The sequence below is a fragment of the Tiliqua scincoides genome, chromosome 5, assembly GCF_035046505.1.
Source record: "Tiliqua scincoides isolate rTilSci1 chromosome 5, rTilSci1.hap2, whole genome shotgun sequence".
Taxonomy (NCBI): domain Eukaryota; kingdom Metazoa; phylum Chordata; class Lepidosauria; order Squamata; family Scincidae; genus Tiliqua; species Tiliqua scincoides.
The window spans coordinates 142,089,957-142,162,045 of NC_089825.1; the positions used below are offsets into that span (position 1 = coordinate 142,089,957).

The 72,089-nt window shown below is 47.3% G+C and overlaps 1 protein-coding gene across 1 annotated transcript; it reads left to right on the plus strand.

Annotated features, from left to right (window-relative positions):
- Positions 1 to 29,124: 29,124 nt before the first annotated feature.
- LOC136654010 (vomeronasal type-2 receptor 26-like) lies at positions 29,125 to 43,870 on the plus strand. The gene is made up of 5 exons (XM_066630873.1): positions 29,125 to 29,194; positions 33,566 to 33,690; positions 37,117 to 37,341; positions 37,925 to 38,006; positions 42,960 to 43,870. Exons 1-5 carry the CDS (start codon positions 29,125 to 29,127, stop codon positions 43,868 to 43,870), a joined length of 1,413 nt encoding a protein of 470 aa, XP_066486970.1.
- The last annotated feature ends 28,219 nt before the right edge of the window (positions 43,871 to 72,089 follow it).

Consider the following 72,089-nt stretch of genomic DNA (forward strand, 5'->3'; position numbering starts at 1 on the left):
ACAGGAGAAAGGAGGGATACAGAATGCCAGTTCCAGGAAATGTCCATGTCTTCAAAAACTTGGGGCCTTTAATGTGGGGACAGGTGTTTATGGGAGATTTATGATGGGGACTCCCTAGTGATGCTGAGGGAACAAAAGAGACTTGAGAAGTCCTGAATGTCCAAATGGATCTGTCCAGGCAGGTTCAGAGTCCACATGCTCAGTCTAACCAAAGTCCCAACAGAATGAAACCAGAACTACCCATTATGTTTTACTGTTCATGCCAAAAGCACTGCACATCTCTATTCTAGATTGCAAGCGACTCAGGGCAGAGACCTGTCATCCTGTAAAATGTCATGGGCACATCTCTCTCTCTCTCTCTCTCTCTCTCTCTCTCTCTGACTGTCTCCTAACAATGAAGAAAAGTAACCATTGGATAGACAACATCATTTCTTTTCCTCCTTCTTTTTCTTAGTTGCTTCCTCAATCCACTTGTGTTGAGAGTTGCCATCCTGGCCAGAATAGGAAGATTCTTGTTTTCATCTCTTGATGGGCATCACATGATGAACTTCCATCTGTGAATGGGCTCTCAGAGACAGAGCACCCCAGACAGACTGCTCATCTTGAAGCAGAGACAACTCTTGCAGAGGGAGTCCAGACACTTGTCTACAAGTCTGCCATTCTATTCTGCAGAGGAATCAAGTGAGGAGCATGATGTGTGAATTATGCTGGAAGCTCCTAATCTTTCTTTCTGACAAGTACATGGACTAAGAGGAAGCTTCTTCCTTCATGCACTTGTGTCTCACAGAACCCCTTGAAAAATACTGAGAAACAAAACACATCTGTGAGAGCAATAAGAGGGGCTCTGTTCGTTATGAGTTTGCTTCTGGGTGCACTTTAAAGTACCAGGTTTCACCTTTAAAGCCATAAACAGCTTGGGGAGTGGGTATCCAAAGAATTGCCTTCACCCCCATCTCCAGTTCTGTCCAAAAATCTTCTGGGGAGATGCTTTTGCACCTTCCCCTCCTATCTGAAGGTCGACTGATTGGGATTTGCAGGAGGGCCTTCTCAGTGGTGACTCCCTTCCTGTCTTTCTGAGAACTTATAATTCCTTGAAGTTTTATTTTCTACATTTTCCTGCTATGCATATTTGTTCAAAAAAACCTCAAACCACCAACCAGTGGCATAGCTAGCGAGGGGCAGGGGGGTGGCCCACCCCAGATACCTCCCTTGGGGTGGGGTGACACCACAAATGAACCAACACTGCTAACATTGGGGAGGTTTTGAATAAACCCATCATGCTATATACCGTTGAATGTGGAATTTCCAGCAGAATGCAATGGAAAGAACCGGAGTAAGATATCTCCTTTTCATCAAACATTGTGCCCCAGAACATGGAAAACAAAAAATGCATGGAGCCCTATGGAAAGCGAAACTGAGCCATATTGCACGTTTACTCATAAAGAGGCAAACTTGCCTTAGTCCATCAGAATGGGCAGGCTGAGAGGAATCCAACAACATCAGAATGGTTCCTAGCCAATGAAGGCAACCCCCATAAAACACCCAAGAAGGAAGTCCCTCCCTCCAAGCAGACCAATGTATTGAGCCCATGGAAAGTGCAAGTAGGCCACACGGTCGTGTTTACTTGTGAGTAAGCAAACGTGCCTTGGCTGCTGGTCAAGTCAGGCACAGGGAAATGCAAGGCTAGCAGCAATGCCCCAATCTGATGAAATTGGAGCTCAAAAAATGCTCCAGAAGGCAGCACCCCCCTCCCAAGAATAAAACCGAGGCTAAGGTCAATTTCTATTTGTTTTTAGATTTGCAAAGCCAGGTGGGTCCTGATAGTGATATGCTTGCAACAGAAGAACTTACACTGAACTGGGCACTGGGGAGGGCTGAAAATCTCACTGATATTTGTGTGTGTGTGTGTGTGGGGGGGTATTATTGCAGGCAGGCTACAGAGGAAATTCACTTGCTGAAACTGGGCTGGCTTCCCATTATTTAAATATTTGTTTTTCTTTAATTTAATTTTTTATAATTATTTATTTTATTTTGCTTGATGATGTCACTTCTAGCCGTGACATGACTTCCGGTTGGCGGTGGGGGTGCGTCTTGGGTGGGGAGGAGGAATAACAGGGAATGTTGGGGAGCAACTGTGCCGGGGAGTAGGGTAGATTCGGTGACATGCTGGATCCCCCATTTCTATTATCTCTCTGCCCCTTGGCTGTCCATGGACTCGTGCCAACAAGTGATTACGGTGATTAATATTTATATACTACTTTTCAAGAAGGGAAAATCACAAAATCATTCTTTTTGGATCAAATGGTCCTGATCCTATGAATACTTGTCCAGGAATCTTCCTAACAGTGCAAATGTATGCATGTTTATTCAGAAGGAGAGTCCAATGAAGCCGACTCCCAGGAAAGGTTGTATATAAGATTGCTGCCTATGTGCATCTGACTCCTGTCTGGCAGGAGAGAAGCAGCTTTCTCTGGTTCGCACCTCTTTTCTCCTCTTTCTTTACTCTCTGAGTAAGACTCAGTTGGCTGCTGTCAAAAGTGGTAAGCCTGGATGTGTGGGACACCAATGGGCTTGACCCATTTGCCTCAGTCAACATGATCATCAGAGCATCAGAGCTGGTGATCTGGAGGCATGAATTCTGCTCCACCTCCTTGGAAATGGAAGTCACCTCCTCATAGCCATTCTACATTCCATTAGCTTGCCAGATTCTTAAATGTACAGGACAATGTGGTTCTTTCTATCTTCCTGTGCATTTTACTATGATGAATCAGCTTCATCCTTTTCATCCCCTTTTCTCTCCTTAACCTGACAATAAACTCTTTGATTATGATGTTCTGGAGTTTTTAGACCATTGCCCCTAAAGACTCAGGAGTCTGACTTCTTAAGAGCAGCATCTGTTTTGTCCATGCTATTGGGGGGTGGGGACTGAACTGCACCATCACTTCTGGCAGCAGTGACTGGGGGGGGGGGGATTTGTCCTTTTATCTTCAGCAAACTCTTTCATGAAATGTTTATCTACTTAAAAATCCAGTTTGAACTTGTGTGCATCACTGTCATAGCTGGAGGGAGAGCAAAGCACTAATTTGCAGGGAGCCTCACTGCGAGATGTGAGCAGACCCACTCCCATTCAGAGCCATTCTGGGTCAGGAGAGCAAAACAGAGGCAACTTAGTACTTTGCAGCCCCTGTGTTGTGGATAACTGTTGAATTGGTGCAAGTGAACGTTAATTAAGGTGACCAGACATCCTGGTTTGACTGGAGCAGTCCTCAATTCTGCATGCATTCCAAAGTATTCAGACATTGTGTGTTTCTTTTTATTCATTAATTAGTTAATACATATATTTAAGATAGTCATTTTAAAAGCCCATGTCATCTACACGGGATCAAGACAGAGTACATCCAGTTCAAACCAATGGATCCAAAGCATCACAGCCTCAAAATGTTTGTAAGTTTAATATGGTTGTTAAAGGTCTTGAGTAAACAAAAAAAGGGAAACACAAGTACAAATGCTCTAAGTTGCATAAGTCATATGAAGACGTTTGCACTGCACCGCCCCACTGACTGGTATATCAGAAATAACTTCTCACCATGAGAAACGACACTGGTTGTACAGAAATTCAGAAGTTGTGCATGTCAGAACCCTAACACTCCCTGAAATCTCCTTTGCAGCATAGTGCCTAACAACTACCACCATGTCCTTGCCTTTTGGTTTGCCATGAGTGAGATCAACAGGAATCCTCACCTCTTACCCAACAGCTCACTGAGTTACACCTTCTATCTAACTGTTTTCAATGCAAAAGGATCCTGCGCTGGCACGATGGACATTCTTTTCTCAAGACTTCAGAGTCCTCTCAATTACAACTGTGAGAAGAAAGACAAGCTAAGGGCCATCATTGGAGGGCTCACCACTTATAACTCCAGGCAGATGCCTCAGATCTTAAATCTCTACAAGATACCTCAGGTATGTGTCTTTACCCATAAGTATTGGTGCAACAGGTGGGAGCCTCACAACACAATCCTATGCATGTCTACTCAGAAGTAAGTCTCATTGAATTCAGTGGGATTTACTCACAGGACAATGTTTATAGGATTACAGCCTTGGGGGTGGAAAACCTATCTTTAGTCTGAAGCATGTTTCCCATCAAGATTTATGACTTAAAATGGCTCTGCTCTGTTTAGCCCACAACGTGTTAGATATTCAGGTATTCATCATCAGGTATTAAATAATGCAGTACCTGAATTTCTGTGTATAATGTGTATTAGAGCCCTGGTGCCTTTTTTTTTTTTTTTACCAAGCAGAATCTAATCTCCTTTGCTCTGTTGCTTGAGAAGCACTTTTATTTCTTTTTATTTTGAGCTCCATTTGCACATGCATGTGGTGCTGGGTGCCTCCCAAGAGAGCATGACCCAAGCCAGTAGTGTGCCTTGAAGCAGGAGTGATGGCAAGAGGTCTCAGATCCTCCAGGCCTCCTTTGGTTCAGGCTACAGGCAACAATAAAAATATCCTGCCTTCAGCTGCAGCCCAAATTCCAGGAACCCGTCTTCTTCTTTGTCTCTCACCCATAGCTTCTCTCCTCTCCCCTCCTTCCTGGCTCCTGCTGGACTCCAGCCACAGTTCTCCCTGGAAAACCCCTAACATGTGTTGGCCTTTCTTTGGAATCCTGAGGGGGGAAAGATACAAGTGAATTTTTAGTAGAGAAACTGTAAGTAGGGAAAGAACTAAGCACATATCACCCAATTCTCTGCTCCAAATCCCAATTCCTAAACATTTTAAAAATATTAATTAGACTCTGACATGTGAAATTATGCATAAAATATAATTAGGACTCCAGTAATCCTGCGCAGACTGCAGCATCAGAAGTCTCCACAATATTTGCTGGACAAAGAACACAAACTGAAATCAAACTTCTATTGTGTCACACATTTTGGGGCATCAATTGACATTTGCAGATTGTGAAAGATTCTACTGTGCTCTGAAAATATCCCTGGCGTTCCCTTCAGCTCAGCTATGGCTCCTTTGATCCAGCCTTAAGTGACAAAACTCAGTTCCCCTCCTTATACCGGATGATCCCAAATGAAAAGGCTCAGTATGATGGGATTGTGCAGCTGCTTCAGCATTTCGGATAGACCTGGGTTGGCCTCATTGTCTCAGATGATGACAGCGGAGGGACCTTTGGGCTGATCCTCAAGCCCAGGCTCCTTCAGAGCCACATTTGCATCGCTTTTAGGGAAGTTGTTCCAATGCTCAAGTTCTTCTGGGGAGAAATGGAAAAGCAGATTCATGACCAACTGGAACGAATACGTTCTACCATCTCCTCAGCCAAAAGCAATGTGATTCTTGTTCATGGGAGTTTACGCTCTATGGAGAGTTTGCGCAAGATTCTGTCAAAAAGTGAACGTGATGAAATGAAACCAATAGAGAGGGTTTGGATCATAACAGCTCACTGGGATTTCTCCTCCGTATTCCATCTGGATCTGTTCACACCACAGTCCTTCAACGGCACTTTGTCCTTTTCACTGCACAGAAATGACGTGGCAGGATATCAGGGATCCTTGAGAAAATAAATCTTAACAATTTTAATCTTTATCACTTCAAACTCTTCTGGTCTACTGTATTTCACTGTTCTGTACATTAGGCACATGGGTTTTCGGAATGTCCAGTGGTGGCAGGTAGGGTGGATTCTCTTGGCAATTGCAACTGTCTGGGAGAATTGATGTAGTCACCAGGTATGTTATGGATAGCACTCTCCATGTGTGCTGCTCCTTTCACAGGTTGCAAAAATGGGGTGTTGTTTGGAAGCGTTACTGAGACCTGCAGAACTACCACACCTTTTTGGGGGCAGCAAACAAATTGTTCTTGATTCACTGCTGATCTGACCAGTGACTGGTTCCTGTTGGCAACCACATTCTGACCTCTAATCTACCTATGTTGTTTCACATCTTCAGGACCCGGTACAGTCAAGGTGAAAAAAAAAAATGGGGGCTATGGGTCAAATGTCAAAAAAAATTGCATTCCAGCTCGTTCTTGATCATTGACCCGAGTTCATTTCTTTCTTCCTCTCCTCCAAGACAGCTTCATTCCTTTCTGAAAAACATTCACTTCAATAATAGTGCTGGGGATGAAATATTTTTTGATGAAAATATGGATTTTGCCGCTCCGTTTGATATCATGAACACAGTCACTTATCCGAATAAGTCCTTTCATAGAATCTGCATGGGAAAGATGGATCCCTGGGCTTCTGAAGGAAAAGAGTTCACTATCAACCAAAGTGCCATAGTGTGGAATCACAAGTTTAAGCAGGTGGGAAGCACTAGCATGTTTCTAAAGTATACAATCCCCAGTTCAAAAAGAAAAGAGAAAGGCTCTTTTCTTTTCTCCCTTCCCATTCCCTTCTCTGATTTCAACTTTTCAGGGATGACTCTATGCCAAGAGGTTGAACAGTTGCCCTCATGCTAAGAGCAGTTGCATCAGGCCAATGCAGACTCCAGTAAGTCTCCGGATGGCCAGAGGCTCATTGGACACTGGGGGGCTCCCTCGGGGCCAAATTGGGAGTCCCCAAAGGTCATAAGTGGCCCCTGGGATGCGGTTTGGGCACCCCTGGTCTAGAGGGACCATGTATCTAGCACAACAATTTTCAACCCTTTTCACCTTATGGCACATTGACAATGCAGTGAAGTTGTCAAGGCATACTATCAGTTTTTTGAGAGTTGACAAGGCACCTCATGCGGCTGATGGGGGGCTCACATCACCAATGGCCCCACAAATGGGGCTCACATCCCCAATGACCCTCTCCCAAATTCCTGCGGCACGCCTATGGACCATTCATGACACGCCTCTGTGCCATGTCACACTGGTTGAAAAATCACTGGTCTAGCAGCTGGTATAAGTTCATATCGCTGGTGAGGCTGAACTGCAAGTGGAAAACAGAGCAGAGAGTAAAAGACAAAACAAAATGTAAAATGTAGAAAGACAAATCAAAAGGCTAGTAAATCACAGAGAACATTGCTGTAAACACTGATTGCTCCATAGATATTCACTATGGATTAGTCATTAGTGTGTTCTTGTGTAAAATGGATGGGAACCTCACTTCGTGGAGCTGAGGAAAAGAAACAGATGATCTCCACCTTCAACCCCATCCCTTCTACTTATTGACAGATGCTTCCACACTCCACATGTGTGGAGAGTTGCCTTCCTGGACACGGCAGGATTGTTCGTCAGGGTGCTCAGGTGTGTTGCTATGACTGCGCTCAGTGCTCTGAAGATAGCATCTCGGTCCAGACAGGTAAGTAAAAGAGTACAAAGGGACATCAACTCCTGCTGCCTCCATGCCCCTGTTCCTCCCCCTCCTCACCCGGTTTTGCCAGTAGCCAAATGGAAATGGGTAGGGAAAAGACTGGCAGTGTCGGTCATCATACTCTCTTCTCTGACTCAGAGTGGCATCTGTGCAGTGTGGCTGACCACGTCTCCCCCCTTCCCAGAATCAGACATGCGTTCTCAATCCACTCAGATCATATTGCAATGCAACGAAGGTTCACCCACCATGTTCTACACTGTGCTTGGCTACATGGGCTTTCTGGCCATCATCAGCTTTGCCGTGGCTTTCTTTGCCAGAAAACTGCCAGATACTTTCAATGAAGCCAAGCTGATCACCTTCAGCATGCTGGTGTTTTGCAGTGTCTGGGTATCATTTATCCCAGCCTACTTGAGCACCAAGGGGAAATACATGGTAGCCGTGGAGATCTTCTCCATCTTGGCCTCCAGTGCTGGATTGCTGGGTTGCATCTTCATCCCTAAAGTCTACATTATTGTACTGAGGCCTGAGTTGAACACCAAAGAACAGCTAGTAAGGAAAAAGTAATTTTGGTCCCTCCCTAATTTCTACCTTTCCTCTTATCACTGTTGCACTTTCCGTATTGTGTATTATCTTGTTTAAGGCTATAGGCAAAATCTGGTCCACCTTTATGCTTGTGAAGCATCTCATAGTCAAAAGATAATCAATGGTGATGTCGAATGAAGCCATCTCTCTATAAACATTACTCTATTAACTAAAGCAAATGAAACTTTTCCTTCTGTTTGATGGGAAGTTAAATTGAGGGCTGAGCTGAAGTTGCCACTCAAAAGTTGCACTCTGCCACTCAAAAGCCACCTTCCGCTTTTGTTTCAGCATAGGAAAGGCAGGATACAAAAGTTTAAAATAAATAATTCACAGGCAACAAAAAGATTTGTAGTGCCTCTTTGTTCCATGGAAGGTCCTCGGGAGAGAAAATTGGTGGGCTCACAGACTCATGGAAAAAAGCAAACAGTCGGGCAGCCCAATTCCATAGAGAGCCCACGGCAGCAGATCTCACACTCTAGTGCTGTTATGTCCTCTTAACCATGTCACAAAAGCTGTGTCGATGTTGTGAACTTCCAGGTGCACAGCTGGAACAGATAGTCAGAGGTGGAAGGAAGTTGTTCTGCCAAATTCTCGACTCCTGCCGACCACGGCAATTTGTCCCGTCCAAATATCCCAACTCCCTTTTAATGCCCGCTTTTGGCTAATTAACACCCTCCTTTTCTACGAACAACAGCTGCAGTGTGCAATGGAATGAACACAGAACTCCTTATCTATAGCAAATAACAAGAATTTATTGCTACAAACACAGCCACTCCCTGCAAGTCCCCTTGTCCAGAGGCTTTCCCTCCCCAAAACTCCACTTAACTCCGGGGGTAACGTCTGAAGCCTCCAAGTCCAATCCGTCTCCAAAACACAGTCCAGTCTGTTCCTCCTCTCCAGCAGTGTGTCTCCTCCAGCAGGGTCCTGGCAGTCCTCTCTTCCTGTAGGTCTGGGTCAGGTAGCCCTCTTGGTTAGCGTACGGCTTCCGGCTGGGTCAGCGTCCTGCTTGGCCAGCCCTTGGCTCCTTCTGAAGCTGCCTTTTATCCTGCAGCCCCTTGTTAAGTCCAAATTCAGCTCAGCTGTGAGCTACCTTGTTAAGTCCAAGTTAGGCTCAGCTGAGCTATCTCTTCAGTCCATGAGTCCATGCAAAGTCCCATCAAGGTCCAATGAAGCTCAGGTGTCCATCCAGGTCTCCATTGGCCTTGATTGATTACAGCTGTGGAGCCAGCCCTGCCCTTCCCAGAGCTGTCAACCAGCTGTCAAAACAGGGAATCGCTGTCAACACCACATCATCCACCTGATGATCTTCTGATCTTCCATTACAGAAGTTGTGGGTCGTGAGGGCAGGTTATGGTTTGGGGGAGGACTGAGGGAAGATTGGCTGGAACAGGTTGGATAGGTTGTGCAAGCAGCACCAGGTGTAGCAATTGGTCTGGACTGAAGTATGTGGCAAGCACAGCCGGGGGTGGGGGGGCTGGGAGCAGCAGGCCATGGCAGCACCCTGATGCACACCAGCGGGACAAAAAACACAGGTCACATCCCACGGGGCTCATTTTCCATTGGGGAAGCTCTTTGCAGTGGCACTGCAATTGTCAGGACCCCCTGCATGTGCCACTCCTGCACACTACCTCGTCGAGCGAGAGGAATGGCATACATGGTACGGCCCCTAGAGGACCCTGCCTCTCATCCATCAGGCCCTTCTTACAGATGTGTCCTGCATCCAGGCGTGCCAGCTGGAGCCAGCTCTTCAGCCCCAGAATCCAGTCCCAACCCTGAAGAGCATCCCCTTCCTCGGAAAATTCCTGATGGCCCTCCACTACCTGGGGACTGAAAGCTTCCAGGGGTCATCACATGTCAATACAGGAACTAATTATCTACCAGGTGATCTGTTGATGAGTTCCTCAATGCCAACTTCCTGCACCTGTCTGTCTATGACACCTTCCTCACTGCTGTGGCATAGCTGCATCACCTGCATTAAGAATACTATGGCGTTGTGGTGTTTCTCAAATTCATCTCCATTGCTGATGTGACACATGTGGGTATATCCACTCCACCTGATGTGCTCAGGATGAACTGCAACAGACATCAGCAGCACACCCTGAATGCCTAGGCAACCTGTGATGCCTGGGGAATCTTCACCACCATCACTGCCAAGTTCCCTGGCAACATCCATGGTGCCTAGGTTCTTGACACTTCTGCCATCAAGGCCACCATGGCATCATGGCCAGAGGGGAAGAGCCGGCTCCTAGGTAGGTGTGGGGACTTGGAGTTGGAGGGCCGTACAGTCACATGGTGATAGCCAGCTGCCTCCATCTTAAACATGGCTACCCCCATGGCCTTAGTCCATGATGCCTTATGTGATGGAGCCCCCAAGGCCTATGGCCAGGTTCGACATGGCATACCATCCATGACTTTGGTGTGTGGGTTTGGGATGCTGAAGATATTCTTCTGGTACCTGCAAATATCCAGGGGGCTTCTGATGAGGACCAAGTAAGTGAAGGTGAGTGCAAAGTGGGCCAGGGACTGCACCACCCCAGGGACAAACCCCCCCTTCTAGGGCCCATAGAGAGCCCTATGAGAGGGAGGCACCCACCTACCCAAGAAAGGCCCCAGAAAGACCCAAGAAGTGGGGCAGGGATCGGATTTGGCACTGCCGAACTCGGTGACAAACCCATGGAATACCCTCATGCTGCTGGGATTGCACTAGCATCTCGTCTGTGTTTGATACGTGGTGGTGCAGCTTTTTGGCTGGCACTAGGTCTACGTCTGTCAGCAGAAACTGTCTTCTGCCGGCAGAGTGCTGGCAGGGCTCCCTTTATACCAGCTTGTCTCACACATAGGATCGGGTTGTTAGCATTTTCTATGCTAGGCAAAAAGCTAAATGCAAAATATGAAAAGAAATAAGTATGATCTCAATACTGTATTTCACTTATCCTGTTATCTGGGGTGACTTTTTGTTTGGCTGGCTAACAGTGGTCAACTTCCCCAGCCCCGCACTCAGGGTCCAGGTCCGTGATGGCTCCCCCGCAAGATGCTGCCACCGCCCTGTGCTCGAATCCACACACCCCCACTCATGGGATCGCTACAGAGCCTCGCACAACTCCAGGACAACCCAAGGAGGGCATCTGAGGTTTCCCTGCATGTTCGACCACGTCTGGAGTCTCAGTAAGGCTTCTGCGTGGTCCTGGAGGCATGCAGAGCTTTGCATCCGGCCATTAGCCCTTTTCAGTGAATGGTAGGTCCACTACTGCTGGCTAAAAGCCACAGATAGAAATCCAAGCTGGTCACCTGTGGTCACTTCTTCCTCCTATTTCCACTGTTCTCATGCTAGTCTAAATCAATTCAGAAACTTTTACTCAATACCCATCATGCAGTGCATCTGGCCCCTGGCTGTATAGCCAACAGACATAACTTCTTGAGTTTTGAAGAGAACTGAGCAAGTTGGAAATGGCAATTCTCAACCCTGTAATTCAGATAATTATACTTATCTAGCTCCAAAAGTCCCATGGCTAACCAGAGACCACAAGCAGAATTCAAAACAGAAACAGATGAATCCATCCCAGGAGCTGATGAGGCACTCCATCTATGAAGGCTGGTTCCAAAGCAAACTGTCAGCTACCAGCTTCTTCAAGGTAAATTGGAGGCAGGCAAGGAAGGATCAACTGAATGTTTGAGACTCCAGGTGGGGAATTGGGTGCAGCAGTGTCTTGGTTTTAGGAGCCTCTTTCAAGACTGTTTCTTGTGGCAATTGCGCAGTTGGTGTGTGTCACACAACAAACATCAACCGGTTTAGCTGTGGACAAGAACTGCGGGCAGATGGCATTGCTGCTGCTCCTTTTGCTGCCTCATGTTTTCTGCAAGCACCAGGACTACCAATGTGGCTGGAGGCCGAGATCTCCAACTCCTATTGAGGTTTCTCCAGATGAAATACTGATTGCTGAATTTGTCTCTCTTTCCCTTAACTTTTGGGATGAGTTCCACTTTAGTACACGCCCACTTTACTCACAAAGTGGCATGTAAGTACGTAGTTCCTCAGTGTGTGCAAATGGACATTCTCAATATTTATGTGAACAGAAGGGGGAAAGTCGTCATTATCTTTGATCTCGTTATAATGGGGCCATTTAATGCCGATGAATCCAACTGCATTCCCCATTATAAACACTCCATTAATTGTAATATGAAAAAATATTGTCTGAACTGTATCAACCAAGGCTCAGAGAATATACTGACAGCACAATCCTATGCATGTCTGCTGAGAAGTAAGTTCCATTTTGCTCAACTGGGCTTACTCCTAGGAAAGTGTGTATATGATTGCAGCCTTATTGTGCAGCATACACTGGTCAAATTTCAGAGGAATCAGATGCGGAGCGTTTGAGGTGCAGAAGTTTAAAAATGTGCATTGACTTTCAATATCATGCAGTGATGGCTAGATATGTAGTTTCTGGAAATGCTGAAGCCAGGGGTTCTCTGCTCTCGTTTTTGCTCAGTTTCAGACTTAGCTTCTTCCCTCCTCCTCTTCCCTCCTCCTGCCTCCACTCCTCCCCAGTCTGGAGTCTTCTGCATTAGGGCTCCCGTTTCTCCAGTGCCATCCTTTGCAGAACTCGGGACCTTGGTGGCCACTCCTTGGTAATAGCCCTCTTCCCCTCACAAAGCTCCCCCAGTCTCTAGGGCAGGGGTGTCAAACATAAGGCCCAGGGGCAGGAGGTGGCCCCCAGAAGCTTTTTATCTGGCCCTCAGGCTCTCAGCTTCTGAGGTGTTATCACTGAAAAGGCGGCCCACATGAAAATTGGGCTCTCCCAAATCTTGAGATATGATCAAGATTTGCGTATTTTCTCTTCTGTCATTTGCAGTTAATGAGTTTTTATATGAGAACAGGGTCTGATTTCTGACCATTAGTTGATTAATGATGTCACTTTCTGCTTCATGACATCACTTCTGGCCCTCAGCTAGAGCCCTGAATGCTAACTTTGGCCCTCTATATGAAATGAGTTTGACACCCCTGCTCTCGGGTGCCTGCCCTCCTCTCTACATCAGGCCACGCCCATTGCCTTGTAGTGTTTCTCCTTCCTGCTACCACTGCCCCACCTTCTCTTCCTCTGCCCTTCTTCTCATCCCCCCTCCTTCTTTTCCTTTGCTTCCTCAATGGTGCCTGTCCCATTCTTGTCTCTTAGCCTCCACCTCATCCTTCTTTCCTTTCCAATGATGTACCAATGTTCTAAAGCAGGAGTGGCTGACCTGTGCCACATGTGCCGCTAGTGGCACGTGGGCACTTTCCAAGTGGCACTCACAAAGTCGCCATGCATTTCTGAAAAAAACATGTAAATCATAACAAAGAAAGCATTGCAGCAGTTGATGGTTTGCTTGCTTCCTTGGCAACTCCTTACACAGCATGCCCCCAAGTTTCTAACACCGTAATGGGTCCATTCAGGGCAGCCACGCCCACTCCTCTTGGTTTGCTCTAGTTGGAAAATGGGAGAAGGGGAGGAAAAGAATGACGGACAGGACAGAAAACCAATAGGGCGGATGCCAGTGAGTTGCATTCCGCCAACTGGTGGGTTACTTTCTTACCTGAGAAGGCCGGTATTGGTAGAGCACTGAAAAGGCAAGGGGTGGCTGTAGAAGGCGGCAGGGATGGAATGGGGTGGTGTCAACGAGAAGGTGGTGGTGCCAACCAGAGATGACCAACAAGATCAGCAAAGCCCAGTTCGGCAAAGATCACATCTTCAGAAAAACCATCTGCAAAGAGATCCTGGCTAAGATCATCTCTGAGGATGAGAAGATGGGCAGGCAGAGGGAGGCTTCGGTGTGCAGAAGGGCAATGAACATACATTACATGCACCTTGGAACAAGTCCTGCTGGGCTGGACTCAGGGTTGATGCAGGCCACCTTTCTGGTCTCAGTCAGATGACTTTAGAAAGCACCAGACAGCACTCCCAGCCTTCTTGCTTTGTACCTTCTGGCACTGGGAGATATACTGCCCTTAAATTTGGAGGCTCTAACAGCTCTACTTATCTGTCATGGTAATCGCTAAAAGTGACATTAAGGTGGAGTTGCACAATGAAGATTCTCTACATAAAATACGGCATGGGGTATGTTGCGGGTTGGCCATCCCTGTTCTAAAGGATCAAAATACAAAAGACCTACTATGAGATATTAAGTACTACAAGCCGCAGTGCCTAGTAGCTATACCTTAGTTCAGAGATACTGTGCTTGTATACACGTACAAGGTCTAATATTCAACAAGCATACTTCTTTACAGCTTAGTGCCTCAGAACTTCCACCATGTCTCTGTTTTTTGGTTTGCCATAAGTGAGATCAACACAAATTCCAACCTTTTACCCAACAACTCACTGAATTACACAATCTCCCTAAATGCTTACAATGAAAAGGGATCCTGTGCTGGCACCATGGAAGTTCTTTTCTCAGGATTTCAGAATCCCCTCAATTACAATTGTGGAATGAAAGTCCAGCTAAGGGCTATCATTGGAGGACTCACCACTTATAACGCCAGGCAGATGCCCCACATTGTCAATCTCTATAGGATACCACAGGTATGTGCCTTCATCTCTGTGTATATTTTCAAGCAATGGAAAAGTTAGGGAAGGCAAACATGCTGTATTTCTACATACGTCTCACCCAAAGTGATGGGCCAAAAGACTCTGTTGTGCTCTCTTTGCTTAGCATTGGTCATTCATGTTTCAATCAGGTTCTAATTACACTTTGCATGAGAATGTGTGCATACTGGGTATTAGAGTTAGGTTGCTTTCTAGTTAGAAAACCAGAAGCTAAGCTCTTCTGCTACCAGCAATGTGTCAACTGGTAGTGTTCATAACATGTGCCGGCCTTCATTTTGTACACTGAGGGGAGGGGGAAAATTGGAGAAATTGGTAGTAAAGAAGCAGTGGGCAGGGAAAGAAAGTACAACCTGCCAATTTTCTATGCCAAATCCTGAACCCTTTAAAAATTTTAATTGGACTCTGACATGTGGCATTGTGCATAAGGTATAATTAGTACTCCAGTAATCCTGCCCAAACTACAGCATCAGAAGTCTCCACAATATTTGCTGGACAATGAAACTCAAATTGAAATCAAACTTCTATTGTGTCACACATCAAGGGACACAATTGCTATTTGCAGACTGTGAATGGTTCTTAGCTCTGAAAATATCCCTGGCATTCTCTTTAGCTCAGTTACGGCTCCTTTGATCCAGCCTTAAGTGACAAAACTCAGTTCCCCTCCTTATACCGGATGATCCCAAATGAAAAGGCTCAGTACGATGGGATTGTGCAGCTGCTTCGGCATTTTGGATGGTCCTGGGTTGGCCTCATTGTCTCAGATGATGACAGCGGAGAGACCTTTGGGCGGATCCTCAAGCCCAGGCTTCTCCAGAGCCACATTTGCATTGCTTTTAGTGAACTTGTTCCAACGCTCAAGTCCTTCTGGGGAGAAATGGAGAAGAAGATTCATGACCAACTGGAACAAACACGTTCTACCATCTCCTCAGCCAAAAGCAACGTGATTCTTGTTCATGGGGGGTTTCGTTCCATGGAGGGTTTACGCAAGATTCTGTCAAAAAGTGAACGTGATGAAATGAAACCAATAGAGAGGGTTTGGATCATAACAGCTCACTGGGATTTCTCTTCTGTATTCCATCTGGATCTATTCACACCACAATCTTTCAATGGCACTTTGTCCTTTGCACTCCACACAAATGAAATGGCAGGATATGCAGATTTTCTTGAGACATTATATCTTAAAGAATTTCATCAATTTCTGTTCCAGAGTTTCTGGTCCAGTATGTTTTACTGTTCATTGCCTTTAGTTGGTCAATATATACCAGCAGGAAAACGCTGCACGGGGAGGGAAAGGTTGAGCAGCCTCCCCAAGTCCATATTTGAAACAGGAGTGCCTGGTCATAGTTATGGCATCTACAATTCTGTTTATGCTCTGGCACATGCACTCCATGCCATAGATTCATCGAGGTCAAAACAGAAATTGATGGGAGATGGAGGTTCATGGGACTTCAGGGATGTTCATCCATGGCAGGTAAAGTGGATTCTCCTATTAATTCAGTTTAATAAGAAACATCATACAGGTCCAGCCTTGTTATACATGGATTTTTTATACACGGATTTGACTCAACACAAATGGCCACTGCAGATGAGAAGGAATGTGCTGATCCCTGGAGAAGGGGGAAAACGCATCCCTTTATAATCAGTTTAAAAAACTGACCAGTACTTTAACAATAGCCTCCTTAATGAGAGAGAGAGAGGGAGAGGGAGAGAGAGAGAGAGAGAGAGAGAGAGAGAGAGAGAGAGAGAGAGAGGGCAGCTGGCTGACAATCCATCAATCCTTCTCTCTCCAGGCGACCCCTCCCTTCCCCTTGAGCATGTGAAAGAAAGGTAATCACTTTGCATTGGTGAAAGGAGGGACTGAGTGAAGGCGCCTTTGGAAGTGTCCAGCGCCTTGCAGGACGACTGATTGATGGATTGTCTTCTTCATGACTCTTATCTTACATCACAAAGGTCAGCAAGGTTGTTTTTAAATCACCAGAGCAAAGAAACTTTGTTTTTTGCATTGATTTGCTATAGTGCGTTTTTTACCTTCTGTGTGAGTGCTTGGAACAGAACCCACACAAATAATGAGGCTCAACCTGTAATTGGCAAGAGTACCTTGCCCTACTGCAGATATTACCAGCACCCTCTCTCTTTCCTGCTGGTTTCACATATGGCAAAAATGGAAGTGTTTTCTCAGTCATTTAACTAGGACTGGCAAAATCGTCTTAGGTTTTGTGCAGTCCCCTTTCGGGCGCAGTCCTAACCAACTTTCCAGGACCGAGATCAGGGCGATGCAGCTCCGAGATAAGGGAACAAACATTCCCTTACCTTGAGGTCACCTCCATGACTGCCCCCAACTGCAGCATATGCCCCACTACCTCAGCCATGTCAGTGCTGGAAATTTGGTTGGGATTTGGGCCTTAATTAGTCTTCTCTAATGAGTCATTTCTAAGAAGACTACAGGGTGGGCCATAATTTGGATGAAATTGGTGGGAGTTAGGGAGTGTGCTTATGAATGTCATCCAGGACGTGGTTCATTTCCCCCACATTTCAATCACTGATTTTCAGGGCATTCTTATGCATGTCTACACTTACAAGAAAGTTAGACTGAGTTCAGATGGGGTTACTTCCAGGCAAGTGTGCCTCAAATTGCATCTAATAACTATAAACATTCCATTACTTTACAGTAGGTTTGTGATGGCTGCTGCCAGGGCCGCACACTTAAGACTAGTGCTGTGGCCCTGGGGATAGGGCCATTAACTTATGCGCAAATGTAACAAATCCAATAGTTTCAGGGAAGTTGCACTAGGTTTTGACCACTGAAAGCAGTTCATTCACATTTTTCTCACTTCCAAACCAGCTTCACTCCTTTCTGAAAAATGTTCACTTCAACAACAGTGTCGGGGAAGAAATATTCTTTGATGAAAACATGGATTTGGCAGCTCCATATGACATCATGAACACAGTCACATATCCCAATAAGTCCTTTCATAGAATCCGTGTTGGACGGGTGGACCCCTGGGCTCCTGCAGGAAAAGAGTTCACCATCAACAGAAGTGCCATAGTGTGGAATCACAAGTACAACCAAGTGAGAATTTCTATTATCTTCCTGAATAGTAGAATCCACAGCAGAAAAAGATCAGAGGAAGGGTGTGCTCTGACCCAGAACCCTTCATTCTCCGTGCTGTTGTTGTCTCAGGCCCTGTTGCACCATGGTATTTTGAGTGTCACAGAGACTCTTTCAATCCCTCCTAGAACCTCAGTGGGTAAATAGGTTGAACTCAACATGACAGAACACAGAAAGAAATGGCTGGTTTCAGGTTCTCAATTTGATGCTTTTCTACCTGTTGATAGATGCTTCCACAGTCCACATGTGTCGACAGTTGTCCTCCTGGACACAGCAGGATTGTTCGTCAGGGTGCCCAGGTGTGTTGCTATGACTGCGCTCAGTGCTCTGAAGATAGCATCTCGGTCCAGACAGGTAAGTAAAAGAATACAAAGTGACATTAACTGCTGCTGCCTCCACGCCCCTGTTCCTCCCCCTCTTCACCCAGTTTTGCCACTAACCACCTCTCCCCACCCACCCTCCAATCCATCACCTGCCCCCACTGCTACCTTACTAGGTTCTGCAGGGTCTGTTTGGCTGAGCTGCAGCACTGCTGCCTCATGACGCAGCGCTCATAAAAATGGCCACCAATGGAGTGCTGCCTGCTCTGTTGGCTGCCATTTTCCAACAGTGGATGTGCCTTCTACTGTCATAAGAGGCTCCACGTGACAGCCCAATCCTGATGATGAAAGGCTTGCTATAATCCATAGGGCAGAATATGACAATATTTAAATAACGGTATGTGGAACTATAACTAAATAAAATTACAAACTGTGTGCAAGTTCTCCTGTACTATATTTGTATGAATTTGCTTGTTATTTCCAGATGCAGAAGATTGCCACAAGTGCCCAGAAGATCACCACCCAAACAGGAAGCAGGATCAGTGCATCCCTAAAACAATAACTTACTTGTCGAGTCAAGAGCCCTTGGGAACGACATTGATTTCCTTGGCTCTCTTCTTTTCTGCAGTCACTGGAATAGTGATGTGGGTCTTCATTCAACACCACGATACTCCCATAGTCAAGGCCAACAACTGGAGCATCACCTGTGCCCTCCTCTGCTCTCTGCTGCTTTGCTTCCTCTGCTCCTTTCTGTTCATTGGCCAGCCTGGGAGGGTGACCTGCCTTCTCCGCCAAAGCGTGTTTGGCATCATCTTCTCCACTGCTGTTTCCTGTGTGTTGGCCAAAACCCTCACTGTGGTGGTGGCCTTCATGGCCACCAAGCCAGGAAACAGGATGAGGAAATGGGTAGGGAAGAGGCTGGCAGTGTCGGTCATCATACTCTCTTCTCTGACTCAGACTGGCATCTGTGCAGTGTGGCTGACCACGTCTCCCCCCTTCCCAGAATCAGACATGCGTTCTCAGCCCACTCAGATCATAGTGCAATGCAACGAAGGTTCACCCACCATGTTCTACACTGTGCTTGGCTACATGGGCTTTCTGGCCATCATCAGCTTTGCCGTGGCTTTCTTTGCCAGAAAACTGCCAGATACTTTCAATGAAGCCAAGCTGATCACCTTCAGCATGCTGGTGTTTTGCAGTGTCTGGGTATCATTTATCCCGGCCTACTTGAGCACCAAGGGGAAATACATGGTGGCCGTGGAGATCTTCTCCATCTTGGCCTCCAGTGCTGGATTGCTGGGTTGCATCTTCATCCCTAAAGTCTACATTATTGTACTGAAGCCTGAACTGAATAGCAGGCAACAGCTAGTAAGGAAAAAGGATTTTGCTACCTGACTGAACTTCTCTTTCTTCTTACTTGCCTCATTATTTCCCCCCTCACTTTTATGGTTTGTCTTTCAAAAAAATTGTAAAGTCCAACTACTTTGATGCTTGTAAAACGCTTTGCAACATGTATGCATTTAATACATTAGAAAAGTTTCCTCATATGTCATTTTTTTGCCCAATTATTGTTCCAGCAGAGCCCTGCTCTTAACTTGATGAAAAAGAATGTGTGTACACACACAAGCAAACACACACACACACACACACACACACACACACACACACACACACACACACAGAGCGCCTTTAGCCCTGCTTTGCTACAGTGCTCTTCAGCCAGGTCAATGGACAGCCATTTCAGCCAATGGGAGTGAGCCTTCTGGGTGTGACAGGGCCAAACAGCTCCCATTGCCTTCAGTGGCATCTCCTTTCGTTCAGTTTCACGCAGGGTTTTTGTGATGCACAAGCAGTTCTTTCACACTGCTAAAATGACAATGGAAGAATCATGATCCTGATATAAAGTCCATCTTTCTTTCAATTAAATGTGATTTAGAAGAGATTTTCCATTAAAAGATAATTTCAGTGTAAGTAAATTGTAATGAGCCTGGCATGTGTGTCTTGAATCAGTTTTGCTGGGTAGGTACTAAAGGCCTGGGTGCCTCGAAAGAGGCCACTGCTGATCCTGGAGAGTGCCTTCGGGTGGTAATGGCAGGGGGACTTTCATGGGCCCAGCTGGGCAGGAGATGCTCCAGGGTGGGGAGGTTGCAAAGGGTCTCCTGAAATAAGGACAGGCAGCTGGTAGCTTCAAAATACAGCGACACAGAAATGTTTGCACTTCAACAGATTTGTTGGTCTTCAAGTGGTGTGTGTGTTATGAGATAGAGGCTGCAATCCTGTTGACACTTACCCAAGAGAAAGCCTTGTTGACTATAATGGGACTTACCTCTGGGCTTCCTCAACCCCCTTTTCTGATGTTATTGAGAAAGCATTATTGGCATTTGATGGAATTAAGCATGGAGTCAGGATGGGATAGCTTAAAAGGGGAGAAAAGACAGAAGCTGGCTCTCTCCTCCAGCGTAGGAGTCAGCACTGAAGTGGGAATTTATATGCGATAGGAAGTAATGTCCACTGCAGGGCATGCTTGAAATGGATATATGCATTATTTAATAAATTGTGGCCCTACTATCCTATAAGTACCTTGTCTTCTGTGATTTATTGGAGGTGTGCAGGCAATTCATAAAGTAAACCACAAGTTGGTGGAAAAATGAAATCTTTCCCCACCTTTTGAAAACAAGTCTTGAGACTCTCAGTGTTTTGTGGAGAGTGTTAATGTCCCGGAACACACTCCAGCACTCTGTGTGGGTAGCAAACTGGACAGCAGAATTTCAGAACAAGGGATTCTGAAATAACCAGCAATCTCCAGCAAAGAGCACCTCAATGAGATCAGGGTATGTAGAGAAAGTGAACTTGTTCATCTAATACATGGAGTAAGACTACATTTGAGAAACCCCACATTGCAGGTTCGTGCCTAAATACTACCAGCATGCCCTTGCATTTCTCTTTGCCATCAATGAGATCAACAAGAATGCCAAGCTGATTCCCAATGCCATGCTAGGACACCAAATGTTGGACGATTCTTTTAATTCAAGAAGAACCTCTTGGAACACTCTGGAACTCCTCTTCAGCAAAGTGAAACTTTCCAATTACAACTGTGTCAGGGGGAAGAAGTTAATGGCTGTGATTGGTGGGCTCACTTCTGAAAACTCCGTGCAGATGGCCAACATCTTGAATGCCTACACAATCCCACAGGTATGTGTCTTCATAGGCATGTTTCTTCACAGGTGTGCACCTTCAATGCAGAGAAGTGGAGATCTGCTTCCAGTACCCTACCTGTACCCCCTCCAAGTGTGGAAGTTGACAGGACTACTCAGCAGAAGCTGCAATCATTACAAATTCCTTGGGCTTCTTGGAATGACAGGGCCATGGCCTCATAATTCTAGTACGGTTTGCTTCACCTCATTACAGAGCATGAGCCCACTGTACTTTAAGCCATGAGTCAGACATGAGTCAATGCAATTCCTCTCATAGTTGCTTAGCATTCACTCCATGGTATAATTTTATGTGTGTATCTGTGCTCTCTGCTCCAATAGCACGTTTTTGAAGGGTACATCTGTTGGAGTAGTGTTTTCTCTGAATGTAAGAAGAAATACACTGTTTAATAATGAAGGAATACATTTCTCGCTTTAAAAAAATTCATCTCCCTGAGCTGAGCTATGGCACTTTTGACCCCATTTTGAGTGATAAAATTCAGTTCCCCCTTTTCAACCGGATGATTCCAAACGAAAGCCTTCAGTATGCTGGAATTGTTCAATTGCTTAATCATTTTGGATGGAATTGGATTGGCCTTTTCATACCAGATGACGACAATGGAGAAAATTTTCACCAAACACTGAGACTGAGGCTCCTCCAGAAAAATATTTGCTGCTGCACTGGTGCTCTGCACACTTAGGATTGGGCCATCAGTTTAATGGGAAGAGCCCTCTGGGGTTGGGAAGCACTTGCAAAGCAGGTGTTTTCCTCTTGCATATCTCCATATCTGTTATAAATGAGCCATGAAAAGCAGGAAAACCACTGGCAGCAATGTGCACAGAATCCCGATCACCCAATTAAAGAGGTGGTCGGAGTTTGTTTGGCCCTGGCCAGGACACTCTGAGAGTCCAGCCCCTCCCCAAGGGGGAGGTGAAGGGGGCTGGGTCTAGCAGCCACGGCGGACCTTTTAAAAGGGGACGAGACCCAGCCCTCTTCCTCCTTGTGCACGTGGGCACCGTGGGAATAGCAGCATACTGAGAATAGCAACAGGTGGTGCTTTCCAGCATACTTCTAGGTTCAAGGTAAGGTGGGGGGGCTGCCCGCTTCATCCCCCCTTTTTTGATTACCCACCCCCCCCTGCAATTTCGCTTCCCCTTTTTAATCCCCTGCATATTTTCCCCCCTTTTTTCACAAACTTTCCCATGGTGCCTATCATTCCAGGTGCGCACCCACCCCCCATTGAATGGTGCCCGCGAAGCAGCCCAGGTGCGGGGAGCATCCCGGGCTGCCTGACACAAATATTGTGTATTGGGGCCAGGTTGGGCCCCATGCTGCCCTGCTTTACTCACCAATGGGGGCGCCCACGTGGTCTGGGCTAGCGGGTCGCTACGGGTGATGACGGGGGGCCGCTGCCGGGCCGGTATGCCGCGGGACCAGCTGCCACGGTTGCTTATCCCGAGGGGCTGGGTAGACGGGGCAGGCCCTGAGATGGCCTCTCCAGGGCTGGCACTTTCTGATGGCCCTCGAGGCCCTGGCCGCTGGGCTGTTCGTGGCTGGCCCACAGCGGAGCATTGCCGCCTCCGCTGCTGGTGGCGGCCGCCATCTTAGGGAGGGCCTTTTTCCTGTCTGGCGCCTCTGCGCATGCGCGAGACCAATGCCATCTTGAGGAGGTCTGGGGCCTTCGCGCATGTGCAAATCGGGGCGCCGGCATGCGCATGCATGGCCGGCGCCATTTTGAGGAGGTGTCCCTCCGTCCGATCGTGGATGCCATGTTGGGAGGGTTGCCCCCTTTCGCGCCGGCTTTGCGCGTGCATAGCTGGCGCCATGTTTGGAGGGACCTCCTCCGGCCACTTCAGGCGCCATCTTGGGGAGGTCCCCCCCTTCCCGCGCCTGCTTGCGGCGGGCCGGGCCGGGCCTGCTGCACTGCTGTTGGCGGCGCTATCGGCGCCTGTGGGGGCTGGACCCCTCTGCCTGCATGCTTGGCGGAGCGGGTTGCGTCGGGTGAGGGGACCCCGGGCACCGCTGGGCCGCCTGAGTTGGTGTGGTCAGTGCCCAGGGGGCTGGATCCCCCCTTCCGCATGCTTGGTGGGGCTTGGCGGGGGGGCCGCCCACCACTCAGGGCAGTTGCCTGGGTGCCTCGGGACCCCCCCTTCCCAGGGAGTGGAGCTGCGGGGGGGGGGCTTGGCTGGCTGACATGGTGCCCCCCCCTTAGGAGAGCAGCTTTTCCCCTCTCATTGCTGACAGGTGAGGGGAGGCTGGTGGAGGTGCCTTAATTGCCGCCCCCCCCATGGCAGGGCAAATATGATTGGGTCTTTCTCTCTGGGGGTTTCCCTTGTTCCCCTGCGGTGGCAGGATTTGTCTGAGCTCAGAAGCTAAGCAGAGTCGGGCCCGGTTGGTAATTTGGATGGGACTGCCTGTGCATCGGGGCTGTGGGTTTCTGCCGTAGTCTTTCGAAACCGAAGGTTGCCAACCGATGGGTTCAAGCAACTTCCTCATGAAGAAACCTGCACCCTTAAGCACCCCCCCATGGCAATGCGAATGTGGCAGGGTTCTTTCCCTTTGGGAGGGGCCCCCGCTGAGGAGCTGTCGGGCTCCATTTGATCCCCTTGCCAGGCACGGCCGGAGGTTGGTCTGGCTGGGGGGGTCGGCGGGGAAGTTTTCTTGCCACACCCCCCTCCTCGGGGCCTTACAGTTGGTGCTTGGTTACTGCTCATACGGGTTTATGCGTGAGGGTTTAGCTGGCATTGACTACTTGTCTTCATCACTTCCCTTCCAGGTTAGCTCCTTGTTTCTTTGCTTCAGTCTCTCTGTCAACATGCGTAGGTCTCAGCGTAGAGCCAACCGCAAGACGCCCGCTGCTGCAGTGCCAGATGGGAGCACAGGGGCTTCCACGGCGGGACAGGTGGTCCCCACACCAGGTCTGGGCAGCATAGCTGCGCAGGTACTGGCATTACAAAGGGAGATGGTGCCTTCGTCAGGTACTCCCCGAGTGGGGGGCAATGCCCCGCCTGGGAAGCGGGCATGCTCCTCCCTGTCCGATATTCTGCAAGGAATTCTGGACAGGCTCGTAGCCTTGGAGAACGGCAGGCCTGCGGCAGCGATGATACCAGTGGCAGATGCGAGGCCTTCAACAGGCCCGGCTTGGACCCCGGCGAGAGAATATCCAGAGGCCTCTGCGGACAATGATGCAGCAGCAGCTCCAACTGTGTCTGTTGAAGTTCCCGACCCCAACATGGGGGCCTGGGCCAACAGGGGTGAGTATGAAGGGGGAGGCTTGGTTGGAGTGGCGGAAGTATGGGAAGGCTGCGCTGCCCCGCACAACCAACAAGGGCACCCAGGGGCTATGCAGGAGGGCCCTGGGGGGCAACCAGGATCACGTCAGCCTTCACCCGTCCTGGCAGTTGGGGAGACTCCACAGCCCCGCTGCCAGTCAGTTTCGACACAGCTGCCTGAGGGCAGACAACCAGCCTCATCACAAGGATGGGCCACGCAGCAGGCTGCGTATTGGCGGGGTGGTGTGGCATCGGTGGCGCTGCCTCTGCAAGTGATGGCAGTGCTACATTCAGGCCCCTCTCAGGTGCAGGACGGCGCCCCAGGGACGAGCGGGCAGCTAGCAGCGGGTGTTACAGAGCCAGGCGTGCTCCCACCAGCGCAAAGGGAAGTTTGCTCAGCGTCACAGCTGGCCACTGCAGCCCAAGCCTGGCATGCTGGGCTGCCTGTGCAGAGCGGGGCGGGGCTGGCAGCGGGTGCATGGCCCCTATCATCACCAGTTTCCAAGGCGGTGGTTCAAGGGGCACCACCCCTTCCCCCCATGCCATACGGGGAGGAGTCTCTGCCACTTGGGGACCATCTGGCCCCTGCAGTTAAAGAAAAGATATGGAGGGGCGAGTATGTGGACCTCTTCAGCCTTCTTCATAGGGAGCCAGAGCCTGAGATCAAGCCAGGCAAGGGAGTGCTGTCGGGAATATCAGGCGTTGCATAAGTCCAAAATTGATCGCAATTGGACCAATTGGCTAGCAGGGTTTACCATCTACATGGGGGTGGTGCTGCAGAAAGACTTGTCTAAGGGCCCAGCGCTGGCAAAGTACCTGGACGTGATTCACAGGGCTTTTAGGGGATACTCAGGTTCAGGTTGGTTGGCCTATGATGAGCAGTTCCGCATGCACATGGGAAATAACCCGCAGCTTTCCTGGGAAAGGAAGAATTCAGAGCTATGGATGCAACTCGTGATGGCGGGTGGTGCTGCTGGGGGTGAGTGCTCGGACAGCGGCCACCTGATTGCCAGGAGCAGTAGTTCGCACCTGGCGGGGCCGCCTCAGGCGGGAGCACCAGGCCAATGGGTTCAACCCTCGCGTCTCTGCTATGAGTATGCCTCCTCGGGGCACTGTTCTAGGTCAAGTTGTACGTTCTTGCACAACTGTGGACTGTGCGGCGACGACCACCCGCTTACCTCCTGCCCGAAGGGTTACCGGGACAGGAGATCTAGGCGCCATGGCTCAGGCCAGGAGAAGGGAGGAGGTGCAGGTGACCCATCCAACTCCAAAGAAGACAAGTCCGATTAGGCCGAGCTGCTGCGCGAGGGCTCTGATCACGCTGTGGCTGTATTCCTGTGGGAGGGTTTCACTCAAGGTTTTCTGTGTCTGCTTGCCACACCCCAAGGGCGTGAGTTTAGCTCACAACCTGAAGTCAGTCACGGGCATGGAGGACACAGTCTAGAGGACAATTACCAAGGGGTGGGTGTGGGTGAGTTTGGGCCCCCCCTTTTTTCTTACCCCCCACCTGGCCTTAGGTTCTCTGCTGGGGGTGGTGCCTAAGAAGGCCCCTGGGGTATACCGCCTCATTCAACAAGTGTCTTACCCACAGGACATTGGTGAACAATGGCATTCACGACTAGTATTTGCACAGTTCACTTCAGGGACACTGGCATTCCGGGCATTCCCCAATCTGTGGGGGAGCAGCGTGGAGGGTATGCCTTGTTATAATCTCTCTGCTTTCATCTTGCAGGACGCTGTGGTGGCCCAGGGTGTGTGTTAAGCTGCGGCAGCAGCAGCAGGGATACCTTGCATTAACATCTCTGCTTTCATTTTGCAGGACATGGTGGTAGCCCTGTATGCGTATTAATCTGCGGCCACTCCATGGTCTTTTTGGGCCCACAAGAGGGTGGCTGCAACCCCCTGCAGATCGCACTTGGGCCTCAGCCTGGCAGTGCAGGTCGCTTGGTTAGCCAAGAAGGGGATGAGATGGGGCCAGCTGCGGCCCACATTGATGGAGTTACTGAATGTGAACCACCCAACGGACGCTTTGGGTGCTCCACCTGGGCGAGAATGACCTTTGCAGGAGGTCTGGTCTGGTTCTGATGAGCAGAACCTGTGAGGACAGCAGGACCCTAATGCGTTGGCTGCCTGGTACCGCCTTGGTCTGGTCGGACCTCTTGCAGCGTTGTGGATGGCGAAGGGCCTTCTGCTGCACTAAGATTGAAAGGATGTGCAGGAAGATCACCAAGGGCATTGGTGGATTGGTGTCTCGCACTGGTGGCAGCGTGGTAATGCATCTTGCAATTGTGTTGTCGCTACCTTACCTGTACAGGGCGATGTGTGTTCATTTGCTGGAGAAAGGCGCAGGCATCTTTCTTAAGGACCTGCGGGGCGGCCTTAAGTCGCTTCTGCCCCTGTTGGGAGTGGGGGGCTCAAGCGCTAGGCTGACCCCTCCTTGTGGCAGGTGGTGCGGGTTAGGAGGCGTGAATGGGACTTTGGCATGCACCTTCAGGCGGCATAGGCAGGGCAGAACCCTATTTCAGTCCTCAGGGGCTTGGCGGCACAAGGACGTGGACGGGGCCCTGGCCGGGACCGCGGGGCACACTTCAGAGGCTCAGCGGCTCGAGGTGGTGCAGTCTGCGGTCCGGCTGCCTTCCCCTTAAGGGATAGACATGGATGAGACGTGCCGTCCCAGCAGCGGGGCGCGACTCGGAGTCGGGTGCATGCCCACCTGGGGGCAGAGGTTTCTGGTACCGCCCAGAGGTCCCTCCCCGCACCACAGGGGCTTTCGCTGCCTTGGATGCTGCAGGTCTCAGCCTCTGCTTCTTTTGGTAACATGAAATAAAGTTGCCCTTTCTCCCATATCTGTTGTCTCGAGTGTTCATTGGACAGTGCGGAAACAAAGGTTTTAGCAAGCACCCCCAACCCCTTCTTGTTGCTCTGCTCCTAAATCTCACCTGTATAAACTGCTTTTGGGGGGCGGATAATTGAGGTTCTGAGTCTTGCATTTGCAGATAACTGAATTAGATCATTGGTAATCCTTTCCTGAGAACCATATCACAAAGCCCAGGCAGCCCAGTGCTAACCAGCGCTGGAGCAGGCAGGCCAACTGGCGTGTGCTGTATCCAGTGCAGGTGAGGAGGTGGCTGTGGTGCAACTTGGAGAAAACAAATATCTATCCCCTTACCCCATGTCACGCACCAGCCACCCTTTACGGGGCTATTCTGATCTATGCCAGTGAAATCTGGCCAAGTTGATCACCTTCAGCATGTTGGTCTTTTGCAGTGTTTGGGTGTCCTTTGTCCCAGCATATCTGAGCACCAGGGGGAAATATATGGCGGCAGTGGAGATCTTCTCCATCTTGGCTTCCAGTGCTGGGCTACTAGGATGCATTTTTCTCCCCAAGTGTTATATTAATGTTCTGAGACCTAACCTAAATACCAGAGAGCAGTTGGTAAGACACAAACATCTGCAGCACTAACTAATGTTCCCAGTTCATCACACACCTTCCCCCTCCCCGTCTCTATGTAATCCTACAGACAAGTTGTGTCTTCATCATAGTTGGAAAACAATCTAGTATGTCTTAAGCAGTCACCAGTCTGATCAGTGTTTTACACTGGCACCCCCCAAAGAAGCACACAAGACACAGGCTTGGAATGATTTAAACTTTATTAATAAACAACAAACCTGCAGCAGGGAGAAATTTATCTGAAGTCCCCCAGCATGCTGGCATCTAATAGCTTGGGGAAAATTGCACTGGCCATCTACCTCCCCCTGACCCCAATAGGATGTCACATCCTGGCTCAAGGTGTCACTCAATCGAGGACTGAGTTATCCTATCACGGCCAACCCCAAAGGGTCGAGGCACCCGGCCAGCACAGACCCACACTGGAAAACCTTGTGTAAGCCTTTGCTCGAACCACACCAGCCAGCCTCATCAACCCGGGCAAATGTTGTCAGAGCAGTTCTGGCTTACCCCTTGGCCTTGCTAACCTCAGCATGTACGCCAACCCCCACTCCTGGCTACCCAGCCAGCACGCCACCTGCCACACCGGGGGGGGTAACCTAGCGCTTAAGCCCCACCACCCCAAGTAAAAACCCAACATGCTCCGCAGACCCTGCTGCAGGTGAAACAGAAAAATATCGGCCCCAGTCATAGATATATGTACCCTGTGAGAACATGATGTCAGGGTGGAAGATGAGGTTCCACCTTGTCTGAACTTTATCCACCTCAGGTATGCATAGATCTTGTGCCTGGAGACGTCAACTACAAGAGGGCTGACAGCCCCAAGCCAGTCCCTTCTGGGGAGCATGTCTGACCAGATTATGATAATTCCTGATAGCCAGCTATGAGTCAGAGCAAGATCCCTACAGACCAGTAGCCTGAAGGACAACGAGGTCCTCTGGCGCAGGTCATTCTCACTAAAGTATATTAACAGTACCTGAGCGGGCGTCCTGGAATCCAGAAAGTTCACACAGCAAAGAGAGTAGCTGGCCCCAGAGCATACATCTCTTGGAAGCCCACTACATCTCCGCCATGTCGCCCAAGTCGAGCTGGGTGCCAAATTCCAAGGCCGCTGCCCTCTTCCTCGCCCAAAACACAATGGAGTGTCCAATAAGAACATAAGAATGATGCGGACACAGGTGGAGAACACTCAGCAACGACTTGAAAATACAGAAAGGAGTGTAAGTAACCTGAATCTGTAACCCAAGACCTGTAACAGTACACCTTAAGTGTCCATCACACTGGGCAAAAGAACTAGGATCTATCACACCAGTCCCTGACTAGGCCGCAGCCATGGCCCCCACATGGGACGCCCATCACACCGGGCACCCAAACACTCACTCAGTGGTACCTATCACACCAGGTACCGTTCAGCCACAGGCCAGGCCAGCACATAGCCTATTGGCCTAGTACTTACTTAGGTAGAACTTATCAGCGACCAACCTCCACTGGCCAATGCATTAATATCCACTGGTGAAAGACTAATACTGCTGCAACAGATGCTGCCCCAATTCTGAATAAATGCAGCCCACCCATGTAGGATGCTGAATACCAACCAGCCACTGCAAGGCAAACACTGGTCAATGAAGGCCTACTTCACTTGCAGATGTAGCCCATACAGTGTGCTGAATGCTTGCCAGCCACTGCCAGGTAACCATGGGCCAGTTAAGTCCTCTTTCACTCACAAAAACCTATTCCTATAAAGAGTGCTAAATGCCCGCCAGCTACTTCCTGGAAACCATTGGCAACTAAAGGACATCACTTGTAAGTATAGCCCCATATAGGGGAATGAAACTCTCTGGTTACCGCCAGGCAAACACGGAATGAAGACCTATTTTACTTGCAAATTTTGCCGCATCTAGGGTACTGAATGCCCGCCAGCCACTGCCTGGCAAACATTGGTCAATAAATACTATTTTCACTTGCAAACATAGCCCCATATAGGGTGCTGAATGCTCGCCGGCTACTGCCGGGCAACTGTATGCTAGTAAATGCCTACTTCACTAACAAATGTAGTCCCATATAGGGTGCTGAATGCTTGCTGACTATTGCCAGGCAACTATGGGCAGTAAAGCCTACTTCACTTGCAAATAGAGTGCTGAAAGCTTGGTGGCTACTGCCATGCAACCAAGGACCAATAAAGGCCTTCTTCATTTACAAATGTAGGCCCTTATAGGGTGCTGAATGCCCACCAGCTACTGCCAGGCAACCATTGGCCACTAAAGGGCCTACTTCCCTTGTAAATGTAGCCCCAGATAGGGTGCTGAATGTCCAGCAGCTACTGCCAGACAAACATGGGCAAATAAATGCACCTGCAAATGTAGCCCCAGAGAGGGTTCTGAACGCTTGCTGGCTGCTGCCAGGCAACTATGGGCCAGTAAAGGCTTATTTCACTTGTTAATGTAGTCCCATATACTGTGCTGAATGCTTGCTGGCTACTGCCATGAAAACTTGGGCCAATAAAGTAATATTGAACTTACAAAGGAACTCCTATATAGGGTGCCAAATGCTTGCCAGCTATTGCCAGGCAACGATGGGCCAAATATAGCCTCCGAAAGGGTGCTGAACTTTCATTAGCTACTGCCAGGCAATTATGGGCCGTTGAAGGCCTGCTTCACCTACAAAGGTAGCCCCATACAGAGTGCTGAAAATAGAGTGGCACTGCCAGGCAACCATGGGCTATTGAAAGGTTGGACTAAACAACTTACAAATGTAATCCAAAATAGGGTGCTGAATGCTTGCTGGTCACTGCCAGACAACCATGGGTCCATGAAGGCCTAATCTACTTGCTGGCATAGCCTGTGGCTTTTGAAAAGCCAGCTACACGAGGCAGGTGTCGGGTATTCACTGCATACAGCCAGGTGTCTGTCGCTTGAGTATGAAGACCTCATGTGAGAAACTTGGCAGTGGGGATTCGCTCAGCCCCTCTACGGTCATTTCTCCTCGTGACTGATGATTGTGTTCATGGTGCCTCGTGTGTGGAAGTCACTGGAAATTGGTTGAATGCTGTGGGGCTGAGGTTCCGACATGCTGTTCGGATGGTCAAAAGTGCTGCTGCTACTGCTGCAGCTGCCTTATGGTATCAGCAACAACTGCCACTACAGGGGGGGATGGCAGAAGAGCACCCATCAGTCTCCGGACATAACTATTGCTGTCTTTGCCTCTCTCTCAATTGTTGAGCAGAAAGATCTCTCTTTTAAAGAAACTCCAGATGTTACTATTGCTGTCTTTGCCTCTCTCGGTATTGTTGACCAGAATGAGCTCTCTTTTAAGGAAACTCCAGATGTGTCTTCCCTGGGAGGAAAGTAAGTTGGGTTGTGGTTTTGATGTCTAGTAATTCTGATTAAAATCAGTGTTGTAAATATAGAAAAATTCCTTGGGATTACATACTGTGGGTCTGGTGGCAATAGTGGGGGCAGTAGAGATGGCATGGAGTGAGTTCTAGTTCACATAGACCAAAAGACCCCTGCACCTAGAGAACTAGATGTCAGGGTAAACGCTAGGCTTGAACTCGTTCTATGTGCCATGTTCATTATCCTTGTGCAGAGAAGTTTTTCGTAGGAAGGAACAGAATATTTGGTTATGTGAGCTGCAGCCAGTGCTCTAAAGTGGTTTTGCTAGTGGGTGTGCTTTTAAAGGCATGTGGAACATGATCACACATGGAGGAAAGCTAATAGGCCTGCAGGTTTGAGTGTGGTGGTCAGTGGCACAACTTAGTGGAACGACACACAAGAGCTATGGGGCAAAATGGTGACAGTGTAACAATAGATCACTTTTATTGTGGGGATGATAATGCAACAGCAAAAATGTGCAGTCAAAATAAAAAGCAATACAGTGTATTGGATATTTTCAATCTTTTTCAGCTCATGGCACACTGTCGGGTGTAAAATTGTAAAGAATCACCATGGGTTCTTGGACAAGGCACACCCAGCTGCCAGTCAGAGTTCTCACATCACCCAATGGCCTAATAAATGACCCTCCCCAAATGTCCATGGCACACATGTAGACCATGCATGGCACACCAATGTGCCACTCACATGGGTTGAAAATTGCTGCAGTGTATTCACTACTCACTCATACAACTCGGCATAATCATAAGCAGTTGCTAGGGCTGCAATCCCATAAACACTGACCACATGTTCATATCATATGTTGAATGCTTGGGGCTGATCTCAGGCCTCCCCTTAAATGATTCCAACCTAGACAAGAGTCCTGGACTCAGACATGTCAAGGAGAACATGATGGAGGTGCTAATTGTGTCATCAACTTGGCTGCAAATGTGACAAGAAGCTTCAGCGGCTTAGTGAGTCACTGGCCAGGCTTGCCAAAGGTGATTTATCTGTATCTGTACCTGCTACAGGAGTTTAAAGAGTTGCAGGAATCATGGGGCTAGTTTGCCAAGACTACTGGTCCAGTGTGATCTGGGTCTTGTGCTGACTGCACAGGCTGGGCAGCATGTCGAGGGTGAGCCTCAGTGACAGTGGTGGTGCCAGCATGCTAAGCCCCCAGACTGGGTCAAATGCAGTCGCTTGGATCTACTCAGATCTATGACAGCAGCAAAGCTGGTTTCTTAAAAGCCGGAAGAGTTTAAAATGTAGAGGGAAATAGATCAAAAGAGGCAAAATGGATACTTGATTAGAGAGACACACTGTCCAATCCCATCCCCTGCCACTCTAAAGGTGGAGGTGCACACTTCATGCTCTTGGGGGAGCTTGAGGTTTCTGGTGGTGCACACACACGGTCGCCAGCCATTCACGCTCCATTGCATGCACTGTCACTGCTTGTGTAGTAGAGAGGGATTCCAGTGATGGAACACGAGCTCCATCAACAGAAGGTGCCATAGGATTAGGCCATAGGGCTGCATGGCTATTCACATTGACCTGGAAGTAAGCCCCATTGAACATAATGAGGAGACATGTATACGGTGGCAAAGAATCCTAGAATAGAAAAGGACCTAATGGGTCATCAAACCCCTGCCTGGAAGCAGGAAATCCTCTTAGAGCATCTTCAAAATAAATAAAAAAACCCAGTTCTTAATGAAACAATCCCTGCACTATAAGGGGATCTGTTTGTCACTTTCTACCCTTGAAGGTCATCAAGGTATGATATGAGCAAAGGGCTCTTCCATGACAGAAACAAAACCTCTCAAGCCAGCCTTCCCTTCTCAGGAGTTGGGAACTGAGGCTCCACTTTCCTCATTGGCTTGTTCCAGGAGAAGAAAATGTCATCCTGTTCAACCACCCATAAACTATGGGAAGATGAGTGGACACGTCCAGGGGGCCAGGTGACCAGATCCCTTCGGACTTTTGTTCAGAAGGAACTAGTGTGATGCGGTTATATTATTTTCCACCTCTTTTTCTTGTTGGGCCATCAAAAGATGTTACCAGGAATTCCTTGCCTGTATCTGGGCATAGGGAGAGATAGAAAGTTCATAAAAGCAGAGCTGCATGTGGGCCCATCAGCCTGATTTTAAGCACAAGTAAGGGCTATGCAAAGAGCATGGAGCATTCCCATTCACCATATTGAATATGAACCAGAGTTAAGACTACATGATTGTCTCATTTCAGAATAATTCCGAAGTACTTCCATCTTCTCTTTGCCATGATGTTTGCCAGTTTCGAAATCAAGAAAGATGTCAACCTCTTGACAAACAAGACATTGAATTTTTTATCGACTGAAAACTCTAACAATGCCAGGGAGTCCTGTTATGGAACTATGTGTCTCCTTTTCACAGGTCAGGGGCATCCCCTTAATTACGTCTGCAGCAAGGAAAAGGAACTCATTGTCATCATAGGGGGGCTCATTCCTCAAAACTCGAAGCTGATGCCCCACATCTCAAATATCTACAGGATCCCACAGGTATGTGTGTTCCCTAATCTAGAGAGAGGTACAGCCACTAGGATTGCTAGGAGACCAGACCATCTGGGCTACAACAAGAGAAGACAGAAGACTGTCCATTTAGCACATAGCTTGGAGTCAAATGTTAATAAAGTGTTGTGTGAAATTGTCAAAATCTGATTAAGTTTTTAAAAAAAACCACTTTAAGGAGGGAATAATTTATACTGAATTAGCAGGAAATCTATGTGGGCAAAATATTTTCTCCAGTGCCTTCCCTCGAGGAGGCCTCCATGAATGACCCATACTGCTGGATGCAGTGTACGTCACAATGACAGCTGAATTAAAGCTGGAAAGTTGGACAGGATTGGGTCCTGAGAGCACAATCCTATGCCTGTTTACTCAGAAGTAAGTTCCATGATAGTAAATGGAGCTTACTCCCAGGAAAGTGTGGACAGAATTGGAGCCTGAATGAATTATCCTAAGCCTCTTGGTCATCCTGCCCAAAACACTACACCCCAGAAAACAGAGACTTCCAAATTCTTCTTACAGGATCGAGTACAAAAAACTCTACTATATAACCTGCCAGGCATTTGAGAGAGGACCTTTTTATTTAGCAATAATCAGGTGTTTGTCTGCCCTAAAAAGCTCATTCTCTTTCCCCTTAGCTCAATTATGGCTTCCTTGACTCTTCACTGAGTGACAGAACGCAGTTCCCTTCCCTCTACCAGATGGTCCCAAATGCAAGATCTCAGTACACTGGGATTGTTCAACTGATTCGGCATTTCAAATGGAACTGGATTGACCTCCTCGTTTCAGACAATGACACTGGAGAAACATTTTTGAGGACTCTCATTCCCAGGTTCCTCCAGAACAACATTTGTGTGGCTTTTTCGAAGGCTATTTTGGAAGCAAAGATGGATGAGAGCAAATCCTTTAATGATCATCTATTTGGTATAGGATCTACTCTCTCTGCATCCAAAAGCAACGTGACTGTTGTTCATGGAGATTCACAATGTATGGAAAGCTTGCGAATGCTTCTAATATTTTATGAAAATGCACAGCAAGACCCAACAGAGAATGTTTGGATCATGACATCTCAGTGGGATTTTGCAACTGTATTACACCCGCTTTTTTTCACACCCAAATCCTTCAATGGAACCTTGTCCTTCGCACTCCACACAAAGGATGTGCCAAGATATGAAAACTTCCTTAAGGCAATAAATCCGTATCTGTCTGTGTTTTCTTACTCGTATGATTTCTGGTCAACTTTACTTCAGTGTTCATTCCCCACATTTAACTTGATTGTACCAAACACAGGGAACTGCACTGGGGAGGAGAAGCTGAGCAGTCTCCCCAGTTCTGTATTTGAAATGAAAATGTCCGGTGAGAGATACAGTATCTACAGTGCTGCTCATGCCGTAGCACATGCTCTGCATTCCATGTACTCGTCAATATTCAAGCATAAATTAAAGGGAACTGGAGGGAAAGGGGATGTTTGGGCTGTTCAGCCATGGCAGGTAGGATTTTCCTGGAAGCCTCTACTGTGTATGGTCACCCCTGCATTCCCATGGATGGACTTGGATCCGCTCTTGCACTGCAACTGGACTGAGCAAGAAGTGAGCCAATATTTTCACTTTAGTTTGTCTAAGCCCAAGTCCTTTCTATTTGGAAAGGGACTGGCAGCCCAATCCTCTGCATGTCTATTCCGCAGTAAGTCCCATTACAGTCAATGGGGCTTACTTCCAGGAAAGCGTGGATAGGATTGGGTTGTTAATTGCCTGCAGCTTCAGCCATGTATTAACCGTTTTTAAGCTCATTATTAACAGCGAGGAACCCAGTTGAGACAGGCTGTCCCTCAGCTCTGCTACTATGTTGATCACCTCTGAACAGAATGTCACAATATTTGTATGTCTACAGTGGTTTAGCTTGTGGGAGGCAGGTAGTACCATGTGACACACTCGGGGACGGTGATACTATGAGTGGCCTAAACTGTGGATACTTTTGTATTTTTGAATCATGCCATCATGATATATATCCTTCGATAGGTAACTCAATGCCAAATGTAATGAAACAAACCGTGTTATCAGTTTTCTGTCAAACATTCTAGCCAAATAACCGGAAAAGGAAAACACAACTGCCTTATGTAACAGAAAGTGGATTTTTTAAACTCAAAACTAACCAATGAGACTTGGGGTGCAATCCTAACCAACTTTCCAGCACTGACTTAGCTGTGCCAATGTGGTGTGCCCGGCATCCTGCAGTGGGGAGGCAGTCAAAGGGGCCTCTTCAACATATGCCCTAATTGTTGCTCTTCAACAATTGTGCCCTAATTGTTCCAAGAGCAAATGAGGTGTGATAAAACAGCATGGAACCAATAAGTGTTAGTCTGAGTCAGCTCTAATTTCCATGGATGAGAACTCACACTAGCACTCATATTCTTTTGTGTGTGTCATCAAATTTGCCACTTGTTCTTTGTTGGTGACTGATTTGTTGGTTGACCTGTAAGTTGTATAATAAAATAAATAAATAAAGTTAATGGGGCTGACACTAACCCTAGTCATGTCACTAGTGGGACATTTGGGTGGTGTTAGTCACTGGCTGTGTTGAAGTTAGTTTGTCACTTTTAAGTTAGTGACTCTTAAAGTGAACCCCAGAAGCTGGTGGGGACAGGATCACAAAGAGGGGGACATGTGGAGGAGGGGATAACATTGGGGATGGAAAGTTTCTTATCTTGGAAGAACGGAGATGAGTAGAGGAGCAATAGACTGAAGGATTCCTATTGGGGGTTATGAAATGAATTGTGAATTCTGGTGGAAATGGGGACTGGGAAAAGGAGGAGGGGGTGAGAATAACTCTGAGAAAGTTTTACTATGTAAAGTTTATAATCATTACAGATAAAAAAATGTTCTTGTTGATTTTGCTTGCACGCAAGGTCTTTCAGGTCACATGGAATTCCTGCAGATTCCTGACTAGGAGGAGGGGTTGCAAGTTAATGTGGGACATTGGGGACTTTGTGTGTTGTTGGTGACTGCCTTAGATGACTTTAAAAGTGGGTTCCAAACATTAATGTGGACTACAGGTCTATCCGTGGTTATTAACCATTCTGGCTACATTGAACCTCCAGGTGCAGGGGCAGTATATCACAGAGTACTACGTGAAGGGACTTTCACCCCCTGCTTGTGGTAAAATGTTCAATGCCTTTATTTTCTGGCCTTGATTATTATTCTTTTCATGTCATGACTACTACTGAAAATAATTTTGTCGTATACAGGGGCTGGTGTCAAAAATGTATGGGCCCCGGATGTCCAATGACCTAGCCATGCGTCTGCATGTATAATCACAGTCTCTGCATTGCCAGAAGGCCAAGGTGTCAGATTCCAGTGATATCAAAAGAACTCCTGCTCAAGTTTACCCCAGTGTTTTCTTTTTTTTTTTTTCTCCAATCAGCTTCACCACTTTCTGAGAAACGTTCGCTTCAACAATAACGTAGGTGAAGAAATATTCTTTGGAAATGGGGAACTGGCCACAGGTTTTGATATCGTCAACACAGTCACATTCCTCAATCGCTCTTTCCGTAGAGTCATGGTAGGAAGGATGGACCCCTGGGCTCCTGAAGGAGAAGAGTTTGCTGTTAATGGAAGCGCCATTGTGTGGAATCACAAGTTTGATCAGGTGGGAAGGATCTGAATGCATTTTCTGAGCTATAATTTCATAGCTGTAGAAGAACCCAGAAGTACTCTTCAGCAGATGCCTGGGAATGCATATTCCTGTACATGATGCACTTACTCTGAAGCAAGCCCTATGGCATTCACTGGGATTTACTCTGGTTCTGCCAGCCTTCTGTGCTTATAGTGATGCAAGAGTAACACCTAAAAATGTGGCTGACTTGTTATAATGGTTGTTTTTCTAGACTAGGATGAATAACATGGATAATATACACAAAACTCTCATATATGCAGGCCTATGTTATCCATGCTCTTTTGTCCCCTTGTTTGTCCATCTCTTCCTATGAATTTTCAGACTGAATTGATTATGGTGATGAGAAAGGCCTTATATAAATACAGGTCTGCACCACTTAATGATAGGGGCACGTCCGCTGATCCCTGTTATGCAATGAGGTCATTAAGCGAACATTCAGTCCAATCAATTTCCTTTGTTGTGAAAACAGACACCCCCTGCCAGACACTAGCTGGCTGCATAGGCTACTGGAGACAGATGGCCTCTTCTTTGCATTAACAGTCTCTCTGTTGTGTAGACAGACACTCTGCTGCAGGCTACGGGAGATGCGATTGCCCTGGGATCCCGCTTTGAAATGAAAATGTCTGGCCTGATCTATGGTATCTACAATGCCTTGTATGCTGTAGCACATACTCTCCATGTGATGTATTCCTCTAAATCCAAGCAGGAAGCAGTGGGCTATGGAGGCCTTTGGAACTTTCAGAAAATTCAGCCGTGGCAGGTGGGAATAATTTCTCCATCTGTACTATAAAGATCAAGAAGTATGTAGAGACACTATCCTTTCCCTGGATGAACTCAAGGATCTTGTTATTGGATTCAATAATAGGTTGTCTGAAACACTGCTAATGTGAAATTTGGGGGGGGGGGGGGAAAGATGTCCTGGTGAACAATTGTGTTTTATGATTTCTGAAGAGGAGATTAAAATAATGTTGCCTTCTAATGTTAAGATTATAGTTTAGCATAATAACTAAAAAAAATGGTGAATTTTAACACTTGTCCCAGTTTATTCATTGGTTTCTCCTCCAATCTAGCTTCACTTCTTTCTGAAAAATGTCCACAGGTTTAATCAGGTAGAAAGAGCCATTACTGTAGGTAATGAACCATTACTGTAGAAAGAACCAAACTGTAGGTTTTACAGTTGCAAGTTGTAATCCAGGTTGTTGGGTAACTGTTGAGATACTCTTGGCTGCTCTTATAAAGCTGGTGGAGCTAGTTGATGGTGGTATTTGCATTATGATATACAGTCAACCTGCATCTTATTCAAGGGTTACATTCCAGAGTCGGCATGTAAAGCTAAAATTGCACATACTCAAAATTACCTTGCAAATCCTTATATAAATAAAATATAATCCTTTATATATATATATATAATTTTTATATACTATAAAAAAGTATAAAAATACTGTCTCTTAAAAAACTATGATTGGTATGTGAGAAGTAGACCGACAGAGAGAACAGCAGCTTCAGTCTCCAATGTCAGGCTCACTCTGGGGTACACATTTAGTAAGTGGAATTGCAGGTGGTGAATAGTTTGCAGTGTTTAAACTCTTTTCCTCTGATCTTTTTTTTTTTTTTTTTTTTTTTTGCCAAGTGCATGTAATATACTTAAAGAGCTATTGGAATGATTTTTGATAATCAACTGCACATGTCTTTAAATGCATAATTTGGCCCTTGCGTGCTTTTTGGATATTTTTCACATAGGAGCCAAGGGGGCAGATGGGTCAGAATTGGGGCTGCACTGGGGGAAAAGTAAAAAGTCCTTTATCTTTACATCACCCCCCTGATGCAGATTGTCCCCAGTCTGACACCTCCTGGTTACAGACACCAAAGATCTGGAAAGAAACAATCTACTCATTTAATGCATTGTGTAGTTTGAACCTCAGAAACCATATGAAGTGCTTAAAATCTGCTCTATGAATGTGACATATTCAGACATTGCTCTCAAACTGCTACTTTTAAAAGCAGAAAAGTGCAGGGAAACAGTCTACTGTCGCCTTGTAGCTCTCCCCAGAGTGCTTCAGGAGGTCTAATTCAAATTCATTGGGAAGTGAGTAGAGGGACTATGCATTACTGCTACAGGAGTGCATATATCTGTAACTGCATTAGGGTGGCTGATGGTATAAGTATCATGAAGCAATATGACAATTCTCCCCAGAAAACCTCTTCTGTTGTTTTGAGGTGCTGCCCCAATCCACATGTGTTGAGAGTTGTCGTCCTGGCCAGAGCAGAGTGGTTCGTCAGGGGAAGCCAGTTTGTTGCTATGACTGTGCTCAGTGCTCTGAAGGGAGGATTTCAAGCCAGATGGGTAAGTAAACGCATTCAAAGCTAAATGGGGAGGACATTCCGATGTTTGTATAAGTGATCTGCGGAAAGGACTGGTTCATATAGGCATAAATGCCTGCAATCACAGTGATCACACAAATGGGTGAATGATGGGCCAATTCTACCCTCTCTTTCCTCTGGTGGAATATGTGTTGTGCCGGCAGAGAAAGAGGATAGGATTGGGCCAAAAAGCACTTTACGTTAGGCTCAGAGTTCCTGGGCTAAGATCACTTATGGAATGTTTTGGTCAAATGGTGAATTTAATCTCGATCTTCCAGGGCCTTATTCTACCCACTGCACTACACTGCCTCTCAGGTTTGCAAGCTTTCTGAAGCTGTTCCTTCTGGTCAGTTTTACTAGGTATATGTTGCATTATTTCCAGAGGAATGCTATGCCCATAGAAATGTGTGATGCTGAATTAATTAGCTGAACTGGGACATGCCAGCTCCTATTCCACTGGTAAAACAGGAAATTCTGTATTATTTATTTATTTATTTACTCCAAAATGAAAAGAAGAGATCTCACACTTGGAGAAAGCATGGGGATAAAACCCGGTAAAAACCCGGTAAAGCTCCTGGGCCCGATAACATTTTGAATGAGACTTTGTCTAATAATCCCAATTGGTGGGCAGAACCACTTGCATCCTTTTCTACCTTGGTTAATTCCACAGGTCGTTTTCCTGATGCCTGGTTGACATCTACTCTCATTCCAGTCTACAAAAAAGGTGACCCTTCATCACCCTCAAATTATCGCCCAATAAGTTTATTATCAAACATTGGAAAATTGTATTCAAAGTATCTTTTAACAAAACTCTCTTCCTGGGCAATTTCTAAAAACCTCCCCGGAAAGGAACAGATTGGTTTTCGGGCAGGAGCTTCTACCCTTGATCATATTTTTACGTTGACTTATTTAGCAGAGAAGTATTTTATTTATAATAAAGCTAACCTTTTTGCTGCATTTGTTGATCTCCAAGGTGCTTTTGATTCTGTGAATAGAGACCTTTTATGGTCTAAACTACTTAAATGGGGAATAGACTTGCGTTTATTATTCCTGCTACGTCAATTACACTCTCAAAATTTTTGTCAGGTTCGGATCCCAAATTCTAATATTCTCACTGACAGATTTCCTATTCACAATGGTGTCCGCCAGGGTTGTATCCTTGCTCCCTTATTATTCAATTTATTTCTATCTGATTTACCTTCTTTTCTTTCTTCTTCTACTCATTCTACTCCGGTTCTAAACGGGGTCCCTGTCTTTACCCTCTTGTATGCAGATGATGCAGTACTATTATCTCTAACTAAATCTGGACTTCGCTGCATCTTGGCTAAATTTCAGGAGTACTGTACACTAAATGACCTAACAATCAATTCAAACAAAACTCAAATTATGGTGTTTTCCCGCTCTTGGTCCCCTACAACATGGACGATAGGTCCAAATATATATAAGCAAGTCCAGTCTTATAAATATTTGGGCCTTATATTTCATTATAAACTTTCTTGGACTCTTCATAAGAAAGCTATCACTTCATCTCTTTCTCCCCAACTTAAAGCCATTTTAAAAATTTTTTATAATGAAGGTAACCAGTATGTTCCTGCTGCTATCCAGATCTTTCAGTCCAAAATTCTTTCTCATTTGTTTTATGGTGCCCCAATTTGGATTAAAGCAATAAATAAGGATATTGATCAGATCGCAGCATCTTTTTTTCGTAGAATTCTAGGGATTCCAAATTTAATTCGTGTTTCCACAATTATCCTAGAATTAGGTATCCATCTTCCAACAACTACAGCCTGGTTACTTACTTTTAAATATTGGCTTAAGCTGTTTTTAAATTCTCATTCCGGTTCCTTATTATATGATTTGTTAAGAGATTCTTATTTTTCTTCTTGGTTTCAGTTGATAGAAAATAAACTTGCTTCTCTCGACCTCTCATTAGAATCCCTGGCAGATATGAGTCTTCCAAGAGCATATTCATTGATAAAAGACAAGCTCTTAGCACTTGAATTCAATTATCTAAGTAATAGTCTCAATTCTGTTTGTTCCCCTCTTTCCCTTGGTTTGGCCCCATCCTTTAATCATGCATCTAATTATTTTTATACATTAACCAATCCGTTACATAGACGAGCCTTTATGTTAGCTCGCCTCAACATTTTCCCGTCGGCAGTTCATTCTGGCCGTTTTTTTAACATTCCATGGGAGAAAAGGCTCTGTCTCTTTTGTCATGAGACTCCTGATTTTTTGTTTCATATACTCTTTCTTTGCCCAGCACACTTTGATATTCGGAATCATTACCTTGATTCTTGGATCCCTTCTGACCTTATCCCCTCTGATATTATTCTCTCCAAGTTTATGAGTGATGTTTGTGATTCCCTAACTGCAGCTGTTGCTGGTTATTTATCCGAGATCCTTAAAGTAACGCTGTTAGAATTTAAATAATTCTAGTATCTTGTTTAAATTGTTGAGTGTTATGCAAATTGTCATGTCAATTGTAAAGTACAATTGTTAATCGTTTGATATGCCAATAAAGGTTTCAGAAAGAAAGAAAGAAAGCATGGGGATATGATGAATATGATTTTTAATTAATGCTTTGTTTATTGTTTCTATGGTATACAACTTATGAAGTCTGATCATGATTCTCTGCCCATGCAGTATCATTATAATGCCAAACTCAGCTAAACAAAATCAAGCCCTGAACATTAATCTGTTATCGGAATAAAAAGGTAAAGTAATCGTTTCCCCTGCACAGTCGTGGTACTCAACTCCAACTCAAATCTGAAATAGCCGGCGTTGTCCGAAGACGTCTTCTGTGGTCATGTGGCCAGCGTAACTAAACGCCGAAGCACACAAAACTCTGTTATCTTCCCACTGCAGTGGTACCTGCTTATCTACTAGCATTTAGATGCTTTTGAACTGCTAGGTTGGCAGGAGCTGAGGCAAGTAACAGGAGGTCACCCTGTACCTCAGCACCGGGGTCTTGAACTCCTGGGCTGCTGACCTTCCAGCCAACAGTCTAGTGTTTTTAACCACTCAGCCACCACACCTCATGCTATTGGACCACTAGTGATATTAACCACAGGCCATGTGTGTGATTCATCTTGTATTGGTCCAATGGCATGTTTCATACCATTCAGGGTCAACCTACCATAAGACTAAGGCACTGATGCCACTAGGCTAAGCAGGTAAGATGACCCATGCACATTTTGACATGTTAAAATAGTGTCCTCGTTGTTCAGATGCAGATCATTGTGACAAGTGTCCAGAAGACCAGTATCCAGACAGCGACCAGGATCGATGTGTCCCCAAAATCATAACTTTTTTGTCCTATGAAGAGCCCTTGGGAAACATCTTGTCTTCTTCTGCTCTGTTCCTTTCTTTGGTCACGCTTGTGGTGATGGGGAGCTTCATTCAGCACCGGATGACTCCAATAGTCAAAGCCAACAACTGGAGCATTACTTGCACCCTGCTCTTTGCTTTGCTGCTTTGCTTTCTATGTTCCTTTGTGTTCATTGGCTGTCCTGCGAAAGTGTCCTGCATTCTCCGGCAAACCTGGTTTGCCATCACTTTCACTGGGGCCGTTTCCTCAGTGTTGGCCAAAACCGTCACTGTGGTTCTGGCTTTTGTGGCTACAAAGCCAGGAAACCACATAAGGAAATGGGTGGGGAAGAGACTGGCGGTGTCCATTGTCCTTCTCTGTTCTCTTACGCAAACTGGCCTCTGTGCAGTGTGGCTGGCCACCTCTCCCCCCTTTCCAGAGTCTGACATGCATTTTCAGATGGGCCAAATCCTCATGCAATGCAATGAAGGCTCTAATAACATGTTCTATATTGTCTTGAGCTACATGGGGTTCCTGGCCATCATCAGTTTCACTGTGGCTTTCTTAGCCAGGACATTGCCTGATACTTTTAATGAGGCCAAGCTGATCACCTTCAGCATGTTGGTCTTTTGCAGTGTCTGGGTGTCCTTTGTGCCAACCTACCTAAGCACCAAGGGGAAATACATGGTGGCCGTGGAGATCTTCTCCATCTTGACCTCTAGTGCTGGATTGTTGAGTTTTATCTTTCTCCCCAAACTCTACATTATTGTGGTGAAGCCTGAGCTGAACACCAGGGAACAGCTAGTGCAGAAAAAGAATTTTAGCACTTGATTGATCACCTCCAATCTTTTTAAGCCTCTCTCTCCTCCCATTCAATATGGTGCCTTTTCTTTTATCCCAATGTTAACCTAAGGCTGTGGACAAGCTTGTGTCTCTTGTTATGGTTGTAAAACATTTAGGAGGTTTCAACCGTACAAGGAATAAACAAGGATGAACTGACTTTTCAGACTTGCTTATTAGCACTGACCCATTTCTCTCACAACAGCAGCAAAAGTGATTCTTTTCTTTAGTTCTCCAAACAACAGTTGAGAAGATAATTTGTTGTGAAGCATTCATACTCGTAGATTCCACTTAGACTGTAAATTGGTCCAACTGTTAGATATGGAAGAATCAGAGATGTCATTAAAGAGTTGCCTTATTTTTGCGGGTGCAGGTACTCTGCTAGTATCCGTAACAACACTGACACAGCTGAGCAGGCTGCCTCCTTGTGACAATGGCTGTCTGATGACAGCCTTGCATCACCTCCACATCCAAAAAGTCATCCGTTCCCACTTTGTCCACCCAATTGGGGGGGGGCGTACATGGGGAGTCCAGGTGCTCACTCCTTGCATTACCTTGGTACAGGTTACACGGAATTTGCCACTCAGCCACTGTCTTTCACTACAGCTGGAACTCTGCCACCACCATGGAATGCAGCTCATGCTCTATTGGTGTCCCTCCATCTGCGTGTGTGGGGGGGAGTAGGTAGGGTTGGGCTGACTCTCTCTGAATTCTGAGTGGCTTTTACATCTTCTCACTCCATTATGACTATCTTAGTTGGCCCCATGATTTTCAGTTTTTCCAGTTATCCCCAATCCCCGCCATTCATTTCAGTCATTCACTGCCTCAGTGCGGAACAGTTCATGGCTGTGGATCAAGCAGACGTGTTTCTTACACTTTGCAAAGATCTGAGAAGGCTGCTAGGAAGGATGATAATGATCTATGCAGTAATTAACATAATTACTGTAATCAGGAAGTGAATACTCCAACAGCTAAACAAAGACTCCTTCCTGTGACAAAAAAGGGGACATCAATGGTCAGGTAACATCTGAATTAGGAAAGTCTCTGCCTGTAGCCATGTTGAGAGGCCTAGGTATAGGGCTCCAGCTGTAACCGATTTTAATTAGTGCATACCAGGCCTGGGAGAACTGTGGAAGAGGCCGTTTCACAGGGCCCTCAGATATTGTATCAAGCTACCAAGTGAGCTTCAAGGCCAACATGATTAACAACAGGGTTCAGCTGTGGACCTCTCAGGTTGGGAGGGGGGATTCCACCATGAGTGAGAAGGCTTGTGGCACGTCCACCCCTAGAATGTTCGGGTAGAACCGAGTTCTGATTGGTGGAAGGGTCAGGGGACCTATAAAGGTGAGGGAGAAGAGTACCTGTTGTTCTCACTTTGTCTGTGGCTGAGGGAGCCTGAGATCCTGGACCATCCTGGTGAGAGTGACCCAAATTGACTGCGGCAAGATGGGGTAGATTGGACTTTGAAAGCTAGGACTTTGGTGAGTGATAGTTAGAGCTAGGAGTTAGTTGTTATTTTATTTGTGCTGGGTGTTGTATTGTATTGGAGTGCTCTTTTCTAAATTTCTTAATCTTAGACTGATGCAGTGCTGTCTGTATAACCTTGCTTTAATCTTTTATTCAATAAATCCTATTCTTTACCACTGACTGGATTATTGGGAAGGAGGAAGTACAGGGGACTGGTTGTGGGAGACAATCCAGTGTGCCTGGGGAGGACCCTGGAGACCCTGTAACGGGAGCCGATTCCTTTTTCCAAGCTGAGCCCAAGGGGGGGTGTAAGCTGGAGTATGACTCAAGGGGGAGGGTTCCCCAAATTTGTCCTGGCTACCAGGAGTGGAAGCTCTGGGGGTTTAAGAGCTAATTGGCAAACGGTCTTGGAGAGATCTGCGGGTGTCAAGGGGCCATAAGGGCTTGTGGCCACTTGATCACCCTGAGGGCAATAAAGAGATCACATTGTCAGGAGGAGTGTGGTCTGGTTTTTGTCACACTTCCCACTTGAACAACAAAAGTCACTGCACCTCTGAGGAGCTGATGACGTGCTCAGCAACATCTACAAAGGCTTCTTGCAAAAGGACTAGTTCCTTGCAGCCCAGGTTTTCCACTACCAGCCCAGTTTTTCCACTACCAGATGCAGTGCAAGATTATCAGCAGATGCAAGAGTGCTTTGAAAGCGACTGATGATGCTTGGCTAATTGAACCAATGAATGTGGCCATCAACCGGCTGGGTGTTTACGGGACAATGAAGGAGATCATCCTAGACAGGGGACAAAATGTCTTTGGACTCAGAGTGCTGTCTTTGCTTCTGCACCTGTATCATGTTTCTGGCAATAATTGTAACCCCAGGTGTGGTGTCCTGCCACAAATGGAAAGCGCAGTACTTAGTCCAACGCAAGATCTCATCATTGGTGAATTTCTTTCTTTCTTTGTTGTGCATTCAAAGGAACTACCGTTTAATGAACCTCCAATTACTGCTTTTCCTAATTAGTAAGTTCTTTTATTGTTTGAAATGATACCCCAGGGGAATACTTGATTAAAAGTCTTGTAGTGAGATGATAGTCAAAGAATTCATTCTCCAAGAACTTATTTCTGCAGGTGAGTGACTTGTGGCTTACTGTCTAATTGTGCTGCTGAGGGCTGGAAATGACATCGTTAAGCAGATGATGGCCAGAAATAAGCAATTTGTTTTCGCGTAGGAGCTCATTAGCTGCAGATGACAGAGGAGAAAATATTCAAATCTTAATCTTATTTTCAATATATGGGAGAGCCCGATTTTCATGTGGGTTACCCTTTCAGCATTGCCACTTTTGCCAGGGCATCACTGCCCAGCTCAGCAGCTGAGAGGAGCTCTGCCAAGTACTGCCTCAGTAGAGGCAGCACTGCTGAAAGAGTGCCACTGGGACAGCCCAATTATCACATGGGCCAGAGAAAGAGCTTCTGTGAAGAGCTGCCTGAAGGTGCATGCCAAAGTCCCATTCACGCCTCCTAACCCGCACCACCTTCCCTCTTAAAGTGACCAATGGCAGCTTGCAAACAGGGGGAGTGTAACCCCCTGGCCCACAACAGTCTGGGGTAGGTGAAAAAAACTGCCTGTCCTTCAGCCAATCTTGGCAGGGAGCAAAAAAATCCTACCCGGCCCCAAACGGCGACCAGTTAAACTCAGACTGCCTCCAGGGTGGGTGGGTGGGTATTCCCACGGTGCCCACGTGCAAAGAAGGAAGAGGGCTGGGTCTCGTGCCCTTTTAAAAGGTCTGCTGTAGCTGCCAGACCCAGCCCCTTTCTCCTCCCCCTTGGGGAGGGACTCTCGTGTCCCGGCCAGGCCAAACAAACTCCAATCACCTTTTAATTGGATGATCGGGATTGTTTCTGAGGTGTGCCCCGCGGTCCTGGCCAGGGCCCCGTCTACGTCCTCGTGCCTCAGCCCCTGAGGACTGAAATAGGGTTCTGCCCTGCCTATGCCGCCTGAAGGTGCATGCCAAAAGTCCCATTCACACCTCCTAACCCGCAAAACCTGTCACAAGGAGGGGTCAGCCTAGCGCTTGACCCCCCCGCTCCCAACCAGGGGGAGAAGTGCCTTAAGGCCATCCTGCAGGTCTCTCAGAAAGATGTCCGCCCTCTGCTCAGACAAGTGCAGCCATCTCCTCTGTAGAGAGCAGGCATTGAGAAGGCAATGGCTGGATGCACAATGACCCGTCCACCGGTCCGTGCCACAATCTGGCCAATCTCTTTGGCAACTTTCCACCTCATCCTCTCCACCTCAGCACAGTGGCTGGCACCATGCCACACCCGCTGCTGTAGGAGTCCAACCAGTCCATTGTGATGCCGTGCAGCCAACCCTGAAGGGTGGCGAGCTCCTTGCCTGCTTTGGGCCTGAGCGGCAGCCCCGGACATCCCACACAGATCATTTTGCACAGGTGGATCACCAATATGTCAGACGACAAGTTCTCCTTCAATTACTCCGCCATTGCGGGTAGCAGCTGGCCCCACCGCATCCCCTGCTTGGCCAGTCAGCCAACTTGCATGGCAGGGCCATGCCCAAGCTGCATTCCAAAATGCCTCATGGCTGCCCACTTGCGGGCCCAATACTGTAGTTGGCAACCTTCAGTCTCGAAAGACTATGGTATCGCGCTCTGAAAGGTGGTTCTGGAACAGCGTCTAGTGTTGCTGAAAAGGCCGATTCAGGAGTGACAATCCCTTCCACACTGGGAGCAAGTGCAGTCTGTCCCTGGTCTGTCTCCCTGGCTATGGGCCTTCCTTCTTTGCCTCTTTGCCTCAGACTGTTGGCCAAGTGTCTCTTCAAACTGGGAAAGGCCACGTTGCACAGCCTGCTTCCAAGCGGGCCGCTCAGAGGCCAGGGTTTCCCACTTGTTGAGGTCCATCCCTAAGGCCTTCAGATCCCTCTTGCAGATGTCCTTGTATCACAGCTGTGGTCTACCTGTAGGGCGCTTTCCTTGCACAAGTTCTCCATAGAGGAGATCCTTTGGGATCCGGCCATCAAACTACCATGGAATGGCCACAGACAGTTCACAAACCAGCTTCTCACCACATCCTGCAGAAGAAGAAAGATAAGTTTTTGCCACAACCCTGCCCATTGCAGCGCCCCCCCCATAAAAGGGGGGTGCCAATGAAAGAGCCTGCCTCTAAAAGATCCGGATGTAGTGCCTATAAGCTGTAGAACGCCAAGGTCCTACCTGGAATGAAGGCTATACTCCTTTGGCTGCAACTCCAGGGCTATGAGGGCATGCGAAAAGACCACCCTAGACTGGGATAAAGTCAGCGGGGAGCCGTCCGCGTGCTGGAACAGGACTCCCACTCGTACTCCTGCAGTGCCTCAACTGGGCACAGCGGCAACCCGCCTGTCAAGCAGGTTGGAAAACCTCACCCCTCTCTTAAAGGAGTAGGGGTAGCTAAGCAGTTTGTCACCCTAACTTCACCCCTCCCTCACCAGAGCAGGGACCGTTTACCTGTTAAGTGAGTTAGCGGCATCGCCCCTCTCTACAACGGAATAAGGGCTGCGTACCTGTTAGCAGGTTGTTGACAGCACATCCCACCTTTCCCACTGAAGCAGGGATAGCACACCCATTAAAGTGGTTGGTAACACTGCCTGTTAAGCAGGTTGGTAGCAACTTTGCTGACATAACCTCAGCCCTCCCCCACTGGAGGAGGGACCGCTCATCATTAAGTGGGTTGGTAACCTCACCCTTCTCTCAAGGAACAGAGGCAGCATACCTGCCAGTGGGTTGTCAATCTTGTCAAGCGGGCTAGTAACAGAACATTACAACTTTCCTGGGTGGGGGCAGAGCACCCATTAAACGGTTGCTAATAGAACGCCCCCTCTCAAAGAAGAAGGGGCCACAAATCTGTAAGGGGGGTTGTAACCAAACATTGCACCTCCCGCAGGAGCCGGGACGGTGCACCCATTAAGTGGGCTGGTAACGAAACATCACCCCACTCTAAGGAGAAATGGCTACGTGGGTTGTTAACAGAAACCTCCTCCCCTCTTCCAAAGGCCTAGTGGCATTATGCCCACTAAGTGGGTCTGCACCAGAACACCCCCCTTCTCTGAAAGGAGTAGGGGCAGTACTCCTGGTAAGCACATTGTTGACAGAACACCACCCCCCCCCCACACACACACACAGAAGTCGGGTAAGCACACCCATTTGGCAGCCTGGTAACAGATCGTCATCCTCCCCTAAGGAGAAGGGGTAGCCTGCCTGTTAAGCAGGTTGGTAATAGAACGCCACTCTTCCCTTAAAGGCGTAGGGGGTGGAACACATATCTCCTCTCTCAAGGAGCAAGGGCAACATGTCCACCAAGTGAGTTACTAAATGCCCTGCTGATGCCCAGGGAAAACATAATATTAAATGCTATACTCTCATATTAAATGCCCCATCCACTCTGCCCCATTCCTTGGGTGCTGAAGCCTGGCCAGGCAGCTTTCAAAGCAGCTCCCACATAGATGGAATGCATGCTGTAAGCAATCCGAGATGGCCAGGGGCTCCCCATGTGCCTCTAAATATCCTCCAAAACTGATGAAGTATTAACAAGGAGGAGGTCAGGTTGGGCTGGTGTATCTGTACTGGCTTGGAGCTCATTTTATGCCCGTATACTCATCATTACGTCCCATTAAAATGGATGGAATACACTCCCAGGAAAGTGAGGACAGTATTGTAGCCTTAAGCCCAGCTATGTCTACCTGGATACAAGACCACTTATACTCCTGGGACTTATTCCTTGGAAGTTGGAGCCAGGATCTGAGCCCTATGCTCCAAGCCTCTGCATGCCCCATCAGAAGCAAGCCCCCATTATCACCCAAGGGGCTTACTCCCGGTAAAGTGGGCGAGGACTGCAACCCTATGACCAAGTCTCCGTGTGCCTGTTCAGAATCAAGCCCCCTTATAGCCCAAGGAGCTTACTCCTTGGAAAGTGGTGTGAGAACTGCAGCCCTATGATCCGGAAGCAAGGCCCCTTATAGTCCATGGAGCTTACTCCCAGGAAAGCGTGGCTAGGATTGTGGCCAGAGTCCAAGGCTCTATCTGCCTCCTCAGAAGCAAGGCCCATTATAGACTATGGGGCTTACTCTCAAGAAAGTGTGTTTAGGATTACGGCCAGAGTACAAGGCTCTGCCTGCCTCCTCAGAAGCAAGGCCCATTACAGACTATGGGGCTTACTCTCAGGAAAGTGTGCCTAGGATTGCAGCCAGATTCCAACGCTCTGCCTGCCTCCTCAGAAGCAAGACCCATTATAGTCCAAAGGGCTTACTCCCTGGAAAGTGGGGCGAGGACTGCAGCCCCATGGTCCAAGCCTCTGCATGCCTATCTCTGGGGCTTACTCGCATGAAAGTGGGTGATGCGGAGGCGCTGAGCTGGTGCCCGCCTCCCATGGCGACTCCCCATGTGCGTGATCCTGCATGCAGCAGGGATCTGGGCTTGGCGGGACACCTCCTGGAGTCCCGTGCTGGCCTGCAGCCACATGCAGGGAGCTGCAACGGTCCTGCAGCTCGAGCAACGTGCGGCCAGATGCCTGCTCCGTGCCATGCAGATCCTGCTCCCTTGAGGAGCGCACTGGGAGCCCTGGGCTTGCCTGCCAGCCGCATGCAGGGAGCTGCAACATTCCTGCGGCTGCGCGGTCAGGCACCTGCGCCTTCGGGAGAGCTCCACGCGATGCGGAGCCTGCTCCCACGTGGAGTGCACTGCAACCTGCTACTTGGGCAGGCAGGAGCCCTGGAGCAGCCCTGTGATCACAGCACCCCTCTCCAGCAACCCTTGTGGGCACCCTCCCAGGAAGCAGCAGCAGGGCAAGGCCAGCAGGGAGTCCCGGCTCTGAGCTAGAAGGCGGCAGCCTGCCCCCTCTGCCCACCAGGCCAGGGACTGAGCGCACACTCCAAGCATGTCTGCTTGGAGCAAGTCCCCCTGCACTCCCCCGGGGCTTACTCCCAGGAAAGTGTGGGAAACTCCCCTGGGCTTACTTCCAGGAAAGTGTGCCTGGACTGCACCTGATCCTTCCCTGGGCAGAGCCTGTCCAAACACCCATCCCCACCTTACAGATCAAACATGCTGCACATGAGATCCAGCGCAGGAGGCCTCCTCGGGAGTTGCACTGGTCCTAAGGTGGCTGGATGGGGTCAGGTCCACTCTGTTTCCACGGTGCCCACGTGCAAAGAAGGAAGAGGACCTGGTCTCGTGCCCTTTTAAAAGGTCTGCTGTAGCTGCCAGACCCAGCCCCATTCTCCTCCCCCTTGGGGAGGGACTCTCGTGTCCTGCCCAGGCCAAACAAACTCCAATCACCTTTTAATTGGGTGATTGGGATAAGGCTATAGGCCATGTGCAAAATCCGGTCCACCTTTATGCTTGTGAAGCATCTCATAGTCAAAAGATAATCAATGGTGATGTTGAATGAAGCCGTCTCTCTATAAACATTACTCTATTAACTAAAGCAAATGAAACTTTTTCCTTCTGTTTGATGGGAAGTTAAATTGAGGGCTGAGCTGAAGCTGCCACTCAAAAGTTGCACTTTGCCACTCAAAAGCCACCTTCTGCTTTTGTTTCAGCATAAGAAAGGCAGGATACAAATGTTTAAAATAAATAATTCACAGGCAACAAAAAGATTGGTAGTGCCTCACTGTTCCATGGAAGTTCCTTGGGAGAGAAAATTGGTGGGCTCACAGACTCATGGAATAAAGCAGTCGGGCAACCCAATTCCATAGAGAGCCCACAGCAGCAGATCTCACACTCTAGTGCTGTTGTGTCCTCTTAACCATGTCACAAAAGCTGTGGCGATGTTGTGAACTTCCAGATGCTCAGCTGGAACAGATAAGTCAGAGGTGGAAGGAAGTTGTGGGTCGTGAGGGCAGGTTATGGTTAGGGGGAGGATTGAGGGAAGATTGGCTGGAACAGGTTGGATAGGTTGTGCAAGCAGCACCAGGTGTAGCAATTGGTCTGGACTGAAGTATGCGGCAAGCACAGCCGGGGGTGGGGGGGGAAGCTGGGAGCAGCAGGCCATGGCTGGTCGACCAGACAGACAGACACTTAGACAAACAATTAGACAAATACTTGCCTGCTTGCACCACTCACACCAGTAGACAGCATGTGCAATCAGGGGAGAAACCATCAGAACCTGTATCCCACGTCTTTTCCAATTTAAGTTGCTTGGTTTTTGTTGTGTTTTTGTTTGTTTGTTTGTTTTTTCTCTAACTACTTAGCAGAGAACAACCAGAGTCCCATCTGGGTCAGCCACCTGATAGAGAGATGGCTATCCAGCTGCCTCCAACTTAACCATGGCTACCCCCATGGCCTTAGTCCATGATGCCTTATGTGATGGAGCCCCCAAGGCCTATGGCCAGGTTCAACATGGCATAACATCCATGACTGTGGTGTGTGGGTTTGGGATGCGGAAGATATTCTTCTGGTGCCTGCAAATATCCAGGGGGCTTCTGATGAGGACCAAGGTCACCAAGGTGTTTGTGCCATGTTCCACAGTATGGCCTGCAGAAGAACACAGCAGCCCTGGCTGATGGGGAAGGGGGCTCAAGGCCATAGACATCCCACCCACCGATGCAAAGCCAGCCCAGCAGTTCCTGAGGCACTGCCATCCAGGAGCCCATCACAGCCCAGTACATTAGCTAGTGAAGGGGAGTGCAAAGTGGGCCAGGGATTGCACCACCCCAGAGACAAACCCTCCCTCCTAGGGCCCATAGAGAGCCCTATGAGAGGGAGGCACCCACCTACCCAAGAAAGGCCCCAGAAAGACCCAAGAAGCGGGACAGGGATCGGATTTGGCACTGCCGTACTCCGTGACAAACCCATGGAATACAATCATGCTGCTGGGATTGCACTAGCATCTCGTCTGTGTTTGATACATGGTGGTGCAGCATTTTGGCTGGCACTAGGTCTACGTCTGTCAGCAGAAACTGTCTTCTGCCGGCAGAGTGCTGGCAGGGCTCCCTTTATACCAGCTTGTCTCACATACAAGATCGGGTTGTTAGCATTTTCTATGCTAGGCAAAAAGCTAAATGCAAAATATGGAAAGAAATAAGTACGATCTCAATACTGTATTTCACTTATCCTGTTATCTGGGGTGACTTTTTGGTTGGCTGGCTAACAGTGGTGGACTTCCCCAGCCCCACGCTCAGGCTAAAGGTCCGTGATGGCTCCCCCGCAAGATGCTGCCACCGCCCTGTGCTGAAATCCACACACCCCCACTTATGAGATCGCTACAGAGCCTCGCACAACTCCAGAACTAACCAAGGAGGGCATCTAAGGTTTCCCTGCATGTTCGACCACCTCTGGAGTCTCAGTAAGGCTTCTGCGTGGTCCTGGAGGCATGCAGAGCTTTGCATCTGGCCATTAGCCCTTTTCAGTGAATGGTAGGTCCACTACTGCTGGCTAAAAGCCACAGATGGAAAGCCAAGCTGGTCACCTGTGGTCACTACTTCCTCCTATTTCCACTGTTCTCATGCTAGTCTAAATCAATTCAGAAACTTCTACTCAATACCCATCATGCAGTGTGTCTGGCCCCTGGCTGTATAGCCAACAGACATAACTTCTTGAGTTTTGAAGAGAACTGAGTGTGTTGGAAATGGCAATTCTCAACCCTGTAATTCGGATAATTATACTTATCTAGCTCCAAAAGTCCCATGGCTAACCAGAGACCACAAGCAGAATTCAAAACAGAAACAGATGAATCCATCCCAGGAGCTGATGAGGCACTCCATCTATGAAGGCTGGTTCCAAAGCAACCTGTCAGCTACCAGCTTCTTCAAGGTAAATTGGAGGCAGGCAAGAAAGGATCAACCGAAAGTTTGAGACTCCAGGTGGGGAATTGGGTGCAGCAGTGTCTTGGTTTTAGGAGCCTCTTTCAAGACTGATTCTTGTGGCGATTGCGCAGTTGGTGTGTATCGCACAACAAACATCGACCGGTTTAGCTGTGGACAAGAACTGCGGGCAGATGGCATTGCTGCTGCTCCTTTTGCTGCCTCATGTTTTCTGCAAGCACCAGGACTACCAATGTGGCTGGAGGCCAAGGTCTCCAACTCCGATTAAGGTTTCTCCAGATGAAATACTGATTGCTGAATTTGTCTCTCTTTACCTTAACTTTTGGGATGAGTTCCACTTTAGTACACGCCCACTTTTCTCACAAAGTGGCATGTAAGTAGTTCCTCAGTGTGTGAACATGGACATTCTCAATATTTCTGTGACTAGAAGGGGGAAAGTCGTCATTATATTTGATCTTGTTATAATGGGGCCATTTAATGTCGATGAATCCAACTGCATTCCCCATTATAAACACTCCATTAATTGTAATATGAAAAAATATTGTCTGAAGTGTATCAACCAAGGCTCAGAGAATATACTGACAGCACAATCCTATGCATGTCTGCTGAGAAGTACGTTCCATTGTGCTCAACTGGGCTTACTCCTAGGAAAGTGCGTATAGGATTGCAGCCTTATTGTGCACCGTACACTGGTCAAATTTCCGAGGAATCAGATGCGGAGCGTTTGAGGTGCAGAAGTTTAAAAATGTGCATTGACTTTCAATATCATGCAGTGATGGCTAGATATGTAGTTTCTGGAAATGCTGAAGCCAGGGGTTCTCTGCTCTCGTTTTTGCTCAGTTTCAGACTTAGCTTCTTCCCTCCTCCTCTTCCCTCCTCCTGCCTCCACTCCTCCCCAGTCTGGAGTCTTCTGCATTAGGGCTCCCGTTTCTCCAGTGCCATCCTTTGCAGAACTCGGGACCTTGGTGGCCACTCCTTGGTAATAGCCCTCTTCCCCTCTCAAAGCTCCCCCACTCTGTGGCCCCCGGAAGCTTTTTATCTGGCCCTCAGGCTCTCAGCTTCTGAGGTGTTATCACTGAAAAGGCGGTCCACATGAAAATTGGGCTCTCCCAAATCTTGAGATATGATCAAGATTTGCGTACTTTCTCTTCTGTCATTTGCAGTTAATGAGTTTTTATATGAGAACAGGGTCTGATTTCTGACCATTAGCTGCTTAATGATGTCACTTTCTGCTTAATGACATCACTTCCGGCCCTCAGCTAGAGCCCTGAATGCTAACTTCGGCCCTCTGTATGAAACGAGTTTGACACCCCTGCTCTCGGGTGCCTGCCCTCCTCTCTACATCAGGCCACGCCCACTGCCTTGTAGTGTTCATCTGTTTCTCCTTCCTGCTACCACTGCCCCACCTTCTCTTCCTCTGCCCTTCTTCTCATCCCCCCTCCTTCTTTTCCTTTGCTTCCCCAATGGTGCCTGTTCCATTCTTCCTCTTACCTCCACCTCATCCTTCTTTCCTTTCCAATGATGCACCAATGTTCTAAAGCAGGAGTGGCTGACCTGTGCCACATGTGCCAGTAGTGGCACGTGCACACTTTCCAAGTGGCACTCACAAAGTCGCCATGCATTTCTGAAAAACATGTAAATCATAACAAAGAAAGCATTGCAGCAGTTGATGGTTTGCTTGCTTCCTTGGCAACTCCTTACACAGCATGCCCCCAAGTTTCTAACACCGTAATGGGTCCATTCAGGGCAGCTACGCCTACTCTTCTTGGTTTGCTCTAGTTGGAAAATGGGAGAAGGGGAGGAAAAGAATGACGGACAGGACAGAAAACCAATAGGGCGGATGCCAGTGAGTTGCATTCCGCCAACTGGTGGTTACTTTCTTACCTGAGAAGGCGGGTATTGGTAGAGCACTGAAAAGGCAAGGGGTGGCTGTAGAAGGTGGCAGGGATGGAATGGGGTGGTGCCAACGAGAAGGTGGTGGTGCCAACGAGAGATGACCAACAAGATCAGCAAAGCCCAGTTCGGCAAAGATCACATCTTCAGAAAAATCATCTGCAAAGAGATCCTGGCTAAGATCATCTTTGAGGATGAGAAGATGGGCAGGCAGAGGGAGGCTCCGCTGTGCAGAAGGGCAATGAACATACATTACATGCACCTTGGAACAAGTCCTGCTGGGCTGGACTCAGGGTTGATGCAGGCCACCTTTCTGGTCTCAGTCAGATGACTTTAGAAAGCACCAGACAGCACTCCCAGCCTTCTGGCTTTGTACCTTCTGGTACTGGGAGATATACTGCCCTTAAATTTGGAGGCTCTAATAGCTCTACTTATCTGTCATGGTACTCGCTAAAAGTGACATTAAGGTGGAGTTGCACAATGAAGATTCTCTACATAAAACATGGCATGGGGTATGTTGCGGGTTGGCCATCCCTGTTCTAAAGGATCAAAATACAAAAGACCTACTATGAGATATTAAGTATTACAAACCTCAGTGCCTAGTAGCTATACCTTAGTTCAGAGATACTGTGCTTGTCTACACGTACAAGGTCTAATATTCAACGAGCATACTTCTTTACAGCTTACTACCTCAGAACTTCCACCATGTCTCTGTTTATTGGTTTGCCATAAGTGAGATCAACACAAATTCCAACCTTTTACCCAACAACTCACTGAGTTACACAATCTCCCTAAATGCTTACAATGAAAAGGGATCCTGTGCTGGCACCATGGAAGTTCTTTTCTCAGCATTTCAGAATCCCCTCAATTACAATTGTGGAATGAAAGTCCAGCTAAGGGCTATCATTGGAGGACTCACCACTTATAACGCCAGGCAGATGCCCCACATTGTCAATCTCTACAGGATACCACAGGTATGTGCCTCCATCTCTGTGCATATTTTCAAGCAATGGAAAAGTTAGGGAAGGCAAACATGCTGTATTTCTACATATGTCTCACCCAAAGTGATGGGCCAAAAGACTCTGTTTTGCTCTTTTTGCTTAGCATTGGTCATTCATGTTTCAATCAGGTTCTAATTACACTTTGCATGAGAATGTGTGCATTCTGGGTATTAGAGTTAGGTTGCTTTCTAGTTAGAAAACCAGAAGCTAAGCTCTTCTGCTACCAGCAATGTGTCAACTGGTAGTGTTCATAACATGTGCCGGCCTTCATTTTGTACACTGAGGGGAGGGGGAAAACTGGAGAAATTGTAGTAAAGAAGGAATGGGCAGGGAAAGAAAGTACAACCTGCCTGTTTTCTATGCCAAATCCTGAACCCTTTAAAAATTTTAATTGGACTCTGACATGTGGCATTGTGCATAAGGTATAATTAGTACTCCAGTAATCCTGCCCAGTCTACAGCATCAGAAGTCTCCACAATATTTGCTAGACAATGAAACAGAAATTGAAATCAAATTTCTATTGTGTCACACATCAAGGGACACAATAAATTGCTATTTGCAGACTGTGAATGGTTCTTAGCTCTGAAAATATCCCTGGCATTCCTTTTAGCTCAGTTATGGCTCCTTTGATCCAGCCTTAAGTGACAAAACTCAGTTCCCCGCCTTATACCGGATGATCCCAAATGAAAAGGCTCAGTACGATGGGATTGTGCAGCTGCTTCAGCATTTCGGATGGACCTGGGTTGGCCTCATTGTCTCAGATGACGACAGCGGAGAGACCTTTGGGCGGATCCTCAAGCCCAGGCTCCTCCAGAGCCACATTTGCATCGCTTTTAGGGAAGTTGTTCCAACGCTCAAGTCCTTCTGGGGAGAAATGGAGAAGCAGATTCATGACCAACTGGAACGAACACGTTCTACGATCTCCTTAGCCAAAAGCAACGTGATTCTTGTTCATGGGGGGTTTCGTTCCATGGAGGGTTTACGCAAGATTCTATCAAAAAGTGAACATGATGAAATGAAACCAATAGAGAGGGTTTGGATCATAACAGCTCACTGGGATTTCTCTTCTGTATTCCATCTGGATCTATTCACACCACAATCTTTCAATGGCACTTTGTCCTTTGCACTCCACACAAATGAAATGGCAGGATATGCAGATTTTCTTGAGACATTATATCTTAAAGAATTTCATCAATTTGTGTTCCAGCTTTTCTGGTCCAGTATGTTTTACTGTTCGTTGCCTTTAATTGGTCAATATATACCAGCAGGAAAACCCTGCACGGGGAGGGAAAAGATGAGCAGCCTCCCCAAGTCCATATTTGAAACAGGAGTGCCTGGTCATAGTTATGGCATCTACAATTCTGTTTATGCTCTGGCACATGCACTCCATGCCATAGATTCATCGAGGTCAAAACAGAAATTGATGGGAGATGGAGGTTCATGGGACTTCAGGGATGTTCATCCGTGGCAGGTAGAGTGGATTCTCCTATTAATTCAGTTTAATAAGAAACGTCATACAGGTCCAGCCTTGTTATACATGGACGTTTTGTACACAGATTTGACTCAACACAAATGGCCACTGCAGATGAGAAGGAATGTGCTGATCCCTGGAGATGGGGAAAAATTCATCCCTTTATAATCAGTTTAAAAAACTGACCAGTCCTTTAACAATAGCCTCCTTAATGAGAGAGAGAGAGAGAGAGAGAGAGAGAGAGAGAGAGAGGGCAGCAAGCAGCTGGCTGACAATCCATCAATCCTTCTCTCTCCAAGTGACCCCTCCCTTCCCCCTGAGCATGTGAAAGAAAGGTAATCACTTTGCATTGGTGAAGGGAGGGATTGAGTGAAGCGCCTTTGTAAGCCCTTGCAGGATGACTGATTGATGGATTGTCTTCTTAATGACTCTTATCTTACATCACGAAGGACAGCAAGGTTGTTTGTAAATCACCAGAGCAAAGAAACTTTGTTTTTAACATTGATTTGCTGTAGTGCGTTTTTCACCTTCTATGTGAGTGCTTGGAACAGAACCCACAGAAATAAAGAGGCTCAACCTGTAATTGGCAAGAGTACCTTGTCCTACTGCAGATATTACCAGCACCCTCTCTCTTTCCTGCTGGTTTCACATATGGCAAAATGAAGTGTTTTCTCAGTCATTTAACTAGGACTGGCAAAATCATCTTAGGTTTTGTGCAGTCCCCTTTCGGGCGCAGTCCTATCCAACTTTCCAGGACCGAGATAAGGGCGATGCAGCTCCGAGGTAAGGGAACAAGCATTCCCTTACCTTGAGGACGCCTCCATGACTGCCCCCAACTGCAGCATATGCCCCACTGGCACAGCCATGTCAGTGCTGGAAAGTTGGTTAGGATTTAGGCCTTAATTAGTCTTCTCTAATGAGTCATTTCTAAGAAGACTACAGGGTGGGCCATAATTTGGACAAATTTGGTCGGAGTTTGGGAGTGTGCTTATGAATGTCATCCGGGACGTGGTGCATTTCCCCCACAGTTCAATCACTGATTTTCAGGGCATTCTTTGCATGTCTACACTTACAGGAATGTTAGACTGAGTTCAGATGGGGTTACTTCCAGGCAAATGTGCTTCAAATGGCATCTAATAACTATAAACATTCCATCACTTTACAGTACGTTTGTGATGGCTGCTGCCAGGGCCGCACACTTAAGACTAGTGCTGTGGCCCTGGGGATAGGGCCATTAATTTATGTGCAAATGTAACAAATCCAATAGTTTCAGGGAAGTTGCACTAGGTTTTGATCACTGAAAGCAGCTCATTCACATTTTTCTCACTTCCAAACTAGCTTCACTCCTTTCTGAAAAATGTTCACTTCAACAATAGTGTTGGGGAAGAAATATTCTTTGATGAAAACATGGATTTGGCAGCTCCATATGACATCATGAACACAGTCACATATCCCAATAAGTCCTTTCATAGAATCCGTGTTGGACGGATGGACCCCTGGGCTCCTGCAGGAAAAGAGTTCACCATCAACAGAAGTGCCATAGTGTGGAATCACAAGTACAACCAAGTGAGGATTTCGATTATCTTCCTGAATTGTAGAATCCACAGCAGAAAAAGATCAGAGGAAGGGTGTGCTCTGACCCAGAACCCTTCATTCTCGGTGCTGTTGTTGTCTCAGGCCCTGTTGCACCATGGTATTTTGAGTGTCACAGAGACTCTTTCAATCCCTCTTAGAACCTCCGTGGGTAAATAGGTTGAACTCAACATGACAGAACACAGGAAGAAATGGCTGGTTTCAGGTTCTCAATGTGATGCTTTTCTACTTGTTGATAGATGCTTCCACAGTCCACATGTGTTGAGAGTTGTCCTCCTGGACACAGCAGGATTGTTCTTCAGGGTGCCCAGGTGTGTTGCTATGACTGCGCTCAGTGCTCTACAGATAGCATCTCGATCCAGACAGGTAAGTAAAAGAATACAAAGTGACATTAACTCCTGCTGCCTCCACGCCCCTGTTCCTCGCCTTCTTCACCCAGTTTTGCAACTAACCACCTCTCCCCACCCACCTTCCTATCCATCACCTCCCCCCACTGAACAACTTACTTGGTTCTGCAGGGTCTGTTTGGCTGAGCTGCAACACTGCTGCCTCATGACGCAGCGCTCATAAAAATGGCCACCAATGGAGTGCTGCCTGCTCTATTGGCCGCCATTTTCCAACAGTGGATGTGCCTTCCACCGTCGTAAGAGGCTCCACGTGACAGCCCAATCCTGGCAATGAAAGGCTTGCTATAATCCATAGAGCAGAATATGACAATATTTAAATAACGGTATGTGGAACTATAACTAAATAAAATTACAAACTGTGTGCAAGTTCTCCTGTACTATATTTGAATGAATTTGCTTGTTATTTCCAGATGCAGAAGATTGCCACAAGTGCCCAGAAGATCACCACCCAAACAGGAAGCAGGATCAGTGCATCCCTAAAACAATAACTTACTTGTCGAGTCAAGAGCCCTTGGGAATTACACTGATTTCCTTGGCTCTCTTCTTTTCTGCAGTCACTGGAATAGTGATGTGGGTCTTCATTCAACACCACGATACTCCCATAGTCAAGGCCAACAACTGGAGCATCACCTGTGCCCTCCTCTGCTCTCTGCTGCTTTGCTTCCTCTGCTCCTTTCTGTTCATTGGCCAGCCTGGGAGGGTGACCTGCCTTCTCCGCCAAACCGTGTTTGGCATCATCTTCTCCACTGCTGTTTCCTGTGTGTTGGCCAAAACCCTCACTGTGGTGGTGGCCTTCATGGCCACCAAGCCTGGAAACAGGATGAGGAAATGGGTCGGGAAGAGGCTGGCAGTGTCGGTCATCATACTCTCTTCTCTGACTCAGAGTGCCATCTGTGCAGTGTGGCTGACCACGTCTCCCCCCTTCCCAGAATCAGACATGCGTTCTCAGCCCACTCAGATCATAGTGCAATGCAACGAAGGTTCACCCACCATGTTCTACACTGTGCTTGGCTACATGGGCTTTCTGGCCATCATCAGCTTTGCCATGGCTTTCTTTGCCAGAAAACTGCCAGATACTTTCAATGAAGCCAAGCTGATCACCTTCAGCATGCTGGTGTTTTGCAGTGTCTGGGTATCATTTATCCCGGCCTACTTGAGCACCAAGGGGAAATACATGGTGGCTGTGGAAATCTTCTCCATCTTGGCCTCCAGTGCTGGATTGCTGGGTTGCATCTTCATCCCTAAAGTCTACATCATTGTACTGAGGCCTGAGTTGAACACCAAAGAACAGCTAGTAAGGAAAAAGGATTTTGCTACCTGACTGAACTTCTCTTTCTTCTTATTTGTCTCGTTATTTTCCCCCTCACATTTATAGTTTGTCTTTTAAAAAAATTGTTAAGTCCAACTACTTTGATGTTTGTAAAACACTTTGGATCATGCATGCATTTAATACATTAGAAAAGTTTCCTCAAATGTCATTTTTTTTTGCCCAATTATTGTTCCAGCAGAGCCCTGCTTTTAACTTGATGAAAAATAATGTGTATACACACACAAGCAAACACAGAGATAGAGAGAGAGAGAGAGAGAGAGAGAGAGAGAGAGAGAGAGAGAGAGAGAGGTTGATTACCCCTTATCTGGAATTCCAAAATCCAGTAGTTGGCAACCTTCCGTCTCGAAAGACTATGGTATCGCGCTCTGAAAGGTGGTTCTGGAACAGCGTCTAGTGTGGCTGAAAAGGCCGATTTGGGAGTGACAATCCCTTCCACACCGGGAGCAAGTGCAGTCTGTCCCTGGTCTGTCTCCCTGGCTATGGGCCTTCCTTCTTTGCCTCTTAGCCTCAGACTGTTGGCCAAGTGTCTCTTCAAACTGGGAAAGGCCATGCTGCACAGCCTGCCTCCAAGCGGGCCGCTCAGAGGCCAGGGTTTCCCACTTGTTGAGGTCCACTCCTAAGGCCTTCAGATCCCTCTTGCAGATGTCCTTGTATCGCAGCTGTGGGCTACCTGTAGGGCGCTTTCCTTGCACGAGTTCTCCATAGAGGAGATTCTTTGGGATCCGGCCATCATCCATTTTCACGACATGACCGAGCCAACACAGGCGTCTCTGTTTCAGTAGTGCGTACATGCTAGGGATTCCAGCACGTTCCAGGACTGTGTTGTTTGGAACATTGTCCTGCCAGGTGATGCCGAGAATGCGTCGGAGGCAGCGCATGTGGAAAGCGTTCAGTTTCCTCTCCTGTTGTGAGTGAAGAGTCCATGACTCGCTGCAGTACAGAAGTGTACTCAGGACGCAAGCTCTGTAGACCTGGATCTTGGTATGTTCCGTCAGCTTCTTGTTGGACCAGACTCTCTTTGTGAGTCTGGAAAACGTGGTAGCTGCTTTACCAATGCGTTTGTTTAGTTCGGTATCGAGAGAAATCCAGAATGTTCCAAAATCTGAGTCTTTCGCATGCTGACAGGACCTTGGTGGGAATAGCACAAAACGTGCAAAGGGAGTAGCTGGCCCCAGAGCATACATCTCTTCAAAGCCCACGAGATCTCCGCCATGTCGCCCAAGTCGAGCTGGGTGCCAAATTCCAAGGCTGCTGCCCTCTTCCTCACCCAAAACACAATGGAGTGTCCAATAAGAACATAAGAATGATGCAGACACAGGTGGGGAACACTGAGCAACGACCTGAAAATACAGAAAGGAGTGTAAGTAACCTGAATCTGTAACCTAAGACCTGTAACAGTACGCCTTAAGTGTCCATCACACTGGGCAAAAGAACTAGGAACTATCACACCAGTCCCTAACCAGGCCGCAGCCATGGCCCCCACATGGGACGCCCATCACACCGGGCACCCAAACACTCACTCAGTGGTACCTATCACACCAGGTTCTGTTCATCCGCAGGCCAGGCCAGCACATAGCCTATTGGCCTAGTACTTACTTAGGTAGAACTTAGAAGCGACCAACCTCCACTGGCCGATGCATTAATATCCACTGGTGAAAGACGAATACTGCTGCAACAGATGCTGCCCCAATTCTGAATGAATGCAGCCCACCCATGTAGGGTGCTGAATACCAACCAGCCACTGTAAGGCAAACACTGGTCAATGAAGGCCTACTTCACTTGCAAATGTAGCCCATACAGTGTGCTGAATGCTTGCCAGCCACTGCCAGGTAAACAGGGGCCAATGAAGTCCTCTTTCATTCACAAAAACCTATTCCTACAAAGAGTGCTAAATGCCCACCAGCTACTTCCTGGAAACCATTGGCAACTAAAGGTCATCACTTGTAAGTGTAGCCCCATATAGGGGAATGAAACTCTCTGGTTACTGCCAGGCAAACACGGACCAATGAAGACCTATTTTACTTGCAAATTCTGCTGCATCTAAGGTCCTGAATGCCCACCAGCCACTGCCTGCCAAACATTGGCCAATAAATACCATTTTCACTTGCAAACATAGCCCCATATAGGGTGCTGAATGTTTGCCGTCTACTGCCGGGCAACTATATGCTAGTAAATGCCTACTTCACTTACAAATGTAGTCCCATATAGGGTGCTGAATACTTGCTGGCTATTGCCAGGCAACTATAGGCCAGTAAAGCCTACTTCACTTGCAAACATAGTCCCAAATAGGCTGCTGAAAGCTTGCTGGCTACTGCCTTGCAACCATGGACCAATAAAGGCCTTCTTCATTTACAAATGTAGACCCACATAGAGTGCTGAAAGCCCAGCAGCGACTGCTGGACAAACATGGGCAAATAAATGCACCTGCAGATATAGCCCCAGAGAGGGTTCTGAACGATCACTGGCTGCTGCCAGGCAACTATGGGCCAGTATAGGCTTATTTCACTTGTTAATGTAGTCCCATATACTGTGCCGAATGCTTGCTGGCTACTGCCATGAAAACATGGGCCAATAAAGTAATATTGAAGCTACAAAGGAACTCCTATATAGGGTGCCAAATGCTTGCCAGCTATTGCCAGGCAACGATGGGCCAAATATAGCCTCAGATAGGGTGCTGAACTGTCATTAGCTACTGCCAGGCAATTATGGGCCATTGAAGGCCTGCTTCACCTACAAAGGTAGCCCCATACAGAGTGCTGAAAAGAGAGTGGCACTGCCAGGCAACCAGGGGCTATTGAAAGGCTGGATTAAACAACTTACAAATGTAGTCCAAAATAGGGTGCTGAATGCTTACTGGTCACTGCCAGACAACCATGGGCCCATGAAGGCCTAATCTACTTGCTGGCATAGCCTGTGGCATAGCTAATGATCATGTAGCCTAGTGCCAAGCTCAAAATATTGCCCTGGAAGTGAAGTCACAACCGGAAGTGACATCACACCTAGGCTTTTTAAAAAGTGAAAATTGGGGGAAACCTGCCTCCTCCCCCCAGCAGGTCACCACCCACTTGTTCTGCTGCCCTCCCCCCCAGTCAGTGGCATAACTAAGGCATCAATCTGATAGCTGGGGTCAAAGAAGATTTTGTAGCCCCCACATGATAAAAACAAATTTAATTAAATAAATAAAAAGTTATTGGTTCCATCCTGTATCATAAGAATATCTCATTGGCACTCAGAACTATCAGACTCAGGTCAGTTTGGAGTTAAGCAAATCCACTTTTTGTTCTACAAGACAGTTGTGCTTTCATTTTCTGGTAAATTGGCCATAACTTTTGATAGAATACAGATATTCCAATCTGGTTTGTTTAACTGCATTCTGCATTGAATTACCTTTCCAATGATATATAATATGATGGTATTAGTTATACATAGCAAGATTTTCACAATTTTGGTTAGTAGTGTTAAGTTCAGCTTGTTGCCCCCCTAAAGCTTGATGCCCGGTGCAACTGCTACACCCTGCACCCCCTTAGCTACGCCACTGGGCATAGCCCATATAAGATGGGGATGAATTAACCACCTGAATGCAATTTGGTCATGAGTGGCCTGAGCTAAGACTGACCTAAACTTATGGGGAAATAGTGAAGGAATGGGAGCATTCTGATGCAAAATACAGAGAATGTGACCGATCAATCCCCTGTACATATCTAATCTTGCTGCTCAGGAACACGTTTTGCCATAGTAAGGAAGACCAAACAAAGGAGTCTATGAGACCTGAGCCTCCATCTAATGGTCTGAGTAATGTCAAGCAAGCATGGTGTGCAGCAAGTAAGCTGCTGCTATGATTATGATTATGATTATGATTATGATTATTAAAAACACTGTAAATTAAAGGGCATGTCCCCAATCATGTGTGTAGAAATTTTCATTGATGATTAAGGAGTAACCTGTAGCCCTTCTGATAAGCCAGGAGTGCTGACTGAGTTTACAAATCATTTTAGAGTGCTGTATAAAGACATACGCAGCTGCACCACAGCCCTCAGTTCCAAAAGGCAGCCCACTGCAATGTCTGTATTTTCCCACCTTTGCCACCTATGCTGAGGGGGAGGGGCAGTGCAAATGGCGGCGGGGCTGCAAGGGCCCCACCAGGATTATTCCCGTCTAGTAGGACTAAGATCTATTCTCTCTGCGTCCAAAAGCAACATGATTGTTCTTCAGGGAGATTCACGACCTACGGAGAGTTTGCGATTGATTTGTCAGGGTTAGAACATAACCCAGGTTAAATTTGCAGGCCTGAATAAGGTAGGGCCTAATGTTTGTGAAGTGCTGAGTCACCAGGACTCAGGTGTAGAGTGAGCCAGCTGATGAGGCATGTAGCATGAGACAGGGTGTGGAGACACCACCCATCCTGATTCGTGCACAGAGCTTTATAAGAGACTGTGAGAGCCCTCATGTGTGGGTCGTTGGTGGTCATGTGTGTTGTATGTTTTGCTGTCTCTGCTTTGTTTTGCTTTGCTGCTGCTATTATTGTAAATTTGTAAATACAGACTGAAATGGTGATGGATTTCCTTGCGTCTGTGCACTCTCTACGTTGTGGGCTGTGTCCTTGAAGCTGCATTTCGCTGGACAACCAGATAAGGAGCTACTCCTTCCTCGACAAGATTCTAGTACTTTATGAAGATGCAAAGCAAGACCCAACAGAGAAGGTTTGGATCATGACATCTCAGGGGGATTTTGCAACAGTATTCCACCCGCTTTTATTCACACCCAAATCTTTCAATGGTACCTTGTCTCTCATACTCCACGCAAACCATGTGCCAGGATAGGAGGATTTCCTTAAGGCAATAAATCCGCATCAGCCTCTGTTTTCTTTCTTGTATAATGTCTGGTCATTTCCATTTGAGTGTTCATTCCCCACATTTAACTGGTATCTACCAAGCACTGCACTGGGAACTGCAGTGGAGAGGAGAAACTGAGCCGTCTCCCCAGTTCTGTATTTGAAATGAAAATGTCTGGTGAGAGCTACAGTATCTACAATGCTGCTCATGCTGTAGCACATGATCTCCATTCCATGTACTCTTCAATATCCAAGAACAGATTAAAGGGAAATGGAGGCACAGGAGATGTCTGGGAAGGTGGGAGTGACAGACAAACAAACCAGGCAGGGGGCAGACAGTGGACACTTTCGGGGACTCCCTGAGCACACCGTAAGCATTGCAGGGAGAGGGGCGGGACTGTTGGAGCTCTGCTCCGCTGGATCAAGAACAATGCATCGGGCATCCATGCAGTGGATCCATGCAGTGGAGAGGTCTGACATGGGACCTCTCAACACTGCGACGGTTATTTTGCAGGCACATACTTGGAACTCAGGATGCAGCGGTTGCCTTTAGGTGCTGCTGCTCCTCTGGATGTCCAGAAGCTGAAAATTGGACTCTAAGGGCACAATCCTAACCCCTTATGTCAGTGTTTTCCAGCACTGGCACAGCGGTGCCAATGGGATGTGTGCTGCATCCTGCAGTTGGGTGTCACTCATGGAGCCCTCCTCAAAGTCCGGGAATGTATGTTTCCTTACCTCAGAGCTGAATTGCCCTTATGTTGGTGCTGACGTAAGGGGTAGGACGTAAGCACTGACGTAAGCACTGACTTAAGGGGTTAGGATTGTGTCCTAAACCTCCTCCATCTGTTGATCACCACCCACCCATCCAACACAAAACATTAGGTCCTACATGTGTAGGGCTCTTCACACACACACACACACAGCTTCTTCAGCCTTGCAGACATCTGAAAAAGTTTCTCAATGTGATCATATGCCTGGTCATTATCGAAATCACTGCCTTCCGTTAGAGAAGTCCCAGGGATAATCTGAAGCCACCTTCAAAATTCATAACAAAAACAGCTGAATCCACTTGGGAGTTGAGGATAAAATGTGCACTTCAGCTTTTGAAAAGCCAGCTACACGAGGCAGGTGTAGCGTATTCACTGCATACAGCCAGGTGCCTGTCGCTTGAGTATGAAGACCTCATGTGAGAAACTTGGCAGTGGGGCTTTGCTCAGCCCCTCTACGGTCATTTCTCCTCGTGACTGATGATTGTGTTCATGGTGTCTCATGTGTGGAAGTCACTGGAAATTGATTGAATGCTGTGGGGCTGAGGTTCAGACATGCTGCTGTTCAGATGGTCAACAGTGCTGCTGCTGCAACTGCCTTACAGTGTCGTCAACAACTGCCAGTCCAGGTGGGGTAGGCAGAAGAACACCCATCTGTCTCCAGACGTAACTATTGGTGTCTTTGCCTCTTTCGGTACTGTTGAGCAGAAAGATCTCTCTTTTAAAGAAACTCCAGATTTATCTTCCCTGGAAAGACTGTAAGTTGGGTTGTGGTTTTGATGTCTAGTAATTCTGATTAAAATCAGTGTTGTAAATATAGAAAAATTCCTTGGGATTACATACTTTGGGACTGGTGGCAATAGTGGGGGCACTAGAGGTGGCTTGGAGTGAGTTCAAGTTCACATATACCAAAAGACCCCTACACCTAGAGAACTAGGATGTCAGGGTGAGCACTAGTCTTGAACTCATTTGATGTTCCCTGCTCATTATCCTTGTGTGGAGAAGTTTTTTTGTAGGAAGGAACAGAACATTTGGTTATGTGAGCTGCAGCCAGTGCACTAAAGTGGTTTTGCTAGTGGGTGTACTTTTAAAGACATCTGGAACATGACCACACATGGAGGAAAGCTATTAGGCCTGCAGGTTCGAGTGTGAAGGTCAATGGCACAACAGTGGAATGACATACAAGAGCTATGGGGCACAATGGTGAGGGTGTAACAATAGATCACTTTTATTGTGGGGATAATAATGCAACAGCAAAAATGTGCATTCAAAATACAAAGCAATACAGTGTATAGGATATTTTCAACCTTTTTCAGCTCATGGCATACTGTCAGGGGTGTAAAATTGTAAAGACTCACCATGGGTTCTTGGACAAGGCACACCCAGCTGCCAGTCAGAGTGCCCACATCCCCGAGTGGCCTAATAAATGACCCTCCCCAAACGTCCACGGCACACATACAGACCGTGCGTGGCACACCAATGTGCCACTCACAGGGGTTGAAAATTGCTGCAGTGTATTCACTACTCACTCATACAACTCGGCATCATCATAAGCAGTTGCTAGGGCTGCAATCCCATAAACACTGACCACATGTTCATATCATATGTTGAATGCTTGAGGCTGATCTCAGGCCTCCCCCTTAAATGATTCCAACCTAGACAAGAGTCCTGGACTCAGATATGTCAAGGAGAACATGATGGAGGTGCTAATTGTGTCCTCAACGTGGCTGCAAACGTGACAAGAAGCTAGAGAGGCTAAGTGAGTCACTGGCCAGGCTTGTTAAAGGTGGTCTATCTGTATCTGCTACAGGAGTTTGAAGAGTTGCAGGAATCATGGGGCGAATTTGCCAAGACTACTGGCCTGTGTGATCCGGGCCTTATGCTGATGGCACTTGCAATTCTTCAGCCCAAGGCTTGGGCTGAGGCGGTGCACAGGCCCCCAGCACAAATGGCTGGAGGCCCTGAACACGGAAGAAGTGCAGATCCCATTCCAGAGCAGGCGAGTCTGCAGAGGAGGGTCAGAGGAAGGATCAGGCTGGGAGGCATGTTGAGGGAGAGCCTCAGTGACAGTGGTGGTGCCAGTAGGCTAAGCCCCCAGACCGGGTCGAATGCAGTCACTTGGATCTATGTCAGCAACAAAGCTGGTTTCTTAAAAGCTGGAAGAGTTTAAAATGCAGAAGGAAATAGATCAAAAGAGGCAAAATGGATACTTGATTAGAGAGACTTTGTCCAATCCCATCCCCTGCCACTCTCAAAGGTGGAGGTGCACACTGCATGCTCTGGGGGGAGCTTGAGGTTTCTGGTGGTGCACACACACGGTTGCCAGCCATTCACACTGGTGGCTCCATTGCATGCACTGTCACTGCTTGTGTAGTGGGGAGGGATTCCAGTGATGGAACACTTGCTCCATCAACAGAAGGTGCCCATAGGATTAGGCCTTAGGGCTGCATGGCTATTCACATTGACCTGGATGTAAGCCCCATTGAACACAATGAGGAGACATGCATACATTGGCAAAGTAAAGAATAATAGAATCTTAGCGCTGGAAAGGACCTAAAGCATCATCTAGTCCAAACCCCTGCCTCCAAGTAGGAAATCCTCTTAGAGCATCTTCAAAATAACACAAAACCAGTTTTTAATGAAACAATCCCTGCACTATAAGGGGATCTGTTTGTCCCTTTCTACCCTTGAAGGTCATCTAGGCATGAGCAAAGGGCTCTTCCATGACAGAAACAAAACCTCTCAAGCCAGCCTTCCCTTGTCAGGAGTTGGGGAACTGAGACTCCACTTTCCTCATTGGCTTGTTCCAGGAGAAGAAAATGTGATCCTGTTCAACCACCCATAAACTATGGGAAGATGAGTGGACACATCCAGCAGGCCAGGTGACCAGATCCCTTCTGACTTTTGTTCAGAAGGAACTAGTTTGATAGGATTATATTATTTTCCATCTCTTTTCCTTGTTGGGCATCAAAAGATGTTACCAGGAATTCCTTGCCTGTAACTGAGCATAGTGAGAGCTAGAAAGTTCAGAAAAGCAGAGCTGCATGTGGGCCCATCAACCTGATTTTAAGCACAAGTAAGGGCTATGCAAAGAGCATGAAGCATTTCCATTCACCATATTGACTATGAACCAGAGCCTAAGACTACATGATTGTCACATTTCAGCGTAATTCTGAAGTACTTCCATCGTCTCTTTGCCATGATGTTTGCCAGGTTCGAAATCGAGAAAGATGTCAACCTCTTGACAAACAAGACATTGAATTTTTTACCAATTGAAAGCGCTAACAATGCCAGGGGGTCCTGTTCTGGAACTATGGGTCTCCTTTTCACAGGTCAGGGGCATCCCCTTAATTACGTCTGCAGCAAGGAAAAGGAGCTCATTGTCGTCATTGGGGGGCTCATTCCTCAGAACTCAAAGTTGATGCCCCACATCTTAAATATCTACAGGATCCCACAGGTATGTGTGTTCCCTAATCTAGAGAGAGGTACAGCCACTAGGATTGCTAGGAGAGCAGACAATCTGGGCTACAATAAGTGAAGACAGAAGACTCTTCTCTATCCATTTAGCAGAGTTGGAATCAAATGTTAATCAAGTGATGTGTGAAAATGTCAAAACCTGATTAAGTTCTTAAAAAACCACTTTAAGGAGGGAATAATTTGTACTGAATTAGCGGCAAATGTATGTGGGCAAAATATTTTCTCCAGTACCTTCCGTTGAGGAAGTCTCCATGAATGCCCCACACTTCAGGATGCAGTGCATAACATATTGACAGCGAAATTAAAGCTGGAAAGTTGGACAGGAGTGGGTTCTGAGAGCCCAATCCTATGCCTGTCTACTCAGAAGTAAATCCCATGATAGTCAATAGAGCTTACTCCCAGGAAAGTGTGGACAGAATTGGAGCCTAAGAATTATCCTAAGCCTCTTGGTCATCCTGCCCAAAACACTACACCCCAGAAAATGGAGACTTCCAAATTTTTGTTACAGGATCAAGTACAAAAAACTCTACTATATAACCTGCCAGGCATTTGAGAGAGGACCTTTTTATTTAGCAATCATCAGATGTTTGTCTGCCCTAAAAAGCTCATTTCATTTCCCCTTAGCTCAATTATGACTTCTTTGACTCTGCACTGGGTGACAGAACACAGTTCCCTTCCCTCTACCAGATGGTCCCAAATGCAAGATCTCAGTACACTGGGATTGTTCGACTGATTCGGCATTTCAAATGGAACTGGATTGGCCTCCTTGTTTCAGACAATGACACTGGAGAAACATTTCTGAGGACTCTCATTCCCAGGCTCCTCCAAAACAACATTTGTGTGGCTTTTACAGAAGTTCTTTCAGGACTAAAGACGTATGTGGAAGTGAACCAACCCTTTTATGACCGTTTAGAAGGCGTAAGATCTATTGTCTCCATGTCCAGGAGCAACGTGATTGTTGTTCATGGAGAGTCACAACCTATGGAGAGTTTGCAATTGATTCTAACATTTTATGAAAAAGCGAAGCAAGACCCAACAGAGAAAGTTTGGATCAAGACATCTCAGTGGGATTTTGCAACAGTATTCAACCCGGTTCTATTCACATCCAAATCCTTCAATGGTACCTTGTCATTCACACCCCACACAAAGGACGTGCCTGGCTATGAAGAC

What these genes read in the sequence shown, in the direction of transcription:
- LOC136654010 (XM_066630873.1), top strand. Translation starts at nt 29,125, where the DNA reads ATGGCCCCCACATGGGACGCCCATCACACCGGGCACCCAAACACTCAC. An exon ending in AGTGGTACCTATCACACCAG is followed by an intron (nt 29,195 to 33,565) that starts GTACCGTTCAGC and finishes TCCTTTTCACAG; the next exon opens with GTCAGGGGCATCCCCTTAAT. An exon ending in ATATCTACAGGATCCCACAG is followed by an intron (nt 33,691 to 37,116) that starts GTATGTGTGTTC and finishes TTCTCCAATCAG; the next exon opens with CTTCACCACTTTCTGAGAAA.